The sequence below is a fragment of the Telopea speciosissima genome, chromosome 11, assembly GCF_018873765.1.
Source record: "Telopea speciosissima isolate NSW1024214 ecotype Mountain lineage chromosome 11, Tspe_v1, whole genome shotgun sequence".
NCBI classification, from domain to species: domain Eukaryota; kingdom Viridiplantae; phylum Streptophyta; class Magnoliopsida; order Proteales; family Proteaceae; genus Telopea; species Telopea speciosissima.
Genome location: NC_057926.1, coordinates 21,160,775 through 21,232,863, shown reverse-complemented (window position 1 = coordinate 21,232,863; position 72,089 = coordinate 21,160,775). Strand labels below are relative to the sequence as shown.

At 42.6% G+C, this 72,089-nt stretch overlaps 2 protein-coding genes across 2 annotated transcripts; one reads left to right on the top strand and one right to left on the bottom strand.

The window, feature by feature from the left end:
• The first annotated feature begins 24,502 nt into the window (after nt 1–24,502).
• LOC122644863 lies at nt 24,503–58,510 on the top strand. The gene is made up of 10 exons (XM_043838238.1): nt 24,503–24,674; nt 27,081–27,238; nt 27,329–27,449; nt 35,873–36,066; nt 36,195–36,303; nt 48,647–48,802; nt 49,535–49,637; nt 54,995–55,168; nt 57,299–57,444; nt 58,167–58,510. The coding sequence occupies exons 1-10, from the start codon at nt 24,503–24,505 to the stop codon at nt 58,358–58,360; spliced, it is 1,527 nt and encodes a 508-aa protein (XP_043694173.1). The 3' UTR covers nt 58,361–58,510.
• A 1,579-nt stretch (nt 58,511–60,089) lies between these two features.
• LOC122644862 (uncharacterized mitochondrial protein AtMg00310-like) lies at nt 60,090–60,947 on the bottom strand. Its single transcript, XM_043838237.1, has one exon. The coding sequence runs from the start codon at nt 60,945–60,947 to the stop codon at nt 60,090–60,092; it is 858 nt and encodes a 285-aa protein (XP_043694172.1).
• Between the last annotated feature and the right edge of the window lie 11,142 nt (nt 60,948–72,089).

The window sequence follows — 72,089 nt, the reverse complement described above, 5'->3', positions numbered from 1 at the left end:
AGACAAATTCCCTTCACTGGGCGTTGGCTCTGGGCGATGTCTGCAGTGCCCAGTGCATCGCCCAGTGCCTGTAGAATCGATGCAAGCTGAGTTTCCAAGGTTGGGCTTTCATGGTTGGGCTCACACCAGATCCTCTGCATGTTTATGGAATTAGGTAGCCCCAGTGATGGCCTACATCATGGTCCAGAGGGTTTTTCCATCAGGCTCACTGTTAGGCTGACTGTGGCTCCCCAAGTAGCCTGGATGAATAGTGTTCAGGGATCTGGTTAGGCTTGGATTTTAGTTCCAGCCTTGTATATGGCTGAAAATACATGAATCAAAAGGGTTCAAAGCTGCATCCATCTAGGGTTAGGACTGTGCAGCCTTGGCCAACACCCAGGGTTCTAAACCACAGATCCATAGGGCCATCTGGCAGTTCAGGTGGGCACAGCCAGGTTTTGGCCATAGAAACAGCACATCTAAATGCTAAAAATGTATAAAGATCTCAGATCTTCCATGCACAAGGTCTGCATGGTTGATCTGGACCAACACTGGGCAAACCCTAGCTAGTCTGGGCTGCCCAGGGAGCAAAACACAGTGAAAACAAGAGAGGGATAGGGAGCAGCAGCATATAGGAGTATTTTATACCTGCACAAGGCTGGGAGAACCCGGATCCAAGCTGGTTGCAGGGCTGCAGCAGGTCCTCCTCCCTTCTTCTTCCTTCTTCCCTCTTCTTTTCCCTCTCTTTCTCTCCTTTTTCCTCTCTTTCTCTCCTTCGGATTCAGCAGAGAACAAGAGCTCTAAATGACCTCAGGTCACGTGGCCAAAAGTCCACTTTTTAAAAATCAGCTTTTGAACTGATTCTGACTAGTTCTGGGTTCTTTGGTGGGATCCACACTGAACCAGGGGTATGAGGTGGTCCCTCAAACTCCCCTCTATCAGTGGAGGGTGCCCATGGTCATGTTGGGTGGTTCCCCCATTTCTAATAATTAAAAATGTGCAAAAACAGCCACTGGGCGATGTCTCTGGGCCTTGTTGCATCGCCCAGTGCCATCGCCTAGAGAATTCCAGCAACTGAATTCAAAGGGGATCAGCACAGGGGTTTGACCCTAGGTCAGGGTATTGTCCCCACATGCCCATTAGGGATTTTTACATGATTTTTCAGAGGTGGGTCCCACCATTATAAGGAGGAGAGAGATTACCTGGGGTTCAAACCATACATGAGGCTGTGACCTATGCAAGAGCAGGGGTCCACTGTCCATCTTCTCACAGGTATAAAAGAGGACATGCACAGGGTTTCTTCATTGATCCATGTCACTGGAGTGATGCTCCACAGTGATCCTGGTTCCCTGATCAGGGGTTCCTATCCTTAAACCAAAATTCCAACTTGTCAGGGGCAGGGTTTGACATTTCTCCGCACCTTACAAAAATTTCGTCCTCAAAATTTGTTTACCTAGTAATCCAAAGAGTTGAGGATACTTCTCCTTCATTTCTTTCTCACGTTCCCATGAAGCTTCTTCCACTGGGTTGTTTCCCCATCGAACTTTCACAAAAGCGACGGTGCGGTTTCAGAAGGTTACGCTCCTTTCTGTCCAATATCTCCGTGGGGTGCTCTTCATAGGTCATATCCACGTCCAACTGTTCAGGTTTAGCTGATAATACATGCATCGGATTGTTTAAGTACTTTTGTAGCATTGACACATGAAAAACATCATGGACGCCTGACAAAGATGGTGGTAGAGCTAGTCGGTATGCTACGGGTCCCACCTTATTGAGAATTTCATATGGACCAATGAAACTTGGGCTCAACTTGCCTTTCTTGTTGAAACGTAGCAATCCTTTGGTTTGAGATACTCGAAGGAATATTTTTTATCCAATCTCAAATTCAATATCCTTCCTTCGATTATCCGCATAACCCTTCTATCTCGACTGGGCTGCCTTGATCTTCTCTCTTATGACATCCACCTTGTCGCATGTCACTTGAATCATTTCGGGTCCTAGATATTTCCGCTCACCAACTTCATCCCAATAGAGCAGAGTTCGGCACTTCCTGCCATAGAGTGCTTCGAATGGTGCCATGCCAATAGTGGAGTGGTAGCTGTTATTGTATGCAAATTACACCAAAGGTATGTGGGCATCCCAACTGTCATTCATTTCCAAAACACAGGCTCGAAGCATATCTTCTAGGGTTTGAATAGTTCTTTCTGATTGTCCGTTCGTCTGCGGATGGAAAGCTGTACTAAGATTTAATTGAGATCCCAATGCCTTCTGTAAACTTATCCAAAACTTTGAAGAAAATCGACGATCACTGTCAGACATAATATTGACAGGCACGCCATGTAAGCGGACTATGTTTTCAATGCATATCTGGGCAAGCTTCTCCATTGGATAACTTATTTTGATCGGTATGAAGTGTGCCACCTTTGTTAGTCCATCTACGATCACCCAAATTGCATTCATGCCCTTCCTGGTGTTGGGCAGATTTGTCATGAAATCCATAGTGATTCTTTTCCACTTCAACTTAGGTATGGGAAGTGGCTGTAATAATCCGTACGGTCGATGTCTCACTGCTATTATTTGTTGACAGGTGAGGCACTTGGACACGTATATTTCTATGGTTGCTTTCATTCCCATCCACTAGTAATACTTCTTCAAATCTTTGTACATCTTTGTGCTTCCCATGTGGATTGTATAGGGTGAGTTGTGCGCCTTTTTAAGAATTCGGTCTTGGACGTCAAAGTCATCAGGCACACATAATCTATCTCGAAACTTCAATGCACCATCTTGGGCCAAAGAAAAAATCTAGGTCCTTATGGACACCTTGTTGAACTTCCCAAATTATTTTGGCCAGCTCGGGATCTAATGGTTGTTTCGTAATTATTTCCTCTTATATCGACGACTGCAGGTCCATTACTGCTAATTGCATAGCTGCTTCTTCGATCACGAGCTACAAATCAAATTTTTGAGCTTCTTCTATTAATTGTTCACTTACGACCAAAGACGCAAGGGATGCAGTCTGAGATTTCCTGCTTAATGCATCCTCCACAACATTGGCTTTACCAGGGTGGTACAGGATTTTGCAGTCATAATCCTTTACCAATTCCAGCCACAGCCTCTGTCTCATGTTCAGGTCCTTTTGGGTGAAGAAATACTTCAGGCTTTTATGATCACTGAAGATTTTACTCTTTTCACCATATAGGTAATGTCGCCAAATTTTCAACGCGAAGACTACCACCGCTAGCTCCAAATCATGAGTGGGGTAATTCTTCTCGTGTTCCTTCAACTGCCTGGAGGCATATGCGACTACTTTACCTCTCTGCATCAGGATGCCACCTAAGCCTGTTCTAGATGCGTTCGTATATACCACCATTCCTCCGGTTCTGTCCAGAATGGTCAAAATTGAAGCTGTTACTAATCGGTTCTTCAATTCTTGAAAACTCTCCTCGTATGTCTCATTCCATTCAAACTTAGCACCCTTCCTCGTGAGTCATAGGTGTCGAGATACGCGAGAAATTCTCAATGAATCAGCTGTAATAACCAGCCAATCCTAAGAAACTTCGGATCTCGGTGGCATTTTTTGGAGTCTCCCACTCGAGGACCGCTTTCACCTTACCGGGGTCTACTTTGATGTCATCTTTGGTGATGATATACCCCAGGAATCCAATTCGGTGAAGCCAAAATTCACATTTACTGAACTTCACAAAGAGCTGGTGTTCCCGTAACCACTGCAACACGAAAGTAAGGTGTCGCACATGCTCTTCTTCATTCTTACAGTACACCAAGATGTCATCAATAAATACTATGACAAACTTATCCAGTACATCATGGATACTCTATTCATCATATCCATGAATGCTGCCGGGGCATTGGTTAATCCGAACGACAACACTAAAAATTCATAATGTTCGTACCGAGTTTGGAACGCCATTTTATGAATATCACCACTTTTGATTTTCAGTTAATGATATCCTGACCTAAGATCAATCTTAGAGAAAACTCTTGCTCCTTGTAGCTGATCAAATAGGTCGTCAATACACGACAACGGATATCGATTCTTGATTGTCAGCTTATTCAACTCGCGATAGTCGATACACAGCCGCATACTTCCATCTTTCTTCTGTACGAACAGCACAGGTGCTCCCCAGGGTGATACACTGGGTCGTATAAATCCCTTCTTCAACAGATCTTGGAGTTGAACGTGTAACTCTTTCAGCTCGATTGGTGCCATCCAGTATGGTGCCTTGGATACCGATGCTGTACCAGGAATCAGATCAATCATGAACTCTATATCACGGTCCGGTGGCAACTGAGTCAGATCTTCTGAAAATACATCAGGAAATTGTCTGACGACGTGGAGTTCCTCCAAGGGTTTTATCTTCACCTCCGTGTCTATCACAGTGGCCAAAAAGCCTTGGCATCCTTCTTCTAATAACTTCCGCCCCTGGAGTGCGGATAATGTTATCCTTCTGGATTTCCCCCTTGATTCACTTTGATAGGTGAAGTCTGACCCATCTTCCAATTTAAATTTTATCTTTTTCTCCGCACATAAGATGTTTGCACTATTGGCGAACAGCTAGTCCATGCCTAGTATTACGTCAAAATCATTTATTTTCATCTTTATAAATCGTGCGGCTAGTTTCTTCCCACAGATTTCAATTTGACAGGGATCGTAGACCTCCTTCAGACTCACGACACTCCCTATTGGTGTGCTGACTACTAACTCATGCCCAATATCTCTTGGTTATTCTTTCATCTTACTTGCAAAGGTTGAGGAGACGAAAGAGTGGGTTGCGCCCGAGTCGAATAATACTCGTGCAAGTATGGTTGAGACATTCAAGGTACCTAGGGTGCTTAGGTAATTTAGGTTATATGAAGTAAGCCAATTATTCCCTATCATCAAGTAGTGTTCAGCAACATACCTGTCAATACGTTGGGGTTCACCTCAGCTTCTTCATTTGTCAAAGCATACACCTTTCCTTGCATCCGATTGTCCTGTGATTGAAAAGGCCTAGCGTAGGGCCGGTTCTACAGATTGTTGCCATATCCACATGATCTACAATCTCTGGCCATATGTCCTTCCTTGTTGCACAGATAACACTTATAGGGTGGAGCAACAGGTGTTGAGGCTTTGCTTGCTTGACTCGTTGTTGGTTGAGCTGGCAAAGCTGCTATCGTCGCTTGACTCGTAGTAGATTGAGCAGGTCGACTGAATGTGGGGCAGAAAGGGGTCTATCCCACGATCGGCCTACGGTATAGAGTCGGAGTAGGGCTTGAACTTATTCCTCGATAAACTTTATTCAGCCATCCAAAAGTTTGAAAATTATTTGGCCTTTTATTCAATCCAGGCGACATCACAGTCTTTTCTTTCTCCTTTTCTTTGAATCTATCCTCCATTTACTTTGCCTGATCAACCATTTGGGCATAATCCCGAATGTCCATAATTGACAAAACTGACCTGATCTCAGTTTTGAGTCCCTTCTCAAATTTCTTGGCCTTACTAACTTCCCCCTTCAGGTGCTCTCGAGCAAAATGGAACAGATCTTCGAATCGTTGCTGATAGTCTATTACCGACTTAGTTCCTTGCACCAATGCAATAAATTCTGCTTCTTTTCTGTCCTTAAAGCTCTCAGGGAAGTAGTTCTTGAAGAAAATTTTTTTGAATTGTGCCCACGTGGGATTTGGGTGAGCAGCTTCCAAATTAGGCCTGGTCGCCTTCCACCAAGCTTCAGCTTCATTCTACAACTGATAACCCGCACAAATAATCTTTTGTGCATTCGTGCACTCAAGTACTTCAAATGCCTTTTCTAGGGCACTGATCCATCGTTCCGGCTGCATTGCCTCAGAGGTTATTTTTGAAAATGCAGGTGGATGAAGTTTCTTGAATCGCTCCATCACCTTGGCAGTGGAATTTTCCGCTAAGTACTGAGGTACCGGTGGTGGAAATAGCACTGGTCGATTGGGTGGTGGTGGTGGTGCTCATAGTTGCAAACTGTGCAGACATCTAACCAAGCAACTCTTATTGTTATTGCATGGTTTGTGTCATCGTGGTCATGAATGCAGTCACATCACCGGCTACCACACTTGGCTGAGGTGCTGCTACAGTAGCTTGTGCAACCGCTGGTGCCTCTGATGAAGCAGCCGATGCCTTAGAGTTTCGAGCCTCAGCCCCATTAGGCAGCTCCACCTCCGATACAACTCTAGGTTGTTTACCTTTTCGACCTCCACAAGAACTTCTAATGTTGACCATTGTTGCTTCTCTGAAAAGAGGAGCGAGTTCAATATCCCAATTCATCTATATGGATCAACAGTTGTTTCCTAGCTAGAAGATACTAACCCAGTCCACAGTTCCAACGAGTATCATGAGTCATACCAGTAAGGTGGATTGCTAGATTTATTGTCTCGGTTTGTTAGGTAATGTGTTTCATTGATTGCTTTGTGTTTCTCGATCTTATGCATTTTATGTGTCAATATGCTATGCATGGCACTAATGAGAGATTTCAGATTCTTAATAAAAACTTTTAATTAATTACCTGCTCTAGTAGGTAAGCATCTCTAGCTTCTTCCCGGTCTCGAACTCTATTGCCAGTAGAAATTCTATGTCAGCTATTACCTCTCCAGGTAGACTCAAAAAATGCTCTCGATCCTCGGGTCCACTAATGGCTGTGATAGCCAAGTAAAAGTCCAATTGATTCTCAGCCCAGGGTAACACTAACCGTATTCGTCTCAGTCTCTCTCGTAGATGTCTAATATAAAGCATGATGCTGGGGTCACCAGCCTCAGTCAACTAACTGGTCCTATCACATAAAATAGTTCTAGGCATTAGGGTATACTTAATTAAAAGAATTAAGTACACGACTATTAAAACTTAAATAATCAAAGATCAATGAAACAACTCTTGGGTTGGCTCGAGGTACCTTTACGTCTAAGTGTTTCGATTGACTAGGAGTCCTATTAGGTCCTATTCTCAGCTATCCTAGGCCTAGGTTTGGATGAGATCTACGCTTCCCACAAGTACTACATATGCATTACAACATACCTATGTAATTATGTCCAGTTTGCACAGCAACAGTCCAGTCAGTTCGTACATTATAATAGGCAAGCATAAAGTATATTAATAATACACACCATAAGCTGTAATTATACATACAAATATACTCACAAATATGAAGTAAACTAATTATTTAGTTTAACCTAATCATATAGATTTTCCCTAATCCCAATGTGTTGCATTTGTAAAATTTTCACTCTCTTGAACTTATGAAATCTAAGTTCTTAGGTCATTAATTATTTATTATTATATTTTATTAATATATTATTATTATTATTTAGTAAAAATAATAAATTTTTTTCCAGTCCTATGGGGTTATTATGCCCAAAACTAGGGTCCTCATGTGCAAATACTGTAACTCTACAAATTTACCATCATTGGGCGATGTCTCTGGGCGTTGCCACATCACCTAGTGCCATAGCCCAGAGAATCGGGCGTAGGGTTTTTAAATCCGAGAATGGCCCACTTTGACTCCATTCTCTTCTAACCTCTTCTAAACACTTAGGGAATAGTCTTGGAGGGTAGTAGGGCCTATTTCACCCAAATTCTTTGCAAACCCCCATAATTTACACGAGCTTACACGTGTCTCGATAAGTTTCTTCTCCACATTTACCTCTTTGATCACTTACTTTATTAAATCAACTCCTACATTAGGTTTTCTCGTTTCCTTGTCCTAACCTAACCACTTTTGTTATATATATTTTTTTACTTCTTGTAGAAAATGTCTACAAGCCGCCGTACCACTCAAAAATCGATAGCCCAAAAGAGGCTACGGGTCGAATCTGAGGAGTCTTCTTATTCTTCAATTCAACCATCATCTCCTAGAGAGGATTCATCTTCTGAGGAGCCAGATTTTGATCACCATCTTTTCTCTAGGTATGAGCACGCCAAAGAATGGAAAAATTTCACCTCTGTAAAGATAGTAAATGGCCGGGTGGTACGAGTAGAGGACTTCCACCAATATGGCGTCTTTGCCAAATTCAATGCCCTAGGCTGGGCATCGATGCTATCCCCTACCGAGCCTTGTTATCCCAACCTGGTTCGGTACTTCTATTGCAACTTGATGCCATCCGGGGCACAAGATTTCACACTTTTGAGTAGGGTACAGGGAGTGGATATCAGATTGACCACTACCCTTCTAGCAGAGATCTTGAGTTTACCAGACACAGGGGAGATGGTCTACTACCAGCCCCGCATGGACATTTTTGATATGTTCTCTTTGGAGACTAGGAGGATAGTATTCAAGGCTTTGACAGGTTTAGGAAACACTCCTAAGTCTGAGACTGCCTACAAACCTAGTGCCAGGGTGATCAGTAGGTGTGTAACCTACAATATTTATCCTAAGGGTGGAACCAAGGGCAGTATTTCTATGATGAGAGCATACCTTACCTACTGCCTCTTGGGAGCTGGTCAGGGGGGTCTAGTCATCAACCTCCCTTATTTATTGCTTCAGGTGATGCTTTATCATGCCCGAAACCCAGCTGATGGGAACCTTCCCTACGGGAGATTCCTTACCTTGGTCTTCCAATATTTTGGGGTTCCATTGGAAGACGAGTTTATTGATAGGGTCCGATCCAGACCTATAGATAAGACTTCTATCTTGAAGATGCAGGTGCCTGGGGAAGATCCAGTAGTGGATGAGGAGCAGGTGATGGCTGAGGATATGCAGCAGGGCAAGGAGTAGGGTGGTGATGCATAGGGTGAGGGTCAGATTGGAGAGGAGCAGGGAGACATTGGAGTACACTCAGGGCATGTACACAGAGGAGCAGGGGTTAGGTCCAGATGATCTCGAGGGTTTTGACACTCAGTTTACAGATTTACCCACTTATGAGATGACCGACGCCACTAGCTCACAGATTCCAGGTCCTTCAGAGTGGTCTTAGATGATGGCACATTTCCAGAGCCTTGGCACTCAACTCTCTAGCTTGGCAACTAGAGTGGATCAGGGTTTCACTTCCTTAGAGACGAGGGTGGGGTCTGTAGAGCAGCGTCTAGATTTCAGGGATAGGTTCTACAAAGTTGACTCTCACTAGACTCAGCCTCCGCCGAGCGACTTGCCTCCTATAGAGTAGTTCCTGCAGTACCAAACTTTCGTGCTACGTGGTTTTGACTACTGTTATTTTCTTTATGCTTATGTACTTTTTCTTTCTTTGTTTTCAGTTTATGTACTTGTTGAATTGCAATTATGCAATCAAACTTTTTTAACTATTACCGAGTTAATGAAATTCTTGCATTTTTACTTAATTGCATCTACTTCCCTTGTGTTTTTTTTTAATTCTTGCATGTGTTATTGTTTAAAACTTATTAGTCCTAGTCTGCAACCCATAATTGTAAGAAGAGCCTTAGGCTCTGATACCAAGCTCTGTCACATCCCAAACCACCCCCTAGGAGGATTGGGTAGGTGACCCGAATTGCGTAACGGCAATCCGCCAAATCCCACGGATCTAGAAGCAGTGCTTACGATCATGGAACCATATCCACATTTTAACCATAAGTAAGATCAGAGTAATGTAAGACGTCTACAATTCAAAAGTAAATGGAAGTATAGTGATATGGGAAATGATGATAATATATATATATAAAGTCTTGTTTGATACATCTCCCGAGCACACACAACCCACAACAAAGAAATAAAAGCTGATAAGTACATACAAAAATATATACAGGGCGAGCATTCTCAGCCCCAAAAAGAAAAACAAAAGTAGAAGCTACACGACCAAGTTAGAATGGGGATAACTCTAGAAAACTCAAAAGGAGTCCCCAGTCAAAGCATCACATGCACGCTTCAATGACCTTCATCCGTAATGATCACCGAGAACGTATGCAAGATCGGTATGACCTTCGTTGAGGTCCACACCAACATCATCATAACAACCAAAACTCTCCTCCTCGAGATAGCCCATCATGCCACACCCGCATCCACCTGCAGGATCATCTAAGAAAAAACATTGCATAACAGAGTGTGAGTCCCACTGAGCTCGTGAGCAAATAACATCAATCATGCATGCACATGCAATCACAATTCATAATTTATATGATCCTACATGATATGCAAGTCCAAATTTTATAATTAGCCACCTATCATTACAACTAAGTCGGGTCTGTGCCACTACAATCCCCAATACATGTATCCCTGGTGTAGGCTTCTAACCCCTTCCCGCGATACATCCATTGAGTAGTCAGAGAAGACTGGTCAGCCCCCGCATTCGTTCACCAAGGTCGGCCCGACCAGCCCTCTGTGATCAACCTGAGGAAACAACCGTTTCTTCTCTCATTTTCTTTTTTGGCTTATAGCCCATATGCACCATTTCGGTGTTCTTTTATTCTTTTTTTTTTCTCTCCTTGATAATTGCCCCTCAGGTATCCAGCACCTTAACCCCTATTGGTAAGGGTGCGTAGTACGAGTGATGAAACTCTAGCCCCATGTCTATATGGCATCATATGAGTCAAGCGGTGTCAACTATACCCCATAATACGGGCTACCACAGGCCCCATTTCCAAGCCGAGTACGGCATCTAGTCTAACAATCACAATCATCATATAGAATTCACAGTGTTTATCAACAACAGTTATTATACAGTGATTTGACTAACTTGAATTATATGTAAATAACTCAACATCCATGATTCAATTATGAATAGTCGGCATCAAATCATAATTGCATTTGCACATATGATAGTATCATTCACTCACCAGTACTTGGCTCTAGGTATTCAGTCATAATTTCAGTTCCAGCAGATGTCTGGTTGTTGTCCCCGAGCACAGGATCAAGTCCTAGATGTAAATCAAAAGTTGCCATGTTAAGTTATCAGTCTGTCATTAGAAGTCCTAGGGTTACCCTAATCTTACTAGGTTGACCCGGGGTTCATTTGGTTCTCTCTTAGAGTCACTGAGCCTTACACCGGGCCTTAGGTGCATAGTCCAGCGCATGGGCCAGTGTTTGTGGCACAAGGGCAAAATGGTCATTGTCAGTGTCAGCACCTGCCTTTAGGTCAGAACATAATCATAATGCTGTCCACAGCATGCCTGTGCTATAGGACCAAGCACAATAGTGATTCAATAACCAGCGGGGCCCACTAGGGTTCCAAATCATTTCCATATAAGGACAGATGTGAGGAAGGGCTTTTTGGTAATTTCTAACCTTCCCTCAGTGTCCAGGGGGTATGTGGGTGAAATCCCCCATGTCTGTCCATCATTCTAGCCAAATTTCCTTCACTGGGCGTTGGCTCTGGGCGATGTCTGCAGCGCCCAGTGCATCGCCCAGTGCCAGTGAATCGATGCAGGCTGAGTTTCCAAGGCTGGGCTTGCATGGTTGGGCTCACACCTAATCCTCTGCATGTTTAGGGAATTAGGTAGCCCCGGTGATGGCCTACATCATGGTCCGGAGGGTTTTTCCATCGAGGCTCACTATTAGGTTGGTGTTGGCTACCCAAGTAGCTGGATGAATAGTGTTCGGGTTTTGGTTAGGCTTGGATTTCAGTTCCAGCCTTGTATATGGCTGAAAATACATGAATCAAAAGGGTTCAAAGCTGCATCCATCTAAGGTTAGGGTTGTGCAGCCTTGGCCAATACCTAGGGTTCCAAACCACAGATCAATAGGGTCATCCTGGCGGTTCGGTGGGCACAGCTGCATTTCGACCTTACGAGAAACAGCACATCCTAAATGCTAAAAATGTATAAAGATCTTAGATCTTCCATGCACAAGGTCTGCATGGTTGATCTGGACTAACACTGGGCAAACCCTAGCTAGTCTGGGCTGCCCAGGGAGCAAACCACTGTGAAAACAAGAGAGGGATAGGGAGCAGTAGCATATAGGAGTATTTTATACCTGCACAAGGCTAGGAGAACTCGGATCCAAGGTGGTTGCAAGGCTTCAGCAGGTCCTCCTCCCTTCTTCTTCCTTCTTCCCTCTTCTTTTCCCTCTCTTTCTCTCCTTTTTCCTCTCTTTCTCTCCTTCGGATTCAGCAGAGAACAAGAGCTCTAAATGACCTCAGGTCATGCCTATATATAGGCCCAAGACCACTAAGGTCTCTTTGGCCAAAAGTCCCCTTTTTAAAAATTAGCTTTTGAACTGATTCTGACTAGTTCTGGGTTCTCTGGTGAGGTCCACACTGAACCAGGGGTATGAGGTGGTCCGTCAGACTCCCCTCTATCAGTGGAGGGTGCCCATGGTCATGTTGGGTGGTTCCCCCATTTATAATAATTAAAAATGTGTGAAAACAGCCACTGGGTGATGTCTCTAGGCCTTGCTGCATCGCCCAGTGCCATTGCCCGGAGAATTCCAACAACTGAATTCAAAGGGATCAGCACAGGGGTTTGACCCTAGGTCAGGGTATTGTCCCCACATGCCCATTAGGGGTTTTTACATGATTTTTTAAAGGTGGGTCCCACCATTATAGGGAGGAGAGAGATTACCTGGGGTTCAAACCATATATCAGGCTGTGAGATGTGCAAGAGCAGGGGTCCACTGTCCATCTTCTCACAAATATAAAAGAGGACATGCACAAGGTTTCTTCATTGATCCATGTCACTGGAGTGATGCTCCACAGTGATCCTGGTTACCTGATCAGGGGTTCCTGTCCTTAAACCAAAATTCTAGCTTGTCATGGGCAGGGTTTGACATCACCCCAGTAGTTGAAATCAGTGGAGAACCCTTGAGGATGTCATCCTATATGCCTGTTAGAAAATGGGTTGCAGACCCATGCAACTACACTACTCACCGCCTGATGTGCAGTTCTAACTCTAGGTACTCCCTCTCTTACCCAAATATGTGGGGCCCACACCTGTTCAGATATGTGTTAGACCTTGGAAGGGGTATTGGTACCATGCCCAAGCCATAGGAGGGGGTTCGATGTCAATTCTAGGTAAAATCTTATGTTATGAATATAAAGAGTGAGAGCCACTCTTCATTTGGCTTTGTTAGCCCTATAGTGGATCAAATCACGCACTCTTGGGCTTGGATTGTTCGTGCACTCTTGCTCTTCATTCCTATCCGAGTGGAATTTTAAAAGAGATCTTCAATTTTTGAGTTTTTCTTGTTATTTTGATTTTCCTTTGTTTCTCCATTATGTATGAGTGAGACGACAAAGCTCTAGCATCGTGATTCAGGAAGGAGGTGATTCAGCTCATTGTCCGGAGGTCAATCCGGATGAGGATGTGTTGACTGATTGTGAAGAGTCTTCAAGGGCTTCATGGTACGAGGGCCAGTTGCTCAAGGATACACCATCCCATATCTATAGCAACTCCTGGAAGGCGCCCAAGGTAAGCCTTTGAATTCATTTTTTTGGATTTGGGATGTCATGTTGCTTACTTTGAATTGGAATTTTTGCTTGTAATGCCATGTGTTAATCTCTGTTAATTCTCTTAGGCTCTGTTGTGTTGTGTAGTTCTCTGTGTGATGCCTAAATTGTGTGGCCATTATTAACTCCATATAGCTTATGATTGACCTCATTTGGGACTAGGTTTATTGGGGATTGGTTGCCTTTGATGCTCCTTGATGTTTCAGTCTTAGGGTTTATTATATGGATTGATCTATTTTAAAACAGCTGCTTAGTTTGACCCATCAGGGATTTTGAACTGATTATGGTATTGCTGTATTGTTTTGATGTGCAGGAACCCATGGCCTATAATAAGTATGGGTCATGCTCCACTACTCTGAGCTGGTGTAGCCAACTATGTGGGGGCTGTTTGACAGCGAGTCGTGGCAGCCAGCTTCGAGGATCTAGCTCTTCTCCAGACTAGGTCCTTCAATACGTCCTAGGTATAGGCCCTGGCTAAGAGGTGGTGGCCCACTACTTATACTTTTCATCTGCCTTTGGGCTAGATGATAATCACACCCCTCTGCTTTTCTTGTACATAGGCCTTTCTTTTGGAGGTGAGGCGGTGATAGGGTGCCCTAAGGTGTGGGAGAACGATGATGAGGAGCTGAAGAGGCTTCTTGGGTTGCTTCCTTCTGAGTCTAACGTTGCGGAGCAATGGTTCCATCGAGAGTGGGACAAGATGACAGTAATCGACTCATCTGATATCGAGAAGCTAGACCAATAGGCGAGGTGCTTCATCCTCTACTTCCTGGGGAACACTTTGTTTTGCACCAGCGGTATGAGGATCCACATCTTTATAGTGTGGTACCTCAAGGATCTGTTGAAGGTGAAGAAATTCAACTGGGTTGATGACACTTGGTTTATACCAGAGGTAATATGGTATTCCTTCCTTATGCTTTGTATTATATTTTCTTGTATTACTTGTACTGATGTCTGCTTCTTGATTGCAGTGCTGGTGCTATAACCATTTGGGAGTACGGGCTCCCAGGTTGGTATCTTGAGATAACTCCTTCTTTCTTAGGGCGGGGATGTGGTTGTCTGATAATACCCGTCCTAAGGAGAGGAAGGTACCAGTGTCGGTGGTGATGGAGGTGTTGGACCAACTCTCCCCATAGGAGGTATGAACCTGCTCTGTGCCTCTGATCTTGTTTGTGTTGTTTTACTTCCTTGATATCTGACTCTGACTTAGATTTATTTGTGTTGGCAGGTTGTGTGTAAGCCTTTTGAGTCTCTCAAGCTAGGTGTGCAAGCTCGACTAGAGGCTACTAGGAGGCTCGTGCTACGGTGAATGGTCTTTGCTAGGCCATCTGGGTATGCCTTATATTTGGGGGCCCGGGCCTATAGGCAATGGCTGAGTGTTTAGAGGCCTTGTAGTCCTATAAAGCCTCCTCGCTTCATGCTTGAGCTAGAGAGACTCTCTAAGAGGGAGATGAACCAGTTCATGAAGGGTGTTGATGCACGGACCTTCGTTAAGCCTAACTCGTGGGGAAGTAATCTGCGGTTATAGGGCGAAGGAGCTGATGTATGTTTGATTCACTCCTTTGGGTCCGCAGTAAGTCTCGAATACCTTTGCTTTCGTTCTTCCCAATTTGCTATTTTGGTTTCTAATTGTCTCTTTGTATGCTCGGCCCCACCTGGTATCGAGCCTTACGAGGCTAGGGGAGACCACTAGTATCTTGTAAGAACTACTCTTCTTTGGGTGTCCCGGTTCATGAGGCCACCTCGTTCAAGTCTCTCCTGGGGTAGTACGTTCCCCTGCTAAGCGATATTAGGGGTAGATCATCGCGGCACCCCTCATGTTAATACAAGTTGTTGGATGCCTTCTTCACGCTTTAGATGGTCCTTCGTATGTCGAGGTGGGAAGTACCTATCCTCACCTTCTTTATCGTTGGTGGCTTTCCTTGTGGCTTTGACTTTGTAAGTACCTCTACCTATGCTTTGCAATTCCTTTCTTGTGTGATTAGCTAACCATCAATGTTGGTGTAGGTCCTTGGTTATAGATATGATGATCTATTGGGGATGGTTGTTAGCTGTGATGAGCACATTTATGTGTGAAATCTTAGGGCATATAGCATACATTTTACCACATTGACAGAGTTACTTTGGTGCTTTCTTGTACTTTTCAAGTTTTGGGCTATTTTGGGCTATTCTAGACTATTGGGAGCTGCATGTCCCAAGTTACACGTAAAGTTGCCATTTTTCTTTCCATGACTGTAAAGAAGACTAAATTTGGAGCAAGTTGGACGTGACGGAACGCAAGTACGCATTTGTTTAGCCCACCATATAGTTCATTATTCTTTTCAGCCTAAGAAAGGATAATGGGTCAAAAAGGAGCCGTAGTGCAAGCCCATAGTCATTCTACCACTTCCCAAGGACATTTTTGACATTATAGAAGATATTTCTAAGCAATGGTGGAGATCTACTGCAAGTACAGGGCCATTTTGGTAATTTTGTATTTTTGAAGAGAGAGAAGGACTGCTACCCACATGGAGGGACCCACACTACCACTAGATTCCATAATTTTGAAGGGCCACTACTATCAATGATTTTATTGCACTGCATTTAATGCCCCCTGATTTTTAGAGGACACATTGGGGATTTTGTTATTTGGTTGAGTGGAATCCTAATCATCATAATCCTAATCATCACTCTCTCTCTCTCCTCCAACTTTTCAAGGGCATTCCTGGAATTTCACTTGGGATAGATTTATTTTGAAAGATATTTTTTCATCTATGGAAGGTTGAAAAATCAAAGATACTTTGATTTTATTGCTTGGAGAAGATGTCTACAAAGAAAAGGAAGCACAAGTTAGAATTAGAAATTTACTTTTCTAGAAATAGAAGGTTTATGTAAACAATATTCTCTTCTCCCCCTCTTTCTATTTTTTTCTTTTTCTTAGGAGCCAAGGCATTGTAAAGGAGGAAGGAGAAGGGAATATTCCCTATTTTTGGATCCTCTTCTCACACTCTCTCTCCTCTCCATGATTTTTAGAAGGACACGAGCTCCAAAATCATGGAGCTCCTCCTCCTCTCCTCTCTTCTCTTATTTCTTCTCCCCTTCCCCTATAAATACCCCCTACCTCTCTTATAAAAATTATTCATTCATTTTGTGAAATTTCTTCTCTTCTTTTCCTTCTAAATTGTGATTTTTGGCTTTCTAGTTTTTTATTTTGATTTCATAAGATTAGTTCTTTCTAGTTTTTAGTTTTGATTTCATAAGATTAGTTCTTTCTAGTTCTTAGTTTTGATTTCATAAGTCTAGTTTAATGGTTGTAATAGATTTAATTCATGCTTTAATGTCTTCAATATGGTTGTAATAGTTCTAGTGTAAAGCTTCCTAGTCTAAGTTCCTATGTTGATGACAAGACTTGGAGATTTAGAAGAAGAAGCCATGGTAAGTTTATTCAAGTATTCATACAAGCAAGTTCAATCCGGTTCAAGCACATCAAGGTACCTCATTCTCTAAACCCTTAACCTCATTCTCCCTCTCCTCTATCTCATTCTCTCTCTTCTTCTTCTTCTCCCTCTATTTCTTTTATTTTTCTTTTATGTGGTTATTTTGTTTATATGGATGTGTGGCTGTGTTTTATTACTTCAATTTGCATTAGTTTGATAGGTTTCTTTTATTCCTTTATTCCTTTCAATTTGTGTTAGTTGATAGGTTAGATGCTTGTGAGTTAGGATCCGTTAGTTTCATTGCCATTAGTTTATTTAGTGCTTTAATTAATTTTTGGTTCACTTTGCATTACTTTTAAGTTAGTTAAATAGAGTGGCGTATATCTCCTGGGTGTTTGACCCGTAGCTATGATTGACCCGTAAGCTTGCGCTTTTATTTTAACTCAAACAACAACTTTGAAGCTGCTTGGCTGCCTCACAGAAACGAGAGGATCCTCTAGTTGGTACATTGTTCATTGCATTATTTTGATGTCCCGCATGGTTAGTATGTGTGGTGGAAATGTATGAATGCTAATGTCTTGTAATGTAATGCAAGGAGGGTGACATTTTGGGGTACAAGGCAACTACCAATCGGCTCTAGAAGGAAAGGGATGAGGCTCTTCAAGCTGCCCGCTTGCCCCAACGTAGAGGTTTTGTGCTAGGAGGCTCCCCGCCATCCGGATCGATGATCCCATGGATGACCAGATGCGAGGGTGGATGATAAGCTGGAAGAGAGTGGGGAGCAAGAGCGATGACGCACGATGAGGACAAAGGAGGATGATGAGGAGGAGGAGTCCTGAGAGGATGAGGATGGTGGAGATGATGTTGATGGGGGGGCCAGTAGTTATGTCCTCACTTTGTTTTTGTTTTTGAAGGATGTACTGGATGAGTAAAAGTTTTGGGTACATTTGGGTCCTCGTGAATTTTTGATGATTTTTAATCCAATTTTATTTGATCCATTCTATGGTTTTTGATCAAATGTGTGGGTTGGATAGGTCAAAATAGGATGTATAAATGTGAGTGTAATGCAAGATGGTCCATCGTGACCCTATGATATAGGATGATGTGTTGGGACGGCAGTGGGACCCACCGTGTGAGCGGAAATGTACGCACTCAACCTAAGATGTAAAACACAAGATTGACATCGAATTCTCGCTCCATCAATAGTGAAAGCTCTTCTTTCAACATCGAGAGTATAATTATGAATGTCGAGTGCCATTTACCGACTGTTTAACCACACTTAGACAATAAAAGGACATTATTAGACAATGAACCACTTGGGATCGATATCGGCTTGGATTCTTCGACAAAGGTGTCGTTGTCGATTAGTTCACCGTCAATCGGGGATATTCACTGCTGACTCATTGTTTTCATTCTGATTGCTTCCTTTGAAATGCCCAGCTTATTTGTGATTTTTTATTTCTTCACTTCTTGAGCCCTTGCTCATCCTCGGGGCTATTTTAAGAGACTTGGGAGTGTAGAAACTCTATCTGCTCGACATGCTCTTAGGGTGTTTCATAGTTCCTCTCCTCTGTTGTCTATTTTGCAGTTTTTGTTATTTTATTCACTAATGGACAGCGTTGAGTTCTTGGATGGATTCCATGTTGAGAGATGATCGTGAAGTTTTGGGGGAGAGTACATCTCTAGCTTCTAATGGGTAAGAAGAACATAACGCTTACGTGGGGCTTGCTCGAGGAGTTTCTCGCTATTGATCCCGAAGCTCATGTGTTCCACTTTGGTACAAATGGGCTTGAGGTATGTCCAATTTATGAAGAATTTTGTACATGCTTTCTCCTCAACATGGTGCTAGGATACGCCCCCTCTGAAGGGACGATCATCCAAAGACATCATGTCCTTCTTGGTTTGGAGAAGGGACATCTTCCCCACTTTATGGCATGTTCAATCTATTGATGTTTTGGTGAATATTCACCTCCTTTGCGGGTCAACATAGGGGAGACTATGGTTTAATGGAGGTAAGAAGAGGACCTTTGTATCGTGGTGATTACTCAATTCCTTCTTCACCTGGTGCTCGCGGGGCTTCGTTGATGGAAGTTGCTACAAAACCACGGAGGCAGCGACATCATTCCTACCGTCTTGTAGGAAACGATGAGAGGGTTGATTGTCTTGAGTGAAGCAAACTTCATACCAAGATTTTACTAGTAGCCTCGCTTGCCGCATTTTCTTTTCTTCTTCGGTGATTTTCTTTTCTTTTTCCATACATTTGGTACTATCCTTAAATCCATTTGAATGGTAGGTTTGACTATGAAGAGGCCACACTTTGTAAGGCGGCAGAGGAGACTTCAAGATTAAGCATTATTGTTCCATTCGGTGGTGATGGAGTATTACCATTGGGATTCTTGGGAGCATGCTCTTCTCGTATTTTTATGAGCATAAGTCGGGGTGTTTATGGTGGCTTGTTGATGCACCTGCTGAATTCTTTTCCGGATATAACTATGCTTGTTGGGGCTTTGTCGTCATAACCCAATGGTCGAGATCGACTCAAGATGTGGCAAGACTTGGTGAATTCTTAATCCACCGGTAACATTTGGACAAGGAGTTGGTGGGAAGGATTGGCAGTTTATGGTGATCTGGGACAATATGAAGACCGGGGAGCCGCGTGATGATGAAGGGAGACTCCGAGTACGAAGACTCAGAAGACCCAAGGAAAGAAGAAAGAGAAGATCGGATGGAGGATACTAACGTGAGCGAAGGAAACTACAGCTCTTTCAAGTTCCAAGCGTTCTAGGGAGGTGGAAGAAGATGATGGTGAAGGCACAAAATGATCTAATTGTTCTCCAAGGCAAGGATCGCAAAGTTGAAAAAAAAAGTGAAAGATTTGAGCTATTAGGGATGTTTTACTGCCAAGAGTAGTTCTTTTTGTTTTTTGAATTTACATTATGCTTTTTCTTTTGCCTATTGAGCTCTTTTTAAACCTTAAATTCTGTGATTGAACTTTGAACTTGGTTGAATGGGATGATTTTTATTTTATTTTTTGTATTTGATGACTCAGTCCTGATGTTTATTTCACCAAGATGCCGACGTACCCTCAAGTTTTCTGGGTGATCAGGTCGAATGTAGTCCCATTGTTTAGGAAACTTTTTAGACATTGTACTTCTTGGATTTGATCCATATTTATTATGTAATGGAGTTCGATCCCATCTAGATCCACTCACAAACTTCTTGGCCAAGTAGTATTTCCTCCCTTGATCATGGGGGTCGCTCCAATGACCTAAATTTGCCTCATGGATCATGTAGATGAAGGATGACAAGGATGACAACCAAGCAAACCAGTCTCGATAATAAATCTAGAACATACTTTCTCCTGGAGAGAAAGATGCCTTTGGAGAACGGGCAACTTCAATCCCAAGAAAATATCTTAGTTGTCCTAGATCTTTTATGTCAAATTCCCGTCCCAAGAAAGCCTTAGGTGAGAAACTTCATCTGTATCATTACCGGTCACAACTATATCATCAACATAAACTATGAGAAGAGCGACCTTTTCTCCCTTTCGCTTGATGAACAGAGTGATCAGCATGACTCGCTTATATCCACAAGAGACCATGGCTTTATGAAACCTACCAAACTATGCCCGTGGAGATTGCTTCAACCCATAGAGTGCCCTTTTGAGCCTACAAACTTTCCATGGGTCTTGTCAGAGGAAAAACCCGGAGGAACATCCATATAAACCTCCTCTTCCAGCTCCCCATGAAGAAATGCATTTTTTACATCCAACTGCTATAGGTCCCACCCAAAGTTGATAGCACAAGACAGTAAGACCCGGACAGTGTTCAACTTCGCAACAGGGGCAAATGTCTCCTGGTAGTCGATCCCATAAGTCTAAGAGAAGCCTCTGGCCACAAGCCTGGCTTTATATCTATCCACTGTTCCATCTGGCTTCTGCTTGACAACAAATACCCATTTGCACCCGATTGGTTTCTTACCCGAAGGAAAAACAACTAGCTCTTATGTATCATTTTTAAGTAAGGCCGTCATTTCTTCCATCATGCCTGCTTTCCACTTTGGATCTGCAATCGCCTCCTGCCATTTCTAAGGAATAGAAACAGAGGAAAGAGAAGAGACAAATGCACGATAGGAAGGAGATAAAGCATCATAGGAAACAACATTGGAGATGGGGTGTTGGGTGCATGACCTAACGCCTTTACGAACAGCGATAGGTAAGTCAAGGGAAGGATCCTTACCAGATGATGTAGTAGGGTCCGGATCTGGATCAAGTGCAGACAATTGTGGAGGTGGTATGGTGGTGGTGGTAGTCTCAACTTGTCCTATGCGCTCCCGAGTATATACCTTATCAATAGGGATTTGACTGACTGGCCTACGCTCCCCCTGAATAGGAGCCACTATAGGAGCTGAAGTTACAGAGGGCTCCCCCTGAATAGAAGCCGGAAGAATGGCAGACACATCTTCAAAACCCTGATCCTGCTCCCCCTGAAGAGGTGTCTGGGAATAATATGATAAGGACTCATAGAAGACAATATCCATGGAGACAAAAGTCCGACGAGAAGGTGGATGGTAACACTTGTATCCTTTCTGGGTCGCAGAATAGCCCAGAAAAATACACCGAATGCTCCGTGGATCAAATTTCCCATGAGGATGATGATTGCGGACATAGCAAACCTAACCAAAAACTTTGGGGGGAACCACAAAGGAGGAGGAACCCTGGAGGAGATCAATGGGGGAACGGCCATCAAGGACACGGGTAGGCACCCGGTTGATGAGATAAGCAGCGGTAAGAATGGCATCACCCCAATAGTGAGAAGGAACCTGCCGTGCAAACATAATGGCCCGGCTACCTCAAGGAGATGTCTATTTTTCCTTTCAGAACCCCATTCGGCAAGTGTCAACACAATGGTCCGATGGACAATACCATGTGCAGCCAAATAAAGTTGGAACCGACCCTCCATGTACTCTCTGCCATTATCACTGCGTAAAATGCGCAAGGTGGCATTGAATTGGGTCTGAACCATACGATGAAATAACTGAAAATAGCGGAAGACCTCACTTTTATGGCTCATCATGTACACCCAAGTGGCACGAGTATAACAATCAATAAACGAAACAAACCATCGATGACCAGAAAGGGAAGTACAATGGGCAGGGCCCCACACATCAAAATGAACCAAAGCAAAAGGAAACTCACTTCTTTTATTTAATGAAGAATAACTGGAACGAGTCTGTTTGGCCAAAACACAAGCCTCACATAAAAACTCATTCCTATTACAATGCTTAATCAAGCTCGGAAACAAAAGAGACAAAGTACTAAGGGATGGATGACCTAGTCGGCAGTGCCAGAGATGAAGGTCAGGGGACGAGGTGGACTGTAAATGATGAGCTATAGAGGAAGCCGAATGCAAAGTTGAAGGCTGACCCGGGTCAAGTAAGTAGAGACCACCCTACATCTTACCACCCTCAATCGTGCGTCCCATCTCCAGATCCTGTATGACACAATGAGAAGGGAAAAAAGTCAGTTTGCAGTTCAGATCTCTAGTTAGACTACTAATAGAGAGAAGGTTGGTAGAAAAGGACGGAACATGCAAAACAGATTTATTTGAAAGGGTAGGTGAGCAGCGTATGGAACCCTTCCCATTAATAGGAGAAAGGGAACCATTAGCTACTCGAACACTGTCTTTGCCAGAAGATGGAGAATAAAGATGAAATACATGGGAGGAGCCAGTCATGTTGTCAGTGGCACCGGAATCTATAATCCAAGGACTGGATACAGCCGATGCACACAGACTCCTACTGGAGTACCTGAGGCAAAATTAGAACCAGGAGGGGCAACAGGTGTAGATGCCGTAGTGGAGGCAGCGGAAGAGGCCTATAGCATGCGACGAAAAGCTAGGAGCTCATCCTGAGTAAGCCCAATGTTAGATGAAGGGGCAGCAGCAGTAGTAGTAGGAGAATCAGCCATATGAGCCTTGGGCTTAAACTTCCCACGGGCTTTCTTTTCCTCAAAATCAGCAGGCTTCCCATGGAGCTTCCAGCATTGAGCCTTGGTATGATAGAGCCTGTTGCTGTTCACACTTGACAGACCTTTAGGGACAGAGTACCACCATCGAGTGGTAAGAGAAGGAGTACTGGAAGGAACTTGCAAGGCGGAGCGATCAACAGTAGAGGAATGCAGAATAGCAGCCCGACGAGATTCCTCATTATGAACCAAGGCAAAGGCCTGCTCTAGGGATGGAAAAGGGGACTGCCCAAGTATTTGCACCCGAATAAGATCAAACTTCATATTTAGTCCAGCCAAAAAATCATAGACACATATTTTGTCAACATGTTTGCGATAGGCAGTCAGATCAGTAGTAGTAGAGGGCTGATAGTCGGAGTAATGATCCAATTGCTGCCACATGTTCTTGAGGGCACCATAGTATTTGGAGACAAAGAGCTCCTGTTGGGTAGTGGCGTTAGCCTTCTTTCTAATCTCATAGACCTGTGCATCATTCCCCGTGCGACCATAAGTCTCTTTGGCACCATTCCAGATGGTATGGGCAGTGTCCAGTAGAAGAAAATTGTCTGAGATATCCCTTTGCATAGAATGGATCAAGTAGGACATCACCATCGCATCATTCGATAACCACTTGTTGAGCTGAGAACCCTCTTCCACTGGTTTAGTTGTTGTCCCAAGAAGATGGCCAGTGAGGCCACGGCCAGCTATTGTCAAATAGGTAGACCGAGACCACTTCAGGCAGTTAGAGCCATCAAGTTTGATTGGGGCAGCAAGGGGAAGAAAATCAGTCTAGGGCTGGCCATCAATGCCAGAAGAGGCCGAAGAAGAATCTGAACCAGTCATTGCAGCAAGTAACCAATCTTCAATGAAGCAGCAAACAGCAAAAAATATCCAAAAAAATTCTGGAATCGACCCCCAATAGAAAAGGGCTGTATTAGAGCAAAAAATCTCAGATATGTAGGCTGGGAATGATGTCAAATGAAGGTAGCAAGGGTGCCAATCAGATGCAAGCAGAACCAAGCAGCCCAACCCCAAGATCGATAATGTCGTGGTTTTGAAAAAACCCGAGAAGAGAGAATCGATAAGGGGCGGGGTCTTCAACCAATCTGATGAAGTGAATAGGGGCTGAGAACAATATCAAATAAAGATCCCACAATAGAAGATGCAGCCGAAACAGATGTAGAGGCCTGATCTCCAAAAAAATAGGAATCTTCAAATTGCAGACAGTGCTTCAGCTCCACTCGATCCAAAAAAAGAGGCATAAAAAAGGAGGTATATTGGGGCAGCAGCTAGATCATTACAATCACCTCAGTAGTGCTGCCCTAATGGGAGAAGAAGAACCAAAAGAAAGGAAGAAAGAAGAAGGGAAGAAGCTCGATGGAGGGAAGGAGAAAAAATCGAAGGGAGGGAGGTGGGTTTTGAAAACCTAGATCAGAGTGTATTTGGCTCTGATGCCATGTTAACAAAACAGGAATTTCGTGAATGGCTTGAATGATCAATTAGATCAGTCAAGCTTTCTATTTATAATAATAATAATAAAAGAGATTACAAAGGGAAATACTGTTCACGATACTATTCACGACACTGTTCGCGTGAACAGTGTCACAGCCCAAATTACAATCCTACCCTTGTTCAAAAGTACATAAATAAAGCATAAATAAAAAACCAAAAATACCCTTATAATATCGGGTAACACATCTCAACAAGTCTTAAGAGGGGTAATCTCTGGAGGGGTTAGTATTGTTTCCAGTAAGTCATGGCCTTAATTTGTTCTACTCGGGCACTAGTTACCTTTGCTTATAGGGAGAGTAACAGGGTAGCTGATTGGATGGCCAACCTGGCCTGTGATACTGGTTCCTCTATCAGTTTCCACGTTGGCAGCCGGCTGCCGGGTGATCTGCAGCGTATTCTTCGAGAGGACAGGGCTGGTTTGCCAGTTCTAAGAAAATAGATTTTAAATTTGTATGGGTTGGGTCTAGAGTTGAGATGAGGGTGAGTGCTCCTATGGGTTGGGGTTAGGTGGTACGTCCCCCCCCCTTGTATTCTTTATTCATTGATTGATTTTAATGATATTCTAGGGGCTGGCCCGGGTCCCAGGTAATATTCGGTCTAAAAAAAAATAAACCAGAGCCAACTAGACCAGCATGTTTCTCAGATCTAGGTGGCAGGTTTAGACCTAAACGAAGGAGAGTTGCGAAGCTAAAAACGGAAAGAAAAGTAAATGGTAGCAGCAGAAACAGTTTTGTCAATTTTTGTAGGCTTTACCATTTCAAGGTCAAAACTTACTAATGTAAGAGTCGACCTCAAACCAGGGAAACCAGTGGAAATCGATTGCTGCAGGATCGATACAATGAAAACAACAAATTAAAACTGCAACTCTTTTTTTTTTTTATTACTACCTTTCTGTTACATATGAAGAAGAAGAAGAAAGGGATATAGAGAAGATAGAAGAGAAGGGGGTAGGGGAATTGCTCTCTCAGCCTGGGTCTCTCACCCACAGCTGTCCCAGTTGTTGAAACATGGAATTTCTCCCATAATCGATGGCAAACTTGGCCACAAATTCTTTTCTCCAGTTCTGTTTCTATTACAAGAGGGGCTGCCTATTTAATGCAATAGGTTAGCTTACAAATTAGACACTTAAGAAATAGAAACTCCTAAAAGAAATAGCAACTTAAGAAATAGAAACTCCTAAAAGAAATAGCAACTTCTAAAAAAAAAAGGAACTTAATGAAAATAGAAACTAGGCTTTATAGTTCAGCCAACATGCTGCCGTACCCAGTGCACAAGGCTCCCGCATTTAGCAGGGGAGGGTCAAATGTACGCAGCCTTACCCCTTTTGCCAGAGAGGCTGTTTTCAGGATTTGAACCCATGACCAAGCACGTTCAGCTAGTGAGCACTTGACCAACGCGCCAAGCACGAAACTATAAAATTAAAAACACATGAATGACTGAATTAGAAACTAAGCCTAATAAAAATATATGCTAAATAAAGTCTTCAAGTTGCATTCAATCTCCACCAGTCTGTCCATATCAGCTCCCAATCACTGTTCACGTGAACAGTAACTTGGGTACCGTTCATGTGAACAGTAACTTCACTTTTTTTTTTTTTTTTTGTCTGTCTTGGTCTTTTTTTCTTCATTCTTCTCTTTGGGCTGGGGCTGCCTTAGGTGATGTTCCATCGAACCAACAAAAACTTGCCACATCATCAAACCAGGCTGCCGCAGTCAAATCCACAACCTTGGTGGGCTGGTTTTGGGGTTTGTTCCTGCAGGTACATATGGACTTGTGATCTACATCACTTATCCTTTTTATATGATTTTGGTGCTGTTTGAAATGTTGTGAAGTTACCTATCCAATGAGACCAGGATTCCGATTTCTATCTGGAGACTTGTGACTGATTTACTGAAGTGGTGTTAGTTTGTAATGGGATTTCTGGTGTTGCAGTTTAATTACAAGTAAGGTTATTTTTGTTTTCTTAAATTAGTAGTAGGTCTGCTTAGTGTTGTTGGGTTTATGAATATGTCGTATTTGAGTTTGTAATTCACATGTTTTTGAATAATTGATATACTGGTTGGATCAATCTCATCTTTTCTCTCCTTTGGGAGTTTATCTTTACCATTTGGGGGCGGCAGTTTGACATCCTGGATATGAGTACTATATTTATTATAATGAGTATTCACTGTGTGAAGACTGTTGGATGTGCCAATATATTAGCTGAAGCTCTTGAAATCTAATCCTAATACATTTTAGGACTGATGTTCTCTGGGCCGCAGCGCAGCCTGCGCTCAGATACATGGGCTGGGTATTCCTGCCATTCAGGGGGCAGGATGGTCATTTCGCCCACCTCCCATGTGTTTGGGCGTAGCCTGCTCCCCAGGCACAGAGAACTTTTGGCCTAAATTTTAAATGAAAATTTTCTTTTTCTAGATCTCATTCGAAATTTTATTTGTTTCTCTGGGTCGCAGCGCAGCCTGCGCCCAGATACATGGGCTGGGTATTCCTGCCATTCAGGGGGGCAGGATGGTCATTTCGCCCACCTCCCATGTGTCTAGGCGTAGCCTGCTCCCCCGGCACAAAGAACATTTGGTCTAAATTTTAAATGAAAATTTTCTTTTTCTAGATCTCATTCAAAATTTTATTTGTTGCTTAGATTAACACCTTGGAGAAGGATTGTCTTGAGGTTGCCGTCTTTGAGAACCAACTGGACTTTGATTAAAGGATTTTAAATTTAATCAACCACTTCTTTCTGTGCTTGAATTTGTTTCCCACTGCATTCCTTGGGTGGTCTTTTGTTCTGTGGCATTTATAGTAAATCTAATGGCAGCTTAAATAAGCTCATCATTGCATTTGTGATTTGTCACACTTAATACTAATACCCCTACTGTTATGGTCATCACTCATCAGTACTATTTCCGATAAGAGATCTGATCAATTACCGCTAGTGTTGCCTAAAGGCATTTGGTTACGCTTCGATTTTAATGACTCACATCCGGTAATTATTTTACTCACATCCTGTTCACTTGGAAGAGTTCATCAGAGTTGCAATTGATTTATTAACTGTTTTTTTGACTTGATAATCCAGGACTTACCCACACTGTATCTGCAAGGTGGATCAATTATTCCTGTGGGTCCTCCTCTTCAGCACGTTGGTGAAGCAAATCTAACAGATGATTTATCCCTAATTATCGCTTTAGATGACCATGGTAATTTTGTTGCATTACATTTATGTTTACGAACCTTGAAATATTGTGACTAGGACTAAACTGCTTATTATAGTTTTCTTGGGAAGGCTGCTCAACAATGATGTGGGAAAATCAGGGAGGGATAGAAAGGGTTCAGTCTCCACTTGCAGTACAAGGGGTGCTATCTTCCACTACTTCCTCTGCTAGCAAGCTGTTGAAGAAAATCAATTGGGCTCTTTTTGCTATTTATTATGGTAAAACAAAGGAAAAGAAGGTTTTGAAACTTAGATCGGAAATTACCAAAAAAAAAAACTTAGATCAGAAATTAGCCAGAAGCAGGCAATTCCCTCCCTTCTCTTTCTCTTTCTGAAATTGATGCAAACAGCCCATGTATGTGGGTTTACATATGCTGGGATTTGTTTTGGAATATAAGAATGTATACAGAACTGAAACCAGAGTTAAACTAGCCTGCTGACCTGGCAATACTGTAGATGTTCTGGAATCAATTCTGCAAAGCTAGAATTTAGAAGTACAATAAGAAGAGAAGAATAAACTAAGAAGATAAGGATGTTGAGATGGATGTGTGGCAAAACTCGGAAGGGTAAAGTAAGGAATGACCATATTAGAGCTGATTTGGGAGTAGCTCCAGCACATGATAAACTATGAGAAAGTCGTTTGAGGGTGGCCTGACCATGTTCAACAGAGACCTTTGGATGCTCAAGTACGGAGGAGTGATTTGATTCAGATTAAAGGAGCTAAAACAGCCAGAGGCAGACAAAAATGACTCTAGGAGAAGTGAGGAAAGACGTGCATAGCTTAGGCCTTGTATCAAATATGAACTCGAACAGAGCTGATTGGAGGGAAAGGATCTATGTAGCCGACCCCATTTAGTTGGGATAAATTCGAGATGGCTAGGATACCAACTTGAACTAATAACCAGGATCTGCTAAGGGTTGGAGGAATCGGCTAGGTCAAAATAGATGAAATTCTGAAATTAGGGTTAGGGTTAGATGGGATCTAGCGTTTGATGGTAGGGTTAGGTTAAGTTGGTGAAGGGAAGTCTTCCAGTGAAGGTCCTGAGATGTTTATGTAGGTTGAGTATGTAAACAAAGATGAATATTAAATTAATGTTTGGGTTTCTAGGTTTTGGGAAAGTGGAATGAAGGAGAATCTAGGGTTTAAAGTGGTCACTTAGGGCTAGGACCAGAATCGAGTTTCCTTTATAGTGAGAGGGAAAGATTGTATCTAGAAAGGTGGGATTTTGATGAGTGGATTGGTCTGGACAGGAATTAGGGTATGGGGAATGAAGTTCGGGTGTGGGGGAATGTTAGGGTTAGGTTTAGAGGATTAGAAGAAGAAGGGTTTGGGTTTGGGGTATTGTACTTACTTGTTGATTGAACTTATCTTGAGTACAGTAGCAGAAATCCCAGTTGTTGAATTGAATCTTCAAGCTATCGGCTAGGGCAGAATTGAAATGACTTGAAAATTGAATGCAGACCGATGGAGAGAGAGGCAGTGAAGGCTATCTCACGCTCTCAGCCTGGGTATCTCACCTTCACAGCCTATCTCAGGACATTGACAATTTGCAAAGCAAAATTCTTATTCATTAAATCGTGGGAGGCTCTCAAGAGCTCTTACAATATATAGCCTTATGGCTGGACAGAAATCAAACTCTAACTATGACTCAAAACTGAACTAGGAATACTAACTAGGACTTCTAACCAATGTTTAAAATCTAGTTTCGTTTCAGTATTTCGGTTGAAATATTGTAATTTTCTGCAAGGTTTCGGTAGGTCATTTCCGTGGGTTTTAGGCCAAGTTAAGGTCTAAAACTTCATGGAAACCCTATTTTAGGCTATATAAACACATGTAAATGTTCAAATTGTAAAAATAATCACCCAAAGTGGTGTTTTGAATTTACACCATTGATTGGTAATATACGGTCGAATCCTAATGTATTGATCACCATACAATGTACATAACCCTTATTTTTTTTTAGGTTTTTGTTGTAGGAAAATCAAAATTTTGAAGCAGAAAAATAAAATATTAATATATATACAAAAAAAAAATTTCAACATCGTGAGGTTGTAGATTGGCCTCCGGTGTCTGACATATATTAATTTCATCACAAACAAACATATATTGATCATGTTTTTTTCAAAAAAAAATATTTTTGGAGAAAATGGTTTTACTTGAAATAGTGGAAAGGCTTTATTGATATGAAGAAGGTCCAATACTGACTCCCCCAAGTGCTTCCGGCATAGATGTGGTAAAGATTCGAATAACAAAACAAAAATCACTGAAAATGAGTGAAGGATAAGAAACAGGACCAAAAATACGAAATACAAGTCCCTTGTGAGCTCTCAGTCGAAAGTTCGACCCATATTTCGGTCATTTCGTGAGATTTAGAGACTTTGTAACATCTCGCCAAAATATTGGCAAGATGTTACAAAGCCCCCTTATAAAAAGACCAAATCTTATGAATCGATCGAAATTTTGCATTTTTTCAATTCAAGCATGCATTTTGTTTCGACCATGTCAAGATACTTGAAATTCTCGGGATCTCAACCGAGATATAATGAGTTTTTTACTATGCTTCTAACTAGGATTCAAACTTGCACTAGGAATCCCAATTAGAATTACAATTCAATGGCACTATGTCTACATGCCATGTATGGTAAATGCATTATGGTTTGGGGCACGTACCTAACATCCGAAAGGAGGAGCGACTGTACACAGGTCCCCGATCAGTTACCCATGATGATCCGCACCATGGTTGCTCACGCCACTTCTAATTGGCGATTCTCCGGTGGACTCGAATTCACCATTACTAGTACGTTGTCACCGATGTCATACAATTGCCGCACCTACACACATGTTCAAATTAGTACAGGTTTGGACACGATTGTAACACTTATAGTAGCTCTCAGTAAGTGCTTTGCAGTATCATCGTGCTTGGTAGTTTATCAGAGATGTATCGAGCATATCGATAGTTATCGACCATGTAACGACATATCGGGTTATGTATCGACCCAATACAGTTGATACATTTTTTTTAGGTATCGTATTAGAATACCTTATGTAGCGGTACCTAAATATACGGTATGTATCAATTCGTACCGACAGCTACGGTAGGATACTTTAAACCATGGATATGTTCCTTGAGCTGCCCGATTTTACAAGATTCGGGGAGTCTAGGATATTGCAATTAGTGTGCGATTCATGGAGCCTCATGGGACATCCTTACATCCTCAATCATTCTTATCTGTCTCTGTTAGCAAACTGTGGGTTAGAAAGAGAATAGAATGTGTTAGATTGATTGATAGGTAAGCCCCTCTATTTATAATAGAGGGGAAAGTTACAAAGGGACTGAAATAGACATAATTACCCCTAACTAGCTGACTCTATAAGAGCAGTAACTTAATCCTATTACCATAAGAATAAATCTACCCCAAAAGGACCAGAATATGCCCACAGTATTCTGGATTACATATTCCAACACTCCCCCTCGAGCTGGATTATACATATAAGTAAAGAAGGAGGATCTAGCTTGAACTAATAAGAAGAAAAAAAACTCCATAATAATGCTAACACTCCCCCCCAAGTTGGCACATACAAGGCACTAATGCCCAACTTGAACAAAACTGGAAGAAATAAAGTTGCAATAGAGTCCGGCTTGATAGATGAATGCAGCTCCCAAATAAACCTTCAAGAACTTGAAAAATAGATCTTCAAAACCTGGGCAGACTTGATCAGCAAACCGGGACTGGAATGTCTTCCAAAAAAGGCAGCTTTGACCAATCTTCTATAGCTGTCCAGTGATGAATCTCTGACTGATAATCTTGAAGGTAAGCAACTAGGGCAGCAAGCCGCGAAAACAAATGAATCAGGCAGCGGAAATGATCAACCCAACTGTAGATCCTCATATAGGCACTATAAAGGCACTGTAAATCCTCAAATAGGCAGGCAATAACCAGCCATCTTCAGTACTCTTCATCTCCCCCTTATGGCAAACCCAACCCAATAATGAAGGATACCCAATAGCAATGATGGAGAAGACTGATCTTCTATATTTTGCACCAATGTTCCTGCAAGTTGTGCTTTCTGCAATGGCTGCAGGTGTATTGTGCATAATCCCCCGCCTCACGTGTAGTAGTACACGTGGACAGATAGCGTAGATGATGTAAGAAATAGTGCAAAAGTATAATATTCCAGAATTTTCCAAAAGGTGCTAAGGGTAATGGAAAAGGAAGAAATGGCAATTTAGAGAATACCATATACTTCCAAAGTGGTTATGGGTATATGCCAAAGGTATGGTATGGGAGGTAGTGAAGTGAAAAAAAAACAGTGAGATAATGAATCACGGAGAAAAACAATGCAGCGTATAAATTGTCAATCGTCTTCAAACGATTAATAAACTCCTTAGATGGAAACTCTTGCAGGGGAGAGACACCAAACTCCAATATTCAAATCTGATAAGTAAACAGATCTGATTTGAGGTAAGGAAAGACTCCAATCTTCAAGGCTTGATCAATCTTCAAACACTAAAGAACCAGTGTGCAAAACTCCAATTTGTAAACTCTCACATGCTAAATAGAACTGACGAAGATATCTAGCAGAATTGATGTAATAAACTTCAAAAAAACTTGGATCAGATCTGAATTAGTGAACAATGTTAGTATCAAGCTCTCAAAGTAAGCTGGATTTGAATCAATAGAGAAAACTTCACACAACTGAATAGTTTCGTAGTTGCAACCAATAACTATGGAACACACTGTTGTAATCCCAAATAAACTGATCTCCAGGGTAGTAGATTCGAGTCTTCAACAATGAAAGAAATTCGATCTCCAATAGTAGGATACTTAGTCTCAAGAACAGGGTAGCAATAGTCCTCATAGACGCAGTAGTAACATGTCAACCAGTCATGTTTACAGAAGCCAATCAATAGAACCAGCAAGGTATGTAGTAAAACTCAATAGAACAGCAAGTATAAGATAATAACTCAGCAAATCCAATAGTAAGTGATGCAGTCAGCCACATAGGAACTAGAAAAAAAAGTAGGTTGATTGATGTAGAAGATGACCATAAGGAAGAAACCTGTATTTTATTAAAAAAACTCCACGAATGATGCTGAAACTTGGGTCGAGTACTCCTCTGATGGTGATAAAACACTCCTCAAAAAATCAGCAGAAGTAGACTGCCCTAACCCTTAAATCGATTATAGTCAAGGTTTTGTAAAAACCCTAAAACTTGAGATCGATTGGAGGGTAGGGGGCTTCAAAAAACTGATGATGACTTGTCAAATTGTGATGATTTCAAGTTATAGATGCTGTTCTCAGCTGCTTGAATGGATCTCCAATGCGAACAACCAATCTCTTGTAGTGTTTGAGGCTTGATCTTCAAGAGGGAGAAACACCCAAAAGTGCAGAAAAAATAGGATAGCAGCTATCTTAGGTAAAATACTTCTTCAACCCATGAATAATTGAAGTAGATTGCCTCTCTTGATGGTAGAAACACCTCCAAAAAATTACAGTAGCAGCAAACAACCCTAACCCAAAAATCGATGTGTCAGGGTTTTGTAAAACCCTGAAAGTAGAGATCAATTGGGGTAGGGGTCTTCTAGAAAACTTGGATAGGTACAAGATTGAGGTTGAGTGGTCCTAGTAACGGAAGTAACCAGCCCTCCAAAAATCAGCAAAATCTAAAACCTGTAACCGTAAATTCGATTGGAGTCAGGGTTTTGTCAGGGTTTTTAGCAGGTAACCAAATTAGAAGGTTAAGGAAGCTTTGCTGTAAAAACTAATCCAGCCATTAGAAAGGGTCCAAACTTAGGTCAAGTGAGGCTTATAGTAGTAGAGAATCACCCCCCAAAAATCAGTTGCATCTGAAAGGAGGAACCCAAAAAATCGATTGAGTAAGGAGATCGATTGGGGTAAATCAAGGTTGGGAAAGAAAAGAATGGAGAGTAGATGAAAGAGGGTAGAAAGGTGCTGGAAAAGGTTGCATAGGAGTCTCCAACAATGGAGGATCAGCCTTCATGAGTGGAAAAATCTAATCTTCAAGGAATTCTGGAAAAAACTCCAAATCACAGGTATGCTTCCAGCAGAATTTCAATGGAAAAAAAATAGATATGATGGAGGAGAACAGCAACTAAATCATTAGTTTAGGTTTTTACCTCATTAGTGCTGCCCCCTTTCAAGGATGAGAAGAAGAAAAACAGCAGAAGGTGAAACCGAGAAAGAGAGAAAGGGGGGAGAAGTTGATTGAAGAAAAAAAGGGTTTTTTTTTTCTTTCTAACCTAGAACAGACCTACTTTGATACCATGTTAGCAAACTGTGGGTTAGAAAGAGAATTAGAGAATAGAATGTGTTAGATTCATTGATAGGTGAGCCAAATAGTGGGAAAATTTATAAAGGGACTGAAATAGATATAATTACCCCTAACTAGCTGACTCTATAAGAGCAGCTACTTAATCCTAATATCATAAGAATAAATCTACCCCAAAAGGACCAGAATACCCCCACGGTATTCTTGATTACATATTCCAACAGTCTCTGACTAAGATATTACAGATCCCTTCACCAGCAAAAAAAACAAAAGAGGGTATACCCTCACCTCCACTATAATTCTCATCCATCTCTAAGTAAGATCATTTTACAAATCACCAACAAAGAAAAAATAAAAAAGGGGAGAGGAGGTTGCAGTCTGTTTCTCTCATCCTTTACATGACTTGTCAGGCAACCAATTTATAGTAATTGACACTGAACTTTTAAACATGTACTCATTAATGCCTTTTCTCCATTTGACCCTAGTACAAGCCCAGACCCAGTAATAGTATTCCAAATCTAATCTCAAAAGCAGGATGTCAATAACACACTCAAATCCTAGGTCAATCCAAAATCAGCAGAAAAGTCAACCTTCTCAGATGAAGGGCAAACTCAAGGATTAAATTCCCCATGATGCATATTAACACCCTTCCAAAGATGACAAAGATTGGATAGGTAGTCTAGGACTAGGAGTAATTAAAGAATACTGATTCGAGAGAGAAAACTCAGATTTTAATCAAAACCAAATTAAACCAAATCGAACCAATGGATTCTTCATAAATTAGAGTCAAGTTCTACCCTAGGTTGGACTCAGCAAACCCCTGAATTACTGAGCAATTAGATGGCTGGATGGGAAGTAATCAGGTTAACTCGGAATCTGAGACTTGACTCACTGAGTCAGAGTGATAATGAAGTAGCAGCCTAGTGTCAGATCCGATAGGCTCCAAAAGCTGATCAAGTTGCACTCTAGGAGTGCTCTTTGATCTCCCAAATTTTCAGGAAAATCAGAACAAGGGTTTGGGTTTAATGGTCAGATCATTATACACTGAAACTAAACACAAAATAGAGTATACCGCATGCTGCTTTAGATTGAAATTAAGCTCAGATTAACTCTTACCTGTAGCTTGGGGATTAAACATTGAGTGAAGGACAATATACTCTCTTGTTCAGAAGTTAAACAGCAGTAGAAATTGAGGTTATCAAGCAGAAGTCAATCACAAACCAGGGTTGGTGGCAGAACAGGGCAAAGGGAACAGAAAACTCAGAAAACTACACCTATCTCAGGTCGGGCCTCTCATCCAGTGTCTCACACAGTAATTTTCAGCTAAACAGCACTCAAAATCTTCAATTGATCAATCTTCTCTAGCTGAATAGCTTTACAATGTATTTATAAACTGAAAATAAAAGTCCTACTGCAACTAGGAATCTGAAAAATCAACTCCAATTATGAATAGGAGTTATTACAACCTTGCTGAAATTAAAAGCAACTGCTAAACAGTATTCCTAACTAAACTAGGAATGAAAATAACTAATAAATTACTAAGTAAAACTCATGCAAACTCATGCGAGCTCGCTCAGTAACCCAGCACAGCCGGCTGGAGTTATTAGGCCTTATTAGGCCCCAAACTGGACCTCAGATCAAGGTGATCAGTCCAAGCTGCTGTCGTCATGCTTCCCTTATTCTAGCGTCTGTAATACAGCCCCTATGTTTGTCTACATCAAACCCAGAAGCCTATGTGGCCTCTATTATCTCTACAAAAAAGTTACATTGTATGTGATCATACTTTTTTTTTCAAATCAAATTGTAAATCACAACATTTCTTATTGATTGATTCATACTCTTGAATACAATGAGAATCTAAAGTATATAGCAGATTTGCTTATGTAGTTTATCTAATAGAATCCAATTATATCTGAGTACACGTTGAACTGCCACATTTTGTTTTAGTACCCGTCTTTGGTAGATTATGCCCCTTTTTATTTTGTTTATTTATTTATTTATTTATGTCTTGCTAGCCATGGAATATGTGGTTGGACAGTAGCATGAATAGGTATTAGACTTTTGGTAGCACATGCATCTGCAATTTCTAGCATCAGCAAAACTCATTGCTTCTGCAGGCAAAGCTGAAGGTGTTCTCTTTGAGGATGATGGTGATGGATATGAATTCAGCAGAGGGGGATACCTATTAACATATTATGTTGCTGAACTTCAATCTTCAGTTGTTACTGTTAAAGTTTCTAGAACTGAAGGATTATGGAAGAGGCCAAAACGTCGTCTGCATGTACAATTATTGTTAGGTGGAGGTGCAAAGGTATATCTTCTTTCTGTTAAGGTCAGCTAATACTGATACAGAAAATTTAGGAATGAACTTTTCTAACTGGACTTAGAGTCTCTCTTAAGTTAGTACCTTCATCCAAAATCATGCTTTCTATTTGGCAGCTTGATGTATGGGGCATCGATGGAGAGGTAGTGCAAATTATAATTCCTTCAGAATCTGAGGTGTCTCACCTAATATCCTCAAATGAGGAACTATACCGGGCTCATATGGGTATGCTGTTCACATCCACAACATTCCCAAGTTTGAAGTTTGCTATTTGTTTCTCAAACTTGAGTGTAATTAGTTTTGTTGAATATTTGTTTCAAGTTTACAAGATTTGACTTGTAACCATAGTTCGAAAACTCGTTTCGTTTCGGTGTTTTGGACTGACTGAAATATCCAAAATTTCGGATATTTAGGTCGAAATTTTGCATTTTTTCTGGTATGTTTCGGTAGGTCATTTCGGTAGGTTTTAGGCCAAGTTAAGGCCTTAAACTTCATGGAAACCCTATTTTAGGCTATATAAACATATTTAAATGTTCAAATTTCAAAAATAGTCACCCAAAGTGGTGTTTTGGATTTGTACCATTGATTGGCAATGTACGGTCGAACCCTAATGTATAACTTAGTTAATGACACAAACATTGTTTAAGACATTAAGTACTACAGGACATAATAAATTAATTATTAATAAACAATTTAAACAAGTAAATTGACCTGGAAGTTGGAAACATAAAGTGAATGACTCATAAGTCATAACTTAAGTCATAATATTAAGTACATTAAGTCAGTAACAAGTTAACAACTTCAGAAGATGATATCAAAATGACACTATCCCCAATAGTCCCAAAGAAGTCAAGTAGTCATCAAGTGACTCAAATGTTTACAAATTTTCTAATAATAACTACTCCGCCATCCAGGATCAACCCCACTCATAGTCCGATGGAGCCGACGTGTATTGTTCTCCAACTGTAGGACAAATGATTACCACTTCATAGTCTGGGAGAAGAAACGAGTGTAGTCATCCATAGTGGCCATGTAAACTTCATCAACATGCTAAAGGTAACCTATCCTAGGATATGGGTCACCAAACTGTGAAGAGGTACTACCCACTGATCCACTATGATATGACGCCTCTGGGGGCATGTACGGGTACGGGCTGTACGGCTGGTGGGTTGGGTAGGAAAAGATGTCATCCACAATAGATGACCACTACGTCCCTGTGAGTGGGAGTCATACTCAAAACTGGGAATGGATGGAGAAGATATATACTCCCGCCCCCAAGTCAACTGCCCTTCGCCATATGGATGTGAATGAGATGGACTATACTCTAATTGTGCTGAAGATGGACTGCTCTCAATATGTAAAGATGGGGCACGGAAATGCCCACTCGATCTGCTGTCCCTATCGCCAATACTCAATCCACCAACAGAGCCAGATAAGGTATCAATGTCCATAAGATCAGCCTGCCTACTAGTACCACGAGGACGGGACTGGCCACAACGCTATCTCGAGTAGGTCGAGGTGGCCGGTTTGGGGGCACGTGCACCGTGGTCTGTATCTTGTGTGGCATGATCAAACTGTGTTTCTTCAGTGAATCGGAGTGCCTCTTGCTGTTCTTCTACCTCATATGGGACTCGAGTTCCCTCATATGCTTGACCACCATCATCATCTCTACGAGTCTAAGTCTGATTCCCACCACCGCCACCGAAGGACACGGACCAATCTTCTTCCTCCTCATCAACATTCCTTCCAGTAGGCTGGAACGGTATGGGTGACGCGTCCCGTGCATGTACCTCACTCTCTGCAACCATGAACTCATCCACATCAGCTTCTAAATGTTCGGCTATCATGGGGTCAGGCCTACCTCCAGGCCGATCTAACACTGGCTCATTTTTCCCTCACCCAATCCACAATAGGATCTTCATCATCTGACTCCACCCGGAAAATGTTGGCGAGATCGATATTTTCCCTGATACCCTCTTGTCCCATGCGTCTGTGTTGCATCTTCAACCTCAAAATTGTAATGCACATACACCAAGTCAGATTGACGTTCGGAACCCAATCTATTTCTCCTCTTGGAGTGGATGAGAGAAAATATTCTCCAATTCCGTTCACAGCCAGATGCGGAACATGTCTGGAAGAGAACCTTGATTGTTATTTTTCTTAAATTCTCTGTCGAACCCCCATACAACACCCACCATTCAGCTGCATTACAACAAAAGAGACATGTTATGTTCATTTCAAAAGTTTCAATGCATACATAATTTAAAGAATAAGATATTGAATTAAGTAATGGCCAATGAGTACCGCCATCACCGTGTGTCCGGCCTTGCTCTGCAGCATCGGTTCCAAAACTTTCCAATGCATCCCTAAAAGTCTTCTACTATAATCATTTGGAAAATATTTAAAATTAGTAATGCCTCATTACTATTTCGTATTGAATTTGAGTAATTCCAAATGAATTAGAACTTATAAGACTCACCTCATTGTTGCATATAGCTTGTAATATACTATTCAGCTCCAACTTGGCAACTACTTGTTTTACTGTTTCAATAAGACTACTATTCAACCCAAGCCTATGATTGTATTAGTACTTGGGGTTCAAGTAATATGTGTCAATGCCTTAATAGTTAGTAATATATCTTTCAAATTAACTTTAAAAGATGTAATTGCATAAAAAACAAACTACACTCACCAGCCTTATGCAGTAGATGCATAAGTTGATTTTCCCAACGCTCCTTGATAATTTTGAGAAAGTGTTTGTTACCTCATGGATTCGCACTGTAAACACCTTCATTCATCAAGCCTATGGCAGCATATAGATGTGGCATGGTTTGTCCCTTGAGAGCAAAATCAACTATATGCAAAACCTTGACCACTGGGTCCAAAAGTTGTACCATCTTATGCAACTTTGACCAAAAGTCATCTGATGAAATGGTAGCTTGTGCTTCCCTACCTCCATGGGTATTGGACCCATTCCAGTTGAACCAGTCTTCAGAAGCAAACATAGATCAAAGTCTGGACTTCTTGGTCTCTATACTCTTGAGTGCAATGTAGTTGGTGGCGAATCTAGTTATGCCCGGCCTCACTAAGTTACCCCAACATTTCTCCCTCAAGAGGATTAATGCAAACCCATGGTTGTAGGCAAAGTTGGTCATTTGCCTTGCTATTTCCATAACATGTTGTACCAATTTGATCTTTCCCATATCCTTCAACGTGAGATCTATACAATGGGCCGCACATGGAGTCCAAAATAACCGGTACTTACTATGTTGCATTAACTTCTCACCGGCACTCTTGTAGTTGCTTCCGTTGTCCGTTACAATTTGGACAGCGTTCCCCACTCCTACATCATCTACCACTTCCTTCAACAGTTTGTAGATATACTTTGCATCCTTTTTCGCCTTGGATGCATCAACAGACTTCAGAAAGACTGTCCTCCCATCACAATACACCATAAAGTTGATGATGGACTTTCTTGTAGGACCAGTCCAACCATCACACATTATGGTCACCCCATAGCTCTCCCACATCCCCCTCATTTCATTGATATAGTCTTGAAGCTCTCTCTTCTGTTGGGGCAAATACACATTCATGATCTCATGTGGGGTGGGTTCCTTATACCCTGGGCCAGCCTCAGCAATGGAATCTATCATGATAAAAGGGGCTTTGTGCTGTGTTTGCTGGGATGGTATTGTATAACATCCACTTAGCTATAGATTACTTTACCATCCCCTTCAGATTTTTCCATGCTCCCTTGATTTTTGGTTGCTTGTTACGTTTCTTTCTAAAAACACCAGGTACTTGGTGAAGTGTTGGGTCATCTCGTGGTGGTACTACTGGAGGTGGTGGAGGCGGAGCTACCCTCGTACTCTGTGATCTCCTAAAGGGATTAGGGAACCCAGGCTGCCTACCACCTGCTCCTCCACTACCACTAGCACCAGCTCTAGAGGTACCAGCTCCTCTACTACCACCTACTCTCTGTCTCTCCTGATCCTAATGATAAGTGGCTCTGCTCATCATCTGTGCTCATCTCCAATCCCTAGCCTCTCGCTCAGTCTCTATATCATCAGGAACATAGACATGATCATCACTGTCATCATCATCATCACCATGATCAACATTATCATCATAGCCTCCCGCTGTACATCGCACTGCATCCTCAAGTTCTATCCTTGCCTTCTCCCTCTGAGCCTTCCTCTTACTCCCTCCCTTCATGTACTCAATGACAGCTCTAGATACCTCAATAGGGACCATATGACATGAGACCACTTCAGGAGAATTCCCAGCTAGATGTTGTTTGAGTCTAGTGGCACCACCTCCCAAAAACTTCTAATGACAATAATTGCATTGTGTTTTTCTTTTATCCCCATCAATTGGAGTGCCGTGCAACCATGCAATGTTATCCCTAGTACGCCTGGGTGTTCTCTCCTCCCCTTGGGCCCGGGCCGGCTGCCTCTACCCCTCCTGCCTCTGGCTCTGTCGTTTACCACGGTCCGCCATAATCGGACTAGTTTACTGTTGCATGAATAAAAGACGATTCATTAATCACTGAAGCACGTCAATTCTTTTAGTTTAAGGGCACTAACACAAGTATATAACTATTTAGTATTTTTCCCCTAACCCTCATATTTTTCTCATATTTAAAAATAATTTTTTAAAATATTTTTCAAATAAATATTGGCCTAGCACAACAAAACTGAAATTATATGCAAATGGGCAGCAATAAAAAAACAGGTAGAATTTACTTATAGCTATTTAGTGTTTTTCCCCTAACCCTCATATTTTTCTCACATTTAAAAATAATTTTTTAAAATATTTTTCAAATAATTATTGGCCTAGCACAACAAAAACGAAATGATATACAAATGGGCAGCAATTAAAAAATATGAACAATTTACTTTTATGTTTTTCATTAATTTTAAAACAAAAACCTCATATTTTGTCCTATTTTTTCTTTTTTCTTGAATTTTTTAAATATTTTTTATAATTTTCAAAAATTAAAATAATTAATTATTGGCAGAAAAATATTTTCGACACCGTGAGGCCGATCGGCCAATGGTGTCTAACATATATTTAATTGATCACCATACAATGTACAGAACCCCTATTACTTTTAGATTTTTGTTGTAAGAAAATCAAAATTTTGAAGCAAAAAAATAAAAAAATAATATATATACCAAAAAAAAATTTCAACACTGTGAAGTTGTAGATTGGCCTCCGGTGTCTAACATATATTAATTTCATCACAAACAAACATGTATTGATCATGCATTTTCCAAAAAAAAACAAATTTTGAGAACATGGTTTTACCTGGAATAGTGGAAAGGCTTCAAAGATGTACTAAGAAGTTTGAATCTTGTGTTCTCCAAGTGGTTCCGGCATAGATGCGGCGAAGATTCAAATGAGAAGTGAAAGAATGAAGAAGAAATGAGCAAAAACCACAAAATGAAGAGCTTGTGTAGTCTCGGTCGAAATTTCAAATGAGAAGTGAAAGAATGAAGAAGAAATGAGCAAAACCACAAAATGAAGAGCTGGTAGTCTCGGTCAAATTTCAAATGAGAAGTGAAAGAATGAAGAAGAAATGAGCAAAACCACAAAATGAAGAGCTTTGTAGTCTCACGAAATTCATAGTTTTGTCTTTTATGTAAGCGCTTGAGAAGAATCTCAATATCTCACGAGATTTAGCCTTTATCTCAAGATATCGCGATATGGTCGAAATCTCGATCGAGATTTTGACTTTTTTTTATTCGAAGTCCTGTTTTGTTTCGCCTTGGTCGAGTTCTTCAAAATTTTTGAAATCTCAATCAAGATTTCGCAAGATTTAGTACTATGCTTGTAACTGGTACCATTTTAGCATATTATAGTTCATAGTTGTTGCATTCTCTTAAAAGATCCTTTTCAATCTCATTCTCCTTCTTCCCTCGCCCCTCCCACCCAAAAAAAAAATCTCTTCAATGCTTAAATGGATGGACTATTAGAGTTAGAATGGTTACTTATGTTTTTCTTCCTTTTCTGTAACCTTTCATAGCCATTTACTTTTGTGCCACATCTCTTTTGTTTTAATATTAAATTCACCTCTCTCTCTCTCTCTCTCTCTCTCTCCATCCTACGCCAACACTCCACGAGCATCTCTCTCCTCCCCATCTCGAAAAGATACCTCGCCCTTGTTAAGGAGGAGAGAGATACACATAGGAGGCTGGCGTAGGCCACATTCCCGTACAGAAAACTGCTTCCCTATATATATATATATATATATACACAGCAAACTCAGCCTTATCCCAACTTTGGGGTAAGTCCTTTCTTTCACGTCGGTTTTAGGTCATGGCTTCTCCTCCTCCTCAGGAGGAGCGCCCCCTGACCCCCTTCCAAGGGTTGTCACTGGTGGGGCCCTATCGTCGTCCTTTGCTGCTGCGGTGCCCAGGTCCCTGGCTACCCCCTCTGTCGTGATCGAAGTGAAGAAGCCGTCAACGCTTTTTGGAGCTCTGGCTGTTTTCTTCTCCAAAGAAGAGGTAACGTTGTCGCAGAAGGCTTTCTCGGTGGCATTGATTGCTAAATGCAGCCACGGTAGGCCGTCATTGTTTGTGATCAAGGAGTACTTACAGAAGGTCCTATTTCTGCAGGGGGATGTGGTCGTCTCCTCCCTGGACCCACGACATGTCCTCCTGCGCTTCTCGGCTCCGGCAGACTATGTGAAGGTCTAGTTGAAAGCATAGGCTCACACGTCCAGGGCTACCTCCTGCAGTTTATGAAGTGGACCTCTGAGTTTGTTTCAGGGTGGGAATCCCCCTTCGCTCCGGTCTGGGTCTCCTTCCCTGGGCTGCCAATCAATTTCTACCAAGGAAACTTCCTGGTGTCTATCGCTGGGACGATAGGAAGATTCTTGAAAGTCGATGGCACGACGGCCAATTGTACACGCACTGTTGAGGCTAGGTTCTGCGTTGAGGTCGATCTGCGATCTGCGCTTGCATCTAAAGTTTGGATTGGCTGTGGCTCTCAGGGGTTTCATCAGAAGGTTGTCTACGACAGACCCCCCCACCTATTGTGTGTCTTGCTCAAAGGTAGGCCATTCGGTGGAGGCTTATAGAAAAATAAAATAGGAGAAAGGTGTCGAGGTGCTTCCGGCATCCCGCGGCAATGCTGCGAAGGGTAACGCCGTTGTTACAGAGGTGGGTGTCAAGGCTGGAGCCAGAAACAGTGAGGGAGTTTTCATCCCTGGGGGAGAGAAGCCCTCCAATGGGGGTCCAAGGGGAGAAGGCAGTGCACCTAGGCAGAGACTTCCTGTTCTTCAATGGAGGTTGGTGAGAAGGGTGGGTCGATGGAGGACTGTAGCGCAGCAAGCTTTGGGCCCCCGCAATGTACAAGTGACTGAGCAGGGTCCTTGCGACGTTGAAGGCGGTGGTGCTCTGGTTGCTCCTGGCCGTTGGGAGATCGATGCTTGAACCGAGGTGGCTGGTTCGCTTGAAGAGCCTGATGTTGAGAAAACCCTTCAGCCGTTGGAGGAGGGTGAAATTCTTTCAATGGGGTTGGAGTGTATTCCTACGGCGGAGGAGGGGTCGTTGATGGCAGGGGCCTGGCATTGGTGGCGCAGGGTAATATGGCCGCAGAATCGAGCGAGGAAGATGGCGCTACGAGCGTCCCTGGCTTGGCTGCGGAGAATAACTATTCGCAGTCTTTGGGTGACACTTTGTTGCCTTTTTTTTAAGACAAAGAGGGGCCCATGAGGGCGAAGGACGACGACCATGTGTCAAGCCAGGCTGCCCCTGCTGCGCTAAGCCGAGAGGCCGTGATGGAGAGCCTTAGGCTATTTCATGCATCTATCGCAGGACGGATTCGCAGGTCCTTTGACAAGGCTGGTGAGGAAAATGTGGGGTCGGTGGCAACAGGTGCTCGCACTGGGAGACGGCTGCCCCCTCAGGCTGTGTGCCTCAGTGCTACCCAAGTGTACAAGAGAAAGATTAAGAAGTTCAAGCTGGGGCGCCATCCAAAGAGACCCCTCTCCGGCGTGTTACGAGATCAATGAGATTGTTTGATTCCACTCTACAGGGTTCCAAATGAGTTGCCTATTTTGGAATGCTCGGGGCGTAGGGAGTAAGCCTACTTCTAGGCAGCTGAAAACTTTACTAAGTCTACATAGGGTTGATATTGTTGCCATTGCGGAACCTAAAGCACATGTCTCAAAGGCACGACTGGTAATGCGTCAGATTAGTCTGGAGTCGATGCACACGTCGGAAAGAATTTGGGTTTTTTGGAAGGCTTCGGTACAAGTTCGTGTAGTGGAGGAGTACCCCCAGTTTGTTACACTAGAATGCGTGGATGCCAGTGTAGTATCTTTTGTTATAACCTTTGTCCATGGGCTATGCACGGTGATGGAGCGGAGGGAGTTGTGGGAGAGGCTTAAACTTATTTCCAGGTCTAATTCCTTCCCGTGGCGTCTGTGGGAGGGGATGTTAACGCTGTTGTGTCCACCTTCGAGAAAGCAGGAGGCAGGCCTACTTGTTCGACATCTCTGGAGGAGTTTAGGAGGTTTGTGAGCAGCTCTGGTCTTATCGATGCAGGCTATGCAGGCAATGTCTTCACTTGGTCGAATAACTAGGCAGGTGCAGGAAGGGTTTTGGCCAGGCTGGACCGGTTCTTTGTAAATACTGAATGGATTGGGGCTTTTCCAAGTTGTGAGGTCACCCATCTTAACTGGACGTGCTCTGATCACGCTCCCATTTGGTTCTCTTTCTCGGCTGCCAGCAACCATGTGTTTTCAGCTTTTAAGTTTCAGCAGATGTGGTTGTTGCATCCGGACTACCTTGACTTTGTGAAAGGTGAGTGGGAGAAACCGGCGGTAGGCTCGCCCCTTTTTGTATTGTTCTTAAAACTCAAAGGGGCTTCGCGGTGCTCCCCGCAAGTGGAACAAGGAGGTGTTTAGCAATGCGCAACAGAAGGTTAGGGACGTGGAGAACTCGGTTTGCAGGGCAGAGGCAGTTGTTGATCTGTATGCCAGTGCTGAGGCTAGGGAAGCAAGGGATGCCTTACAGGGGGTGTTACTTCAGGAGGAAATCTTCTGGAAATAGAAGTCTAGGGTAACCTGATTGAAGGAGGGGGATCGCAACATGAAGTTTTTTCACTCCATGGTCAATGTCAGGAGGAGCAGGCCTGTGTGAATAAAATTAAAGGGGGGGATAGTGTGTGGATTTCTGATCTTGAGGGGGTTCCGGGATCTTTACCGCCCAGGACTACTTAGTTGATGAGGAATTATTGGCGCTAATCCCCAAGACTGTGTCTGAGGTGGAGAATGCTACTGTTCTTTTACCTCCATCGCTGGAGGAGGTAAAGGGTGCTGTTTTCTCCTTGTCGAGTGATAGTGCCTCGGGCCCAGATGGTTTCTCAGGGCATTTCTTCATGGCATGCTGGGAAGTGGTCTGCCAGAATGTTTGGGTGGCGATTGTGGATTTTTTCAAGGGTGGAACTTTCCCTAGGAGCTTCACCTCGGCCAATCTGGTGCTTATTCCCAAGAAGGACAACCCCAAGGTAATGGTTGATCTTCGCCCCATTAGCCTTTGTAATTTTTCTTATAAGATTATTGCCAAGATCTTTGTTTCTAGGCTGGTAGGGCTTCTCCCGTCCTTAGTGGCAGAGGAGCAGGGTGCTTTTGTGCAGGGCAGGTGTATCCATGACAATATTTCCATTGTCCAAGAGATGGCTCATGACTTGAACAGAAAGACTCGAGGGGGTAATGTGATCCTCAAGCTTGATATGGCGAAGGCTTATGACCGTCTGGAATGGAAGTTCCTTTGGCTCGTTCTCTCCAGATTTGGCTTCAGTGAGGCCTAGATCGCCATAATTAGAAAGACCGTGGAGAATTGTTGGTTTTCGATAGTGCTAGGTGGCTTAGGAGGTGATGAGCAGGGGCATCAAAAACTTATTTGACGAGGGGCATGCGTCTTACTACAGGCTCCCAAGAGGGTGCCCTGGGATCTCACACTGCCTGTTTGCTAATGACACCATAATTTTCACCAAGGGTCTGAAGAGCTCGCTCAAACAAGTCATGGGGTTTCTTAGCAAATATGAAGGTTTTTCGGGCCAGCTGGTCAACAGGCAGAAAAGCTGTTTCATCTTGGGTGACAAGGTTTCTATGGCTAGGGCCCACATTATTGGGACGGTGACTGGGTACTCTAGGAAGTTACTTCCAATCACCTACTTGGGGCCCCCTCTCTACTCTGGAAGGCTCAAAATTTGTCTCTTTGACAACCTGGTTGAAAAGATAAGGAACAGAGTGGCAGGTTGGATGGGGAGGCTCTTATCCTCCAGGGGACGTGTTACTCTCCTAAAACATGTCCTCTCTTCTATCGCCATCCATGTTCTCGCTATACTGGACCCGCCTAAGGCAGTTATTCGGAGGTTATATGGCATGTTTGCAGATTTTCTATGGGGAGGCTCGGAATGGGGAAAGCGCAGGCATTGGGTGTGTTGGAGAAAGGTCTGTAGGCCACTTGATGAAGGGGGGCTTGGGATCAGGCTAGTGGAGGATGTTGGTATCGCGCTCAGGCTCAAGGGCCTTTGGAGGGTGCTTGCCGATCACTCACTGTGGAGTGGGTTCTTCAGAGCAAAGTTCTTTAGGAACCTTCATGTTACTCTAGCTGGATAGCAGGGGGAGGCTCAAAGTCTTGGCGAAGTGCGTTGGCCTATAAGGGGTTTCTGTTGGATAGGGCGCGGTGGCTGCTTGGCTCTGGCAAGGTTTCTTTCTGGCTCGGTAACTGGACGGGAGCTGGGCCTCTGATTGACTTTGTTGACAACGGCCTGTTGGTAGACATGGATTTGTGTGTGAGAGATGCCCTGGGGGCAGACAACATTTGGAAACAGGACATTATTGATCACATTGACTCCCCTGTCATCAGGGCAAGCATTACTACTAGAGGCTTTGCTCTCTCTGATAGAGATGATGTCCTAGTATGGTCTCCCTCGAGTAATGGATGCTTCACAACCAAGTTGGCTTGGAATGAGGTACGGAGTGTTTTGCCTGTGGTTCCTTATGCGAAGTGGGTGTGGAATCTTGCTGTTCCAGTGAAAATTGCCGCCTTCTCTTAGAAGCTTCTCAATGGAAGGGTCCCCACGGATGAGGCGCTAATGTCGGTTGGCATACCCCTGGCCTCAAAATGTAACTGTTGTGGGAGACCACGGAGCGAGACGACTGACCATTGTGTGCTACATGGGGGTACGGCTTCCAAGATGTGGAGATATTTCAAGCATATCTTCAACATCCCTTCTCTCCCCTCTCAAGATGTTAGAAGCCGAATTGGTTTGTGGCAGAATTCGGCAAGCTGTAGTAACCTTAGTGCTTACATCACGGGTCTACTGCCGTCCGTGGTGGTTTAGGAGCTATGGAAGGAGAAATAATAGAAGGCATGGAGAAAGTAGGCGCACTTCTGGCTCAATTATTGAAAGCATTAAAGCCTATGAAAGACATTTGGCTTCCCCCCAAAATTGGCCGGTCAGGGTCCTTGAGGGATGGCCTAATCTTGCAGTGTTTTGGCCTCACGCCTACGGCTCCCAAGCTGAAACGCCCCTTGCCAGTTTATTGGTGCCCCCCTTTTGCCTCTGTAAAACTCAATGTGGATGGTGCTTGTAGGGGTAATCCGGGCTTTGGAGGAGATGGAGGGGTCATAAGGGATCCGAATGGTTTGGTCCTGGCGGCGTTCTCTAATTACTATGTGGCATGCACCAACTCGATTGCCGAGCTTCGAGCCTTGAGAGATGGGTTGTTTCTGTGCCATGAGCTTGGGTTCTTTGACTTGGTGGTTAACGTGGATTCAGCATCCACGGCCAGGATGGTTAGTCAAAAGAGTTGTAACTTATGGAAAGGCTGGTACTGGTTCCATGAGATTGTGGCCTTGGTCTCGTCAACCCGAGCTTGTGTCTCCTTTGCCTTTCATGAAAGTAACAGGGCGGCTGATTGGTTAGCTAACCTTGCCTGCAACTCTGGGACTTCTGTCACATTCCAGCAGTGCGGCTTGCCTGGTGGCCTTCAGGTTATTCTTTGGGAGTACAAGGCGGGTCTGCCGGTTCTCAGGAAGTAGGGCTTGTTTTGCTCTTTCTCTTCGGGTTAGGGTTTCTGTTTGAGAGGCCTTGTGTGGGCAGCTCCTTGGGTTGGGGTAAGGTGGAATGTCCCCCCCCCCTCCCTGTGTATGCTCCTATTCTTTTGCTGGGTTTAATAAAATGCTAGGGGCCGGCCCAGGTCCTAGGTAATGTTCGGGTTTCAAAAAATAAAATAAAATATATATATATTGTTGTGGATGGTTTCTGTGTATAAATTTCATTCCTGAGAACAACTAGTTGTAATCTGAAAACTTACATCATTATTGTTGTTTTTCATTTTAATTCATATTAGTTTTGCTGAGAAAATTCAGAACATGGAGAAATTTTTTTCTATGCATTCTTGGGTTCTTGACCTTTTTATATTCACTATTGGTTAGTGAGGCTTGCAGTTCATAATATAGTATGAAAATGTATGTTCTGTATGTTTATATACGGATGGATTCTGTTACCTCATTGCCTGAGTTGTAAAATTTGTTCAATACAGAAAGTGCAAAGTGTATTCCAGGTATAGAAGAGGTTTCAGAACAAAAGGGAATTGACCTTTCAAGAATGCCTATCGAACTGAAAGGTGGTGATTGGATTCTTAAAGTGGTTCCATGGATCGGTGGTAGAATGATCTCCATGACGAATTTTCCTTCTGGTAAATCATTGCACTATACAGTTCCTTTTCCTCTTCATGTGGGAGTAGTAAACTGATTGCTTTTCTTGCTCTTCTAATTGCTTATCTGTATGCCTTCAGAACATGAAGTTGGCCTTCTTAGGTTGAATTTGTCTATAACTAATCCAATTGTTTGCTGAATTTCTGTAAATCCATAATGTATTACTTATTGATATTGATCACATATATTTCACAATTTTATGTTATATTTCATTCTTTAAACAAAATTGTGGATTTGTTCCAGATAAATTACTTGGTTATGGCTAGGCATGGCAAATGAAAATGCATCAAGTTTAGTTGAGCAGTTGCCTTTTACTGATGCTCAACCTAACTGAACCTATAATCCTCATCCCTCCCCCCTCCCCCCAACACACACACACACACAAAAAAAGGAAAAGAAAAGAAAACCTGTGATCAACGTGCTAAGATATGGTTGGTTGGTGAATTCCTACCTGATTTATAAGTGGATCCCATTTGGTGGTTGGCCTGCAAATGGGTAGGCTGGGGTCAGGTGAATGGTTTTATGCTTACACTCCCCGTTTATCCAAACAATATAAAGCCCTCCCCTTCCCCTATCTGCCTAGCCTAAAGGCCCTAATGGAATAAAACCTTTTGCCCTTACCCTCCAATGAAGATTGGGTAGGCCAGGTTAAGGCCCTATCTTGTTGTCATTATATTTGATACTGACTTTTGCTTACTGGCTGCTTCTTGTAGGAACTCAATGGCTTCATAGCAGGGTTGAAATGGATGGGTATGAAGAATATAGTGGCATTGAATACCGCTCTGCTGGATGTTCCGAGGAATACACTGTCCTTGAGTGAGATAACCTCATTATCTCTTTGTTGCACATTTTTTATTTAAATACTTGAATATTGACATTTACTGAAGGGACAATGAAAATATCTGTAGTATGCTGGTTATGGCTATTATTATTTTTGCATATTACCGTTATAAATTAAAATAATTGTCAATGCCATGGAAGCTATGATGTAATTTTGTGCGATGATTTCAATGCCTAGAAACTTTATTTCAACAGATAAAGAAAAACACAGAAAACAAAAACAATTTCATTCCTATATTTCAAGGTACCAAGCATCATTTTGGGCTTGGCAACCTTTTTTTTTTTTTTTTTTTTTTTTTTTTTTTACCCGAACTTCCCTGGGACCCGGGCCAGCCCCAAAGTTTTATTAATTCAGAAAAGAAAAAAGAATACAGGGGGGGACATTCCGCCTTACCCCAGCCCAGTAAGCCAACAGGCTCATAAAAACCAAAAAATCCGAACCAGACAGCCCTTACAGCAAAGCCAAAAGTGGGGCTATACTCTAAGGATAGGCAGGCCCTCTCTATCCTCCCTAATAATACAATGAAACCCTTCCACTGGTATGTTGCCCTGCTGAAAATTAATAGAAGACCTAGTGTCACAAGCCCACTTGGCCAAACAATCAGCAGCCCTGTTGCTCTCCCGGAAGGCAAAAGCCACAGAGGCCCTCGTCTCTTCGACAAGCTCTAGAATCTCATGAAACAAGTACCACCCTTGCCACAGCCTACACCTCTTAAGGTTTACTTGTCTAACCGTGGTGGCCGAATCTGAATTTACAATCAGGTCTCTGTAACCCAGCTCTTGGCATAATCATAGACCATCCCTTAAGGCTCTCAGTTCAGCAATAGAGTTGGTGCATCTCCCGTAAAAGTGTGAGAACGTTGCTAGGATCGCTCCAGCCGTGTCCCGAATAACACCGCCCCCCCCCCTCCATCTCCAGGGTTGCCCCTTCAGACCCCATCCACATTAAGCTTGACCGTAGAGAAAGGGGGGCACCAATAACAGGGACGGGGCGAACGACCTTGGCTGGTGGCGCCACAAGGTCAAAACACTGCAGAATCAGTCCGTCCCTCGTAGACCCCCGTATTTCAATCTTAGTAGGTAATGGTAGCTCTCTCACCCAGCTTTTAATGCGTCCAATAATCGTGAGAGCAGCCCGTCTGGGTTCCCCATGTTTTCTATTGTTTCTTTCTTTCCAGAGCTCCCAAATAATCAGAGCGGGTAACAGACCTGTGATAAAGTCACTGAGGAGGCGGCAGCTAGCCAACCCATGCCAAAGAGCAATCCGGCTCCTAACTTCTTGGCCGGGGAGAAGCACAACGTCAAACAAACGGGAGAAGTAACCCCACACCTTGGAGGCAGTTCCACTAGTAACCTCCGTTGGTATCTTGCCATTCAAGAGCTGCTGCCTTAAAAATGCCACCTTCACAGGTAGAGATGGGTTCCGGATCCACTTAGCATAAGGAACAGCCGGTGCTACACTCCGGATTTCGTTCCAAACTGACTTGGTCGAAAAACAGCCATCACTTGCCGGGCCCCACACTAGGACATCTATCCTGTCAGAAATGTGAAAGTTACCTGCGATGATGTCATTCCTGATAGCCTCATCATCAATATGGTCCAACAAACCTTGCTTCCACGAGCCGTCCTCTTCCAGAGCATCCTTTACACGCAAGTCCACATCTACCAGAAGACCATTGTCCATTGCATCAATCAACGGACCAGCCCCAGACCAGTTGTCCAACCAGAAGAAGACATCCCCTGTACCAATCAGCCACCTAGATCTCTCCAATAGCAGCCCCATAAAGGCCAGAGCATTCCTCCAATATCTTGAGCTCACCCCCTGAGTCTCTACCAGAGAAACATGAAGTCCCTTGAAGAATTTGGCTCTGAAGAACTCGCTCCAAAGAGAATGATCCGCTAGGACCCTCCACAGCCCCTTAAGCCTCAGAGATAGGCCAACGTCCTCCAGCAACCTAACACCAAGGCCCCCTTCCCTCAACGGCCTGCACACCTTCTGCCAGCTAACCCAATGCTTATGCTTTCCCCAATCTATGCTTCCCCAAAGAAAATCAGCAAAGATGCCATATGGTTCGCAGAACAGCTCTAGGGGGATCTAACGTGGCAAGGACATGGATGGGAATGGAAGATAGAACATGCTTCAGGAGAGTGACCCGTCCCCCAGCTGAGAGAAGTCTCCCCTTCCACCCTGCTACCTTGCTGCAAACTTTATCCACCAAGCCATCAAAGAAACTGATTTCAAGCCTTCCGCAGTGTTGAGGGGCGCCCAAATAGGTGATTGGCAAGGCTTTCTGAGTGAAGCCAGTGACCACCCCCACCATCCTAGCTAGGGCCGGTGAGGCTTTAGTCCCAACCACAAAGCAGCTCTTCTGCTTGTTGACCAGCTGACCAGAAAAACCTTCATACCTGTTAAGAAAACCCATGATCTGTCTTAACGAACTCTTCAACCCCCTGGAGAAAATTATGGTGTCATCTGCAAACAAGCTATGAGATATCCCCGGGCACCCTCTCGGGAGCCTGAAATAGGAGGCGTGCCCCTCAACAAACAACTCCTTGATTCCCCTGCTAAGCACCTCCTCTGCGAAAATGAACAGCGTTGGTGACAATGGGTCTCCCTGTCGCACCCCCTTGGTAGACTTGAAGAAGCCCAATTGCCTTCCTGCCAGCACAACAGAGAACCAACAGTTCTCGACCGTCTTCTTGATCAGATTGATCCAGTCCCTGCAGAAGCCAAATTTAGAGAGGACCCTCCACAGGAAGTCCCACTCCAGTCGGTCATAGGCCTTAGCCATATCCAATTTTAAAATCACATTCCCACCCCTCGCCTTCCTGTTCAGCTAATGAGTCACCTCTTGCACAATGGAAATGTTGTCATGGATGCACCGCCCCTGAACAAAAGCACCTTGCTCTTCCGCCACCAGAGTTGGCAGCAGCCCTGCAAGCCTAGATGTCATGATCTTCGCACTGACCTTGTAGGAGAAATTGCACAGGCTAATAGGCCTCAAGTCCGCCATCACCTCCAGGTTGTCTTTCTTTGGAATCAAGACCAAGTTGGCAGAGGTAAAGCTTCTGGGAAGAGTACCACCTGCAAAAAACTCCTGGACAGCAACCCACACATCATGCCCCACCACAGCCCAACAGGCCGTAAAGAAATGCCCCGAGAATCCATCCGGGCCTGGCGCACTGTCACAGGACAAGGCAAAGACCGCACTCCTAACTTCCTCCAGGGAGGGGGCAGCTAACAGAGAAGTATTATCAGCCTCCGTCACCACCGTAGGGATCACCGAAAGAAGCCCCTCATCCACCACACAGCCCTGCGAGGTAAAGATGTCTGAAAAATGTCGAACTGCTTCCTCCTACACCCCCTCCATATCAGAGATCCATTCCCCGTTGGCCCCTCGGATGCGTTGCACACCTGCAACCCTCCTCCTTACATTAACCGTGGAGTGGAAGAACTTTGTGTTACGGTCCCCCTCCTTAAGCCAAGTAACTCTGGATTTTTACCTCCAGAAAATCTCCTCCTGCAACAGCACTTCCTGTAGGTTATCCCTAGCCGCCCCCAGGGCCACCCTGGAGTCATCATCAGCCCGCATATCCAACTCCGATTCAGCCCTGCTAACCGCGTCCTCAGCATCCCTAACTCGTTGATGTATGTTGCCGAATACCTCCTTATTCCACCTGCGAAGAGCAATGCGAAGCCCTTTAAGCTTCAAGAATAGCACACACAAGGCCGTGCCCAGCACCGGCTTTTCCCATTGGCCCTTGACAAAGGCCTGAAACTCTGGGTATCGGAGCCACATCTGCTGAAATTTGAAGCCTGACATGGGACGATGGGTGTCCGCCCCGAAAGAGAGACCGAGAGGCGCATGGTCCGAACAAGTCCAGTTAAAGTGAGTCACTGAGCACCTGGAAAAAGTACTCGCCCAAGCCGCATTTACTAAGAATCTGTCCAACCGAGCCATCACCCTTCCTACGCCATCCTGGTTGTTGGACCAAGTGAAGATGTTTCCAATGTACCTTGCATCAAAAAGGGCCGCCCTGTTTACAAAGCCCCTAAACTCCTCCATAGATAAAGAGCACGCCGGCCTACCGCCCACCTTCTCAAGAGGAGTCGCCACAGCATTGAAATCACCCCCTACAGCCCATGGTAAGGAAACGGAAAGGGAGTACGCCTCAAGCCTCTCCCACAACTCCTGTCTTTCCAACCTCGAGCAGAGGCCGTGTACGAATGTAACAATAAAAGAGCATGCACTTCCCCCTACACATTCCAGAGTAAGGAACTGACCATGTTCTTCCACCACTCTCACCTGCACTGCCGACCTCCAAAAAATCCACAACCTATCCGAACAATGAACTGAGTCCATTCCAATCCTCCTCCGCACCACCTGCTCCTTAGAAACCTGCGCTTTAGGTTCTGCAACTGCTACCAAATCCACTTTGTTCGAACTCACAAGAGCCTTCAAACGCCTACACGTAGGCTTGTTTCCAATCCCCCTAGTATTCCAGAAGATACAATTCATTGGGCAATGCTTGCAGCTTCCATTGTCGACCTTCCATTAGGCTCGTTTTGCACTTCAATCAAGTTCATTGTATCAACCAATGTCTGCTCATCAGAGTTTTGAATTTCAGTTTCTTGGGCTTGTCTCCAAAAGTTTTCCAAATTAGGGGAGGGAAACAGGTGAAATTGTCAATAGATTGGGTAGAAGCTTGATTATAAAAAGAGAAACAATCTGAAAATTTCTTTTTCGTTTTGGGCCCGTCTCTCCCCTGTAGTTGGTTACTTGTAAATTTTGGACATCATATCTCCATCACATTATGCAGTAAAATTTTTCAAAGCTTTAATGATTTCTATTTTCATATAGTACCATCTAAAACATTGAAACTTAAGCCTACTTTGTATTATCCACAACTTATTCTCAAGTCTTAATCTTCTCAACCTGGCAGGTGCAACTTTTGAGCAGTTCAAATTTTATATCATGATTTCAATAAGATGTCATCAAGTACCAATGTTCCAAGATCTTCTCAGTGTCAAAAATTCATTTCCAAATCCGCTACTTTCTATAATGTGATTTGATAAATTTAAGTTCTTCTACATACTTTTGTTCTTGAGCAGCTAATGTCTTCTAACCATAATAATTAGAAGCCAAGATCCAATCAGTAGTTATATGCTCATTTTCTGAACTGGTTGGCTTTTTCAAGCTTTAGTTGCCAAACTGACAAGCTGGAAACGATAGAATATCACCCTCCTGCTGATTATTTCATTTTTAAGCTATTGTAATTAATATTTTTTCTTCTTTTGTGATTAATCTCTCTCAAACGTCCTGTTGTTCCAGGTGTGATCTTCAGCAGGCAGGAGAAGAGGAAGCACTTAAATTGGAAGGAGATATTGGAGGTGGATTACTGATTGAACGTCAGATATCTATTAAAAAAGATAATCCTAGGGTTCTCCATATTGAGTCCGGCATTGTAGCTCGCCAAGTTGGTGCTGGTTCTGGTGGATTTTCCAGGTAAGTCCTGCAACTTTAGATTTTGTTGATTATCACTATGGAGACTATCTATCAAACTGTTTTTGTTTGGAATAATAAATGTACACAACTGTAGTGGATCTAGTTGCGCACCCTCCCCCCTGCTTTCTTCTAGCCATCTTTTCTTCTACCTGTGACAGATATTTCATTGAAGAAGCTAAGAATAGCAAGTACAACATCTCACCAGCTGCAATCCCGAGTTCCCAATCCCAAAACCCTCCACTGATATTGAAGCACATGAACAAAATACTGTCTGATTATGGGTTACAAAGGAAAAGAATTCCCAAGATATAATCATGGCCTCAAGACCCCTTGCATGGATGAAATAGCTTCCTTGAAAAAATTAAAAATAAGAATTTCATCATGTCTTAGTGTAATTCAGATTGAAGGAACGCCAGGGGCAGACCTAAAATGACCTTAGGAGAAGTGGTGAGAAAAGACATGCACAGCCTAGGCCTTGTATCAAGTTTGACCTCGACTAGAGCTGATTGGAGGGCAAGGATCTATGTAGCCAACCCCATTTAGTTGGGATAAGGCTGAGTTGTTTTAAGTTTATAGATAAAGTGATAGATGCATCTGTTATGTCACGGTTTCCTAATGCATGAGTACAAAATAAAATACACACCCGATTGAAGGTGAAATACACAGACGGACAAGGTAAAAATACATTAAACAACATCTGTTCAGCTAAATATATCATACAAACTTAACATAAACCTAGAGCAGTGTATCTTTTAATATTTTATTGAACACAAAAATTCATAACCCTTTCTGTGGATTTGGTAAATTGTTACTCTGATTTCTTCTCACTTATGTTGACTTTGTTACAGGCATGTCAATTCGTGTTGGTTTCTGATATGGATAGGAGTATATAAATAACAACAGATTTAGTGAATTACATCATTGTGAAGCATAAAAGAATTTGATGTAGGTTAACTTATCCTCGGCATCTGGGTTCTGGATATTTATCCTTAATATTTATTTTATTGGGTAAGAATGGTATATTCATATTGACACAGTGGGAAGGTCTTCTATTTCTGAACTCTCTGCTGGTGTCTGATATATGCTACTTATTCTTTCATAGAATCTTGATGGTGTGTAGAAATGTCTTTGATATTGGATGTTGTTTCCAGGAAGAAAATACTTCCTCCATCTCACAAAGATTGTCAACTTTGACAAATCCCACTTCTTAAGGAGTGTTTGTTATTGTACTAAATTCCTAAATATTTTAAGTAATCTTCCAACCCTTAATAGATTTTCTATCACTACCTTAACTTCCCTCTCTGATATAATATATCTGGATCCTGTTCAATATACAAAGTGTTTGTATGTAGACATGGAACACAATCCCAATACAGTCCTTTAACCTTTCAGCATTCTACATGTGGTGCCAGTCTAATTTTCCTTCTTTCAACTTGCATGTTATTTGACTATTTCATTACTGGTTATTTCACAACTTCTAAAAAATTTAGTAATCTGTATTAGAGAGAGGAAATGTGATGTAGTATCCATTTGCTAGCTACAAGAGAAGAAGAAAAACCTGAGGGTTCCAGTTTTGGACCAGTTTTCTGGTTCATTCTGGCCCTGTTTGCAAAATCTTATTTTCTTTTATTTATTATTATTATGTTGTCTAGTCAGTCTGGATTAGGTATCAGAAGTCCAGTTTTTATTAAAGTCTGTTTACATTCTTTCAATCAGAGTGCTGGATTAGTTCATCCATTGATTCTGTTCTGAACCTATAAAATCCTGCTATTGATTTCTGAAATTACTGTCAGGGTTTTGGTTTCCTAATTCAAGTAGGTTAGCTTCATATCTTTGAATCTTACCATTGGATTCCTTTCAAACTTCGCTGAAATATTCTGCTGCATGATTAGAACTATCAACCGGAGTTTTTTGCCCATCTGAACTGTTCTTGCTGAATTATTGAATTTCCTTTTTGCTGTTCTTCCATCCTATCCTGCAATTCTTGTTTAATTGAGGTTTTCTAACCCTAGTCCGTTAGGTGACTTAAAACACCCCCATTAAAATATCATAATAATTTTCGTTTAACAGTTGGTTTATTCTTCTCTTGCCTAACATTGACTGTGAGTCTTCTTAATTTTTTCGTTGTAGGTTGGTTTGCTTGCGAGTTCACCCAACATTCAGTTTATTGCACCCTTCGGAGTCTTTTATCTCATTTGTTGCTATAGATGGGACCAAGCATGAAGTTTGGCCAGAATCTGGTGAATTATTCCTTGAAGGAGACCTGCGGCCTAACGGTAATGTTTTTATTTTACCTTCTCAATACAATCTTCATTAATGCAATGCTACCAGGACTCTTAACACATTGTTAATGTGTGTTGATATACATTATTGTAGCCCTTACTAAACAGCTCGAGCTTTTAGGATAAGCTGTTGTAAGTTGTAACATGATATAAGAGCCAGAAGGTCGAGTGTTTGATCCGTGGTAAGTGTGAGGGGTTTGTGTTATTGTGCTCCTACACTTTATGTCCCATGGTGCCATGTGATGGCGCAACCACCATGTGATGATTTCACATGTAAATCCATGTGTTTGTGTTTGGGCCTGCACCTTTCTGGGTTGTTGATGTGGGTTGATATATATTGTTGCAGCTTGAACTGTTGTAACACTAGTTTTTTATCCTCTTTGTCAAAAGCTGTCTATTGGTGGTTTGCTTGTGAGAAAACAAAGATTCCACTGATCCAATGATCCTAGCCATCCTGCCACATGACATTTCATGGACTAAATATGACAATTATACTAGTCAAGTTGGTATGGCAGTTCTTGAATGTTTTAGCATGTACCATCGTGACTAAAGCTATGTAACTCACTGATCAGATGGTAAACAAAATTGTATGTGGAATTAAAAATATGAGAGAATTTTCCACTTTCTAAGTAGGGTATTGAGGACTGAGCTATGAGAAACTTACTATGTATCAGGGAACATTCTTTATTTGTCTAAGGAGATTTCTCTTTTTGCAGGGGAATGGATGCTCGGGGATAGAAGCTTGCATTTGGGTCTGGTGAACCGATTTAATGTCAATGAGGTTTTTAAGTGTCTTATCCATTGGGGAACAGGAACGGTGAACATGGAACTGTGGTCTGAAGAGAGGCCAGTTTCCAAAGCATCCCCTCTGAGAATCTCTCATGAGTATGAGGTGAGAGAAATCTCATAGTTTAAGATTCTGGAGGCCCCCTGCCCCACTCTTTACTCGGAGATGTTGTATGTCAAAAGTTGGATAGCAAACATATTCAGTATGAACTCACTGAGAGCCGATGTAATTCCATTTCTTGGCAATGGTATGGGTCACTCATGGTTGGAACTCAACAGAATTTTTGAGGCCTCGAGGAAAGAGACTTGTTGACATGTGAACTGAAATCCAGTTTGTTTGTCACCTCTTGGAGAGAGGTACAGCAGAAAATGTTCAATATTACACTCTCCCCCCCCCCTCCCCCCCAAAAAAAAAAATTAAAAAAAATAAAATAAAATTATTGATTTCGTGATTTTATTGTGATACATAGCATAGTATATGCAGACTTTGAACTCCATATAGTACACAAGTAAAAGATAATTAATGTTCCAAAATACAGTGCTTACAGGTCTTTGAACTTCAAATGGTACGCGAATGAAAGATAATTGATGTACCAGATTTGAAAGAGGATTTTACTTGAAACAATTCTCAAGATTGATCTAATTATTATTTTCCCAAAAAAAATTAAATCGTGCTTAATAGGGAAAGCATTTTTGCTAACAACCTTTCTCCAAATGTAAAGATGGTCCATGCATCGAAAAATTTTAAAAAAAAAAAAAAAAAGTGGTTTTGTTGTCTATAGAAGCCCAACAAAGTTCTCAAGAGGTGAATTTGGGAGATTTCATCTTTGGTATATTGTTCATAAACCATACAATTCAAGGGGGTTCAAATTCAAGGCAGAATTCAGAGTACATATGCCAAAAGTTTAAGGAATACACAATCTCTATTTTTTTTGGTAAAGATAGATTTATTGATTCAAACGTGTAGGACATGTGGGGGGGAATTACAAGATTCAACCAACCACAGAGTGGAGTTTGGCTATATTGTCATACACGCCATAGATAAGGCCTTTTGTGCTAACGAGTCAGCAACATAGTTGCACTCTCTAAAAACATAGTGAAAATAACAGAGTAAACAGAATTCCTAACCGCTGAATATCTTCTATAACTGGATGGGCAGCAAGAGGGATGTTGCCCAAGAGGGATGTTGTCTGAAAATCTGTTGATGAAGGCAATCATCTCTCTGGAGTCAGATTCCACTTGAAGGAATTCCATTCCCATCGATAGGGCTTCAAGAAGACCACTTTTAATTGCTAGACCTTCTCCAAATGAGAATGTCATTGAAAATTGTTGCTTCCGATTTACCAAACACAGCTCGTCTGTTCTAGTCTCTTAAACCCTCGTTTGTGCTTCCCGGCTTCCGGGCAACGTAACAATTCAGCATGAAGAAAGGCTTGGAAGGAAGAGTCCATATGGATGGAGAGATCTGGGCTAGTGTGGAGAGGTGATACGGGTCTGATGCCGGAAACTGAAGGTGAGTGAATTCTTGGTGAGTGATGGCTGCTGCAGATGCCACTTCTATTGGGCTTTGGATCCTACGGCCAAAAGAGAATTCATTCCTAGCCAACCAGATGTACCAAGCTGTATAGGAACATAAGCCATGGTGGAATTTTTCCTCCTACCCCATTGATTTGAAAACTTCCCAAGTACTGATCCAAGAAGAGAAGTTGAAATTTTGGGATTGGGGGACTCTAAATGCTAAGGGAGATGAGAACCAAACAGCTTTAGCAAAATCACAGGTGAAGAGTATGTGCTCGATTGATTCTGGTCCATTACCACACCGAGGACATAGGGGGTCGTTTAGACATTTTCTTCTATATAGACCTTCCCCTGTGGCTAAGGCCTGCTCCAGCTCTCCAAAGGAATGCTTTGATCTTAGGAGTCGCACCCACTTTCCAAATCAGGTTCCAGACATCTTTTGGAGTGGAAGCCCATTTGTTTGGTGTTGTCAAAGAGGTGGAAGTCTTATCTTCAGTATCTCGCACATTACAAAGCAAGTGATACGTGGACTTTATTGAAAAGATGCCATTTTTTGCTATTCCCCACACCAAACGATCTTCTGTTGGGAGAAGGAGAATTTGATTACACAGGATGGCATTCGTAACTTGGGTACTGAAAATTGAGCGAATTAGAGATTTCTTCCATCTTTGGTTTGCATGGTCTATCAGTTCCTCCACTTTCTGAACAGTAGGATATAAAGGAGCTTGATCAGTGATTTTAAAAGAAGGAAGGGACGACACCCAGTTGTCATGCCATATATCCACTTTATTGCCCAGCCCTATCTTCCATAGGAGGCCCAATTTCAGAGCTTCCCTGTCTTCCAAAATGCTTCTCCATGCCCATGATGGAGAGTTTCCAATCCGAGCTTGAAGAAAATCGCAATGCAGGTAGTAGAGGGCTTTTGTGAACTTTGCCCAGTCCGAATCAGGGTCCATGCACATTCTCCATGCCGCCTTTGCAAGTAAAGCTCGATTTTGTAAATTTGAATATCGAAAGCCTAGACCCCCGTGAGACTTTGAGTTGCAAAGTTTCCGCCAAGATAGCCAATGAATTTTGGAAGAGTTCGTCATACCACTCCAAAAGACTTTTGCTACTTCTTTAGAGGCACGGTTATGGAATGAGGATGGGAGCTTGAAGTGCATAGCTGCAAAATTAGAAATTGGAGCCACCATTGCCTTGATTAAGATTTCCCTCCCTGCATTTGACAAGAAATTTTGGGCCCATCCATTCATCCTTTTGGTAGTTTTGTCACTGATCTCATGGAAGAGCTCGATTTTTTTTAACTCCGATACGTGTTGGCAACCCCAAGAATTTGGAGGGACCATCTCCATATTTCAGCTTTATTATGTGAGAAAACCACCGCGTCAACCTGGGTTTAGTGTTTGGGCTGAAACAAATGCTAGATTTATGATGGTTTATGCTTAGCCCACTTGCTTTACTGTAAACCTCAATACACTCCTTTAAACCAAACACCTCATTTAGGCCGACCTCAGAAAACATAAGGCAGTCATCGACAATAAGAGATGAGTAAGAGGGCCAGACCTTTTTCGAATTTGGACACCATGGATTCTTCCCTCCATCTCAGCCACCCTGATAAGATTGCTAAGAGCCTGAGAGCACATGATGAATAGAGCGGGAGACAGTGGGTCTCCTTGTCTAAGACCCCTGGTTGGTTTAACTTGGTACCTCTCTGCTCCATTAATTAAGATAGAGTAATGGACTGTCGATACACATGCCATAATCAAAGATGTAAATTTTCCACTAAATCCCATCTTCTCCATAAGGCCGGCAAGAAAGGTCACTCTATCCGGTCGTATGCTCTTCGCATGTTAATTTTTAAAACCATCCATTTTTATTTTCCCCTTTTTTTTTCCATTTTGATATAGTGGTAAGCCTCATGAGCTGTAAATATATTATCTGAGATTTGACGCCCTGGAACAAACGCTGATTTGGCTGGAGCTATGAATTGGGACAATAGAGGCTTCAATCTAGTTGCAAAGATCTTGGTTATGACTTTGATGGCAACCCCTACTAGGCTGATAGGGCAATACTAGTCCACCGTCTCTGGTCTTCCCACCTTTGGAATCAAGCATATGAGAGTGTCATTGCAATTTTGAGGGAGTCCTTGTAGAAAAAAAAAAACAAGATACAAAGCAGAACAGCTCTGCATACACCAAATCTCAATACTTTTGACAGAAAAGAGGGGGAAAATCAACTACACCTGGGGATTTTTAGGGTCTCATAGCGAAAAGGCTATTTTTGATCTCCTCTAGTGAGGGAATTGCATAAAGAACATCATTTTCTGCTTCCATAATTACCAGTTCAGTGGCCTCAAGAACTATTTGAAGAGCCTGCACATCAACCCCTCTGATCTGAACACTTCTTTGTATTATGCCTCAATCACCTTGTAAATTTCCTACTCTGAAGAAGTCCAGATTACCGTGGGTAATTTGAAGCAGAGAATTTGGTTCTGCTACTTTCTTTGGGTAGCCATTGCATGGAAAAATATAGTATTACAGTCACCCAGGTTTAGCCAGTCAACTCTAGATCTTTATCTCCAAAAGTCTTCTTCACAAGCTAAAGCCTCCTCCAAGGCCTTAGATATATCATTCTCTCTAGCTTGGGACTTTGAATCTACCGTTAACTTTGAAGCTCTACTAGATCAGTCTTGAGTTTTTGGTTTGGGATTGAAGGTGCCCAAAGGATGTAGCATTCCAAATTCTTAGCAACTCTTTGCATCTATTCAATTTCACCGGGAGAGCAGAACTAGGGTGTTACACCCACGCTTGAAATATACCCTTATGCCTCGGGGTAATTTAGACCTTGCCCACAGGGCAATGCCTAGGTGGCAATGGTCAACATTAATGATCTTGAACTTAAAATATCATTATAACTATCCCCTCGAAGTCTCAGAAGTGTGGGTTAAAGCCCCGCAACTTTCTTTGAAGTTTGGGCCTTAACAGCAACACCGAAGTCACGAATAGACTCACTCGAACTGAATCCGCTCAAGGATCCGCCCATGTTGTTATCTGCCCTTTTGGTAATTTTTCTTTGGGACCCACACCCCTGTGTCCCGGACACCCTAATTGGACCTTTGAACCATATGGACTCCTACCCTTACCATTGATTGGTTAAGTGGACCATGAAAGTGGGCCCACAAAGCATAACTTAAAAGGAATAATGGGTTTTAATACCTTAACTCAAACCAAACAAGCCTTGGAGGACAATTAAGTCCTATGGACTTAGGGTGCAAACCAAACAAGACCCAACTGACTAAATGGACCTAATGTCTATGGCTTGAGCCAAACAAGACTCAAAGCCCAAACTAAAACTCATTTAGACCTAAAGACCACTAAGTGTTTTGGGGGTATCTAACCAAACACTACCTAAGGCCCATTTAACCCTTAAAAGGGTAAGAGAATCCCTCATTCCCTTATCTCTCCCCCTCCTAAGCAAACCATGGAGGAGAAGAGACAAGAGAAGGAGGAGGAAGGAAGAAGAAGAAGTAGAAGTAAGAGAGGAATAGGAGGGGAAGGAAAGAGGATGGAAGCCATGCCAAGGTGGTTGGCTGCCCCACATCTCCTCCTCTTGCTGGCCGGACTAAGGGAGAAGAAGAAAGTAAAGGAGAAGAGATGGAGAGGATGGTTGGAAGGAGGATCTCACCAAGGTAAGACCTCAAACTTGGTTCTCCTCCATTCTCATTTTCATTTTGATGAATTCCTTGAGCTTGAGCTAACAGTGGGTTCCATTTGGGACTCAAGGTGATGCTTGACCCTATTTGGGGGCTCTAATGGTGCTGACCTAGCTCTAGGAATGGTACCCATGAGCTGCCTTATAATCATTGCTGCTTACCTTTGGTTTTGAACCTTGAAACCCAACCCTTGGACCAAATTGAGACCAAACCTTATAGGATCTTGGATCCATGGGTTAAACCTAGGTTCTAGTGACCCTAGGAAGGCTTAGACACCCCTCCATGACCCTGAGGTGCTGAGGTATTCCAAGCTTCAAGCTGGAGCAGAAGTCCTTTGAAATCTCAAAAAAGATTGTCGGTGGATGCACAACCAGATCCACTAATCGTGGTACCGTCTGTCAGTTTTCCCAGTTTAATACCTGTTAATTGGCCTGGTTGCATCTGCCCAAGGGCAGCTCTCTCTCGGGTGTATCTCAGGGATCGACTGGATGTAGGGGCGGACTAAGGAAACACATCCGCCCATGGGTCCGCTCGCTCTCGGGTGTCTCAGAAGTTGGACGGATGCACGACTGGATCAAGTAAGAAGTTCCATCCTTGGATCCGCTCACTCTATTTTTACCTTATAGCTTGAATGGAGTCAAGGACGGACTCACCTCTGCTAAAATCGTCCGTGAGTCCGCTCGTGCTGTTTGGTTGAAACTTGATTTTAACCTTGGGGGCCTATCATGGGACCCTTCCATACATGCGTTAATGGTTGCTTTTGTATTTTTAGGCTTCCCAACTCGATGGATAGCTGGTGCATCGGTGAGATTCATGTCAACCATGTCGGGTGACACCCGAGTTCAGTTAGTGGGTTCTGGGTGATTTTGTTGGGTTTGAATATTATATATTTGACAATCTTAAGCATGCTATTATATAATTATAAGCATTGTGTGCATTGCACTATTATTCAAATGTGAACTGTTATGAATGTGATAGTATTCTCACCATTGTATCGGGCTGCGCTGCCTATTGTGCCGGTATCGAAACCCCAATTTATTTAATTATGAAAACTGTTATATGCCATCCCGATCTATATGTGTTGTACCATGCTGGTACCTGGGTATTAGATGGAATGAGACGTTGATGCACTCGGAATACCTCTTAGGACGATAGGATTTGCATATAGTATATCTGTGGCTAGGATTCTTGTTCCCTTATGCTACGACCCTTGCCAACAGGGGTTTATGGTTTGGATAGCCTAAGCACCTGTGGTCTGTGGAGCTGGGAGAGGCCAGGACAGAGGTAGTGATGGCTATCAGGGTCTGCCACTGGGTGACCTAATGGTTTCTACCGGTGTAGGTCCCCTTGTGATAATTGAGGTTTCACTGGGGTGATAAGTTAAGTGACCCTTAGTGTCTCCCGAATTATCATAGTAGCATACCCTTGACCGATAGAATTTGTATGCTAGGTGAAAAATGAATCTAACATTAGCATGCATCATTCTACTTGATTTTGATCGTGTGATGTATGTGCATTCCCCTTTGCTCCCTCATTAGCTAGTGTAGCTAAATCCGTTGCGCAACCCCTTTTTAGTTGATATGCAGGTAACCCTCTTGACGAGCACCGTTGGATGCGAATCAAGTGGAGTCGGTGGCTGTGACTTGGATGTAGATATATACCCAAGAATGGTGCCCTTGGGGCAATTATTTATATTTAATTTCTATATTCATTCGACAATCATTTATCAGCTGTATGTTTATTTATAGGAGAGATTGAATGGTTATATATACGAAAAGTGTACTATGTATTATCATTAGAGAACTGATGCTCTATATTCTCACATGTTTAAATTAAATTTTACTTTCGCTAACTCTGAGATTGGAACGATTTATTCCATTTGGGTGCGTTCCTTGCTGTTATCACAATTGATGACAGAGTGGACTGTGGCTCGGGACATTGTATCTGTGATCTTGGTAGGTATTGGGATAATGTGTGTTGTCCCAGTCACCCCCTATTGTGGTAAAATATCTTACATCGGGATGGGGGCCTAACAGAGTGGTATCAGAGCAATGATGCTCTGCACCGACCACAGTCCGGCGTAACCTCTTGATTACTCTCCACAAACTAGGTTCTAAATTAAAAACCTCAAGAGCATAAATGATTATGTGCAGATATAGGAAGAAAACTGATTGTGGTGAAATAAGAACTTAGGAAATAATATGCAACATGGAACTGGGACTTGAAATATAGGCTGTCAAAATAGTAACCATATTAATATTTTGTTTGGTTGAATTTAAGTAGTTAATTGGGTGGGCAAATATATGGTGATCCACAATAATCCGTGATAGATCAAACATAAACAGACTACAACTATCAATAATAATAAATAAAGTATAACCATCCCACAATCATCAACAAAGATCCAAATAAGAGGGAGATAAATAAATATAAGTATAAATAAATATATATATATATATAATATACAATGTTCCAAATTCCTGTTTGGGCATGACTGTGCCCTTCCCAAACCAAAACATAAGATTCCATCTGTTCCAACTCAAAACACCTGGTTCTAACCATTCAAGATTAAATTATACATCCATCAATTCCAAGAGTTCCCAAATTGTTCAAACCAAATGATCAAAAGAAAGAAAAAGGAGAAAAGAAAAGCTAAAGGAAAGGGAAAAAGAAAAATAGTTCCAAACATCCACCCAAAAGACAAGAAAACTAAACAAGAACTGATCCAAAATAACTTCAAATCTACTGGAGAGCTGAGCTAGTCATGGGCACCACCGCCACCACTGTGACCGAGGAAAGTGTTGATGTCATTCACTCCTCTCTCTATGCCTTCAAGACGCTGAGCCTGGTTGGAGAGTTGCTTCTTGACTTCATCAAAGCCATCCGCCACCCTCAGGTTCAATTGCCTAATATTCAGCAAGATGTCACCTCTACCCCCTGGTGTACCTGAAGTTCCTGCTGCAGATGGCCCTGAGCCCATGAACTCAATATCATCATCACTGTCATCCCCATCATCTATGGCCCCTCTACCCTCCCCGTACTTGACTTGCTCCCCGGCACTATCGTAATCATAATATAGTCCCACCTTCTGCAAGGCATTAAATCCAATGGGGCTCTCAGTGCTTGATTCCTTGGGTTCACGGTCGAGATCAACCCCAAAGTATAGAAAGATACGAGTAAGCTGTCTACCATAAGGCAGGGTGTTATTGCGGGTAGGATTCACTACCGCACGAGCCATGTGCTGCATGACCACATGAGGCAGGCAAATAGGCTGGCCAGTGTACAAGGAATGAGCTAGAACTACAGACATCAAAGGAGGCAGTGTGCTGTGTGTCTTAGAAGGAGCAAGATTAGTCTTGGCAATGAATATGAAAACTCACTACGAAGGAGGGAATCGGGAAAGATCCTCATTCTCCTCGAACCTGTCATTTGAGAGAACCTTGAACAACCTCCGCTTCTCATCTGGATGCAACCTTTTGTCTGGATGGCTGCCGGGAGGATAGTATACTCTCTCACCCTCTGAAGAAACACCGAGAAGAATCTCCAACTCCACTGCAGTAAAACTAATGACAACTCCCTTCACGTAGGAAGTTAGCTTGTACTCGTCATCATCCTCTTTGACTAGTACCAAATTTGAGTAGAATTCTCTAACCAAGGTAGGGTAGTAGAGCTCTGGCTGGACCAACATGCCATTCCACTTTAACCGGTTAAATCTGGCACTCACCTTGTATGCTAGAAGCTCATCTACTGTCACATCTCTCTCTACTAAAATCTTTCTATTGAAAAGGTGCTCTCTGAAAATCCCCTCAGTCTTTTCTGAAGTGAATCGATGCACATTGTAGGCAATGGGGATGGAAGGCACAATAGATAGGTCCCTCTTTCTCTTGGGAGCCATGGCTAGTGATATGGAATAATGATATAACATTTGTAATTAAATTATAGAGGAAAATGCCTAAATGATGTGGAAATGGTTTGAAGAGAAGGCTATACATGAGGAGAAGATCAAGAAATAATATATATAATGTAGGACATGGATACCATTGAAGATATGTTTAGAAGAAAAGGAAAAGAAACAAGATCAATTCACATGTGAAGCTTATGTGAAATCCCTAGTGTGTGGATGTGAAGATGTGAGGTTGATGTAAACAATATGTGCTTTTGATTATCTTACATTCCAGCCAACACCAAATAAGTAAGTAATTGAGTGGAATACCCCAACAAGAGACTAGATTTATTTAATGAGGAAAATGAGACAAATACCAAGGAATTACTAGCAACTATTTGAATGAAAATGAGAAATGTACTTGAGGACATGTTAGTGGAATAACATCTATGAAATTGAGATGCATACAATGGATTAAGCATGAATTTGAAGAGTTTTCCAAACATTGAGAATTTGAGGATTTTTACCCCAAGTAAAACCTAGAAATAATCCAAGTAATCCAACTACATATGGTAACCATGGCAAACAATCTCTAAAATGCTTGTGAAGACCTTTAAAATTTGTAAAAGATGCAATAAACAAGCACGGATCCAACCATGTAGTGCCATTGATCAACTAGGGCTTGATTCAAACCCAAAAACCTTAGCCTAAACCGATTTTAACATGAACTTGGTGTACATAGCCATGAAATATAAACAAAAATAAATCCAACCACAACCTAGGGTTATCCATCTCAAATCCGAGAAGAAAAGGGAAGGAATATGAAGAGATACAAGCCACAACTTCATAATGAAGAGAAGAAAGAATGGAGAGGAGAGAAGAGAAGAGAAATTTTACCTTGGGAGTGTAAGAGTTGATCTTAGGGCTTGAGTTTTGCAAGAGATCCACTCAAGGAAGTGCTTTGAAGCCTAAACAAAAACCCTATGGAGCCCTTCTCCCCTATGGTCATGTTTTCCCTTCTTTGGAGCCAAAAGTGAGTTTTAAAACTCGCGGCTCTATTTTGATAAAATTCTACGAATGGACGAACGAACGGATCCACTTATCGTGATTCCGCCCGTTAATCTGCTTTGCACAAAATCATAAAACTTCATTTTTAAAATTGGCCGGATCAACGAACGGATCCACATCCCTGTGTCCGTCCGTAGATTCGTTCGATTCAAATCCTCTCGGCCTTTGGACCTTTTGAGAATGGACGAACGAACAGATTCACGTTTCGTATCCGCCTATTAGTCCGCTCTCCCTATCTTCGTAGAGGAGCCACAAACAGATCTAGAGTCCTGATACCGCTCGTGAGTCCGCCCGATTTATTTTAGGATTTTGACCCCAGGTTTTTTAAACCTTTTAACCACACATGTATGTGTTGATTATGTACCTTCATCCTAGATTGGACACCCTTATTGTTTGACCCAATTGTGGGGACCACCTAAATCTAGTTTAATGCCTTAGAGTTGAAGGGGGTAGGACCTACACCCGACTGGGCCAGCCAATAATAGATGGCAGGCATTAGTGTATGTTGTGAGTCCCCTCCTATGTGAAAGGAGAGTTACCTCTGAGGATGAAAGTCCTTGGACCCCATTAGTGAGCAAACCGGGAGTTCTTAATAGGGAAACCTAAATCTATGTGGGGTAGAAATCCTTATAGGGGTACATAGGATCTAACTCTTAGCAAGACAGAAAGAAGGAAACACTAGGCTGGTTTGTAATAACTTAGCCTGAGTAGTCAATCGGGACCACGTGTACTTGGAGGTCAATTATAACACCTTAAGCTAGTGACGACTCTATTTGTACTTTACTTGGTTCATCCAAACCTTGTTTAGACTCATAGAGGGAGTCCTAAACCGTGACTTGATTTCCTAAAAGACTTAGCGAATCATACCTAAGAACTCCTCGTTCTTGTGGATTGACCTAGGTGACAAATATGTCCATAGGGATATGAATGTAATCAATTAAACTTGTATTTATGTATATATGTGGATCGAAAAACAAGATAAGGTAAATATATCCTTTAAACCTTTATGCCTGGTTAGATTAGTTCTTTTGGGCCACAAGTGTGACTTTGGTTTGACCTTATCATGGTAGTTAGTTTAAGCCCCGACCCTGGTCAACCAAACCTTAAGTTAATAGAAAATATATTTTATAATTACTGGGTAGGTTAGTTATGGAACCTACTTGAACGAAATCGACTTGAACCTAAACTAGTAAATGATTGTTGGTTCTCGAAAGAGGATTGATGTGGACTTTTTCCCTATGGAATGACTGAGAAGTGGGTTTATAAGGTTGTGGAGGCTGAAACTGAAGGATGTACCAAGACCTTCTCCAACAACAGATATGAATGGAGTAATGGGTCACCAAATGCGTTCCCACCATACTAGGAGTAAACAATAGGAGATCCCATCAATATTCCAAATCATTCTAAAGTTGGGTTAAGTAATGAAATGAGCTGAAGTGATAGCATTCAGAATGTGAACCCTATGTTGGGGACTGGACAGGTTACCCTATAACCCAAGAATGACCAAAATAATTGAGGTCAGAATGATAACATCTGATCTGGGGAACCTAGGGAACTTTCTATTCTTGATGGCTTAGTTTAGTGTGTGAGGCCCTATGTTACCTCTGGAGTGTTATAACCACTGACCCTTAACCCAATGGAGCCTAGGGTTATTGAAAACCACACCTTCTGTGGTAATGTGACCCTATAAGGAAGAGAGGTGTAGAACTTGACCTGTTGTGTCAGATAGGCATTGCCTCATCTCAACCTGACCCTTGACTTAGTTCATGTACTGGGATAATAGGAGGTATTGTTGTTCAACAAGTCCTCACCCTTGAGACCCTAGCTGCCTCAAATTTCAGAGACTAAATTTTTAATAAGGTTGGGGGGATGTTACACCCATGCCCGAAATATACCCTTATGCCCCAAGGTAATTTAGGCCTTGCCCACAGGGCAATGCCTAGGTGGCAATGGTCAACATTAATGACCTTGAACTTAAAATATCATTATAACTATCCCCTCGAAGTCCCGAAAGTGTAGGTTAAAGCCCCATAACTTTCCTTGAAGTCTTAGCCTTAACAGCAGCATCGGAGTCACGAACGGACTCACTCGAACTGAATCCGCTCGAGGATCCACTCATGCTGTTATCTGTCCTTTTGGTAATTTTCCTGTGGGACCCACACCCCCTATCCTGGACACCCTAATTGGACCTTTAGACTATATGGACCCCTACCCTTACCATTGATTGGTTAAGTGGGCCATGAAAGTAGGCCCACAAAGCACAACGTAAAGGAATAATGGGTTTTAATACCTTAACTCAAACCAAACAAGCTTTGGAGGACAATTAAGTCCTATGGACTTAGGGTGCAACCCAAACAAGACCCAACTGACTAAATGGACCTAATGGTCTATGGCTTGGGCCAACCAAGACTCAAAGCCCAAACTAAAACTCATTTAGACCTAAAGACCACTAAGTGTTTTGGGGGTACCTAACCAAACACTACCTAAGGCCCATTTAACCCTTAAAAGGATAAGAGAATCCCTCATTCCCTTATCTCTCCCCCTCCCAAGCAAACCGTGGAGGAGAAGAGACAAGAGAAGAAGGAGGAGGAGGAAGGAAGAAGAAGAAGTAGAAGTAGGAGAGGAATAGGAGGGGAAGGGAAGAGGATGAAAGCCATGCCAAGGTGGCTGGATGCCCCACATCTCCTCCTCTTACTATCCGGACGAAGGGAGAAGAAGAAGGTGAAGGAGAAGAGACGGAGAGGACGGTCGGAAGGAGGATCTCACCAAGGTAAGACCTCAAACTTGGTTCTCCTCCATTCTTATTTCCATTTTGATGAATTCCTTGAGCTTGAGCCAACCTAGGGTTCCATTTGGGACGCAAGATGATACTTAGCCCTATTTGGGGGCTCTAATGGTGCTGACCTAGCTCTAGGAATGGTACCCATGAGTTACCTTGCAACCATTACTGCTTACTTTTGGTTTTGAACCTTGAAACCCAACCCTTGGACCAAATTAAGACCAACCCTTGTAGGATCTTGGATCCATGGGTTAAACCTAGGTTCTAGTGACCCTAGGAAGGCTTAGACACCCCCTCCATGACCCTGAGGTGTTGAGATGCTCCAAGCTTCAAGCTGGAGCAGAAGCCCTTTGAATCTCGAAAAAGATTATCGACGAACGCACTACCGGATCCACCAATCGTGGTACCATCCTTCAGTCGGCCCAGTGTAATCCCTGTGAATTGGCCTGGATGGATGATGGAAAGGACTCAAGTCTGTTGCATCCGCCTAGGGCCAGTTCACTCTCGGGTGTGTCTCAGGGATCGGTCGAATGCAGGGGCGGACTAAGGAAACACATCCACTCGCTCTCGGGTGTGTCTCAAAAGTTGAACGGATGCACGACCGAATCTAAGTAAGAAGTTCCGTCCGTGGATCCGCTCGCTCTATTTTTACCTTTTGGCCTGAACGGAGTCAGGGACGGACTCACCTCTACTGAAATCGTCTGTGAGTCCGCTCGTGTTGTCATGGTTGAAACTTGATTTTAACCTTGGGGGCCTATCATGGGATCCTTCCATACATGCTTTAATGGTTGCTTTTGTATTTTTAGGCTACCCAACTCGATGGATAGCTGGTGCACCGGTGAGATTCATGTCAACCACACCAGGTGACACTCGAGTTCGGTGAGTGGGTTCTA

Excerpts from the sequence above, each read along its gene's own strand:
- LOC122644862 (XM_043838237.1), bottom strand. The coding sequence starts at position 60,947 with ATGGTGGCTCCAATTTCTAATTTTGCAGCTATGCACTTCAAGCTCCCA.
- LOC122644863 (XM_043838238.1), top strand. The coding sequence starts at position 24,503 with ATGGCCTTAATTTGTTCTACTCGGGCACTAGTTACCTTTGCTTATAGG. Across the intron at positions 24,675-27,080 it reads TCTTCGAGAGGACAGGGCTG|CTCATCATTGCATTTGTGAT; the intron begins GTTTGCCAGTTC and ends AGCTTAAATAAG. Across the intron at positions 36,304-48,646 it reads ACTATACCGGGCTCATATGG|AAAGTGCAAAGTGTATTCCA; the intron begins GTATGCTGTTCA and ends TGTTCAATACAG.